A 72,089-nucleotide genomic window follows, 5' to 3' on the forward strand; every position below is an offset into this window, starting at 1 on the left:
TGTAACAGATGATCCAGCGTCTATTAGCATAGTCTGCTGTCGGCCCCCAGGCAGCAAAGCTGAGACCATTGGTCGACCATGGCCGACTCGTCTGAACCCCACTTCAGACCAGGCCAGTGGGGCTGGATCCCGTCATTGTGGCCCATTGGGTTGTTGCAGTGGTGGGGGCGGGAATAATGAACTCACAGGGGGAGTCGGATTTGAACTCCTAGTTGGGGCCACAGGACCACCCCCCCCCCCCAAACATCTGGGTTCCTGTAAGTGTCTGCGACATACATGACATTCTCTCAAGACGCGAGTCCATGGCGTCCAGCCTGCTATCCACTGGATGAGGTGAACGGGACAGACCATAGAAACATAGAAGATAGGAGCAGGAGTAGGCCATTCGGCCCATCGAGCCCGCTCCGCCATTCAATGAGATCATGGCTGATCATCCAAATTCAGTACCCTGTCCCTGCCTTCTCCCCATATCCCTTGATCCCTTTAGCCTCAAGAAATATATCCAACTCTTTCTTGAATATATTTAATGAACTGGCCTCCACCGCCCTCTGTGGCAGAGAATTCCACAGGTTCACCACTCTCTGGGTGAAGAAATTCCTCCTCATTTCAGTCCTAAATGGCTTACCCCTTATCCTTAGGCTATGACCCCTGGTTCTGGACTCCCCGGCCATCGGGAACATCCTTCCTGCATCTAGTCTGTCCAGTCCTGACAGAATTTCATAGGTTTCGATGAGATCCCCTCTCAACCTTCTAAACTCCAGCGAGTATAAGCCCAATCGACCCAATCTCTCCTCATACGTCATTCTTGCCATCCCAGGTATCAGCCTGGTGAATCTTCGCTGCACTCCTTCCATTGTCATTCCTCCCACCTCCCGAGCCTGTTTGTCGAGGACTTCAGCAATCTTTCGCAAAGTGTCCCATCTTGCCGCAGTTGTAACACATGAACGGTTGTCTACGGGGGTTTGATACTGGAGAAGCCTGCGGCCCCGCAACTACACTTACTGGCATTTCTGTTGTTGATGCCTGGACCTGAGTTTTAACATAGGCCCATGCAGAAGTAGCATCTCTTAAAAGGTCTGTCCATTGCAAGTTGTGGCTGACCGTGTGCCCTAAAGCTGCTCGCAGTGAGGTCTGAATATTCTTTAAATATATTTTCTTAAATGCCGCTTCATCCTTCCCGTTCAATGCATCAGCATTGGGGCGTGTTTGCGTCATTTCATAAACCGTGTACAACCGATCTCCGAAAGCAGCAGGGCTCTCGTGAGGCCCTTGTTGGGTTTGGTTTAATTTCTGGACCAACTCAATAGTATCCAAGCCTAAAGCTGTTTGTATATATGTGATTAAGATATTCAGGGTGTTCCCCACATTAAAGACCAAGAAGTGGAGACTAGTCCGTATGTCCGGAGTCAGGGTAGACAGTGCAACATTCTTCATGTCATTGTCCTCAAAATTAGGATGGTAATTCCGGAATGCCACTATACGTTGCCTTAGCTCTATAGGGCATGTTTGTGGGTTAACTGGTCCGAATTGTTGGACACATGCCTGTAGTTTTGCATAGTTTAGGGGCTGGGACCTTTCATAAGTACTTGCCCACAGCATCCCTGGAGGTGCTGCTGGTTGTGCTCCTGCTTGTGCCTAGTCCCCCTCAACAGCTGGTGGTGCGTTAAGAATCACTTGGTGTGAGGGTGCCAGTCAGTTCCTTTTTGTAACCTCTAGATGGCACCTTCACTTGTCAGTCTCCTGTGTTAATTGTTTCTCGTTCTCTGGTGTTAATTGTTCCTAACCCTGTGTTAGTTTTTAATCAGCCTGTTAGCTGTTTATGGGTGGCACCTGGTTTTCTTGGTATATAAGTTCTGTTGTTGTTTCACTCAGTGCTCAGTCCTCACTAGGGTGAACCAGGGAGTTAGTCTTGACAATGTTCCTTGTCTTGACTAGGTGCTCTGTGTGACTAGCCTTTGCTCTATGACAGCTTGCCTTCACAAGCTGGCTGCCATAGTTCTCTCGAGTTATGTATTTAAGTCTGTGCCATAGTTCTCTCGAGTTATGTATCTAAGTCTGTGTTCTAGTTCTCTCGAGCTATGTACCTAAATCTGTGTTCTAGTTCTCTCGAGCTATGTATCTAAGTCTGTGTTCTTGTCTCTGGATTTAAGATGTATTTAAGTCTTGTTCTGTTGAGCTGCTTGTCTTGGTAAGGTGCTGTTTGGACTAGCGTGTTGCTATGTGGGAGCCGTTGGGATCTTGTCTTGAGTCTTGCATTGATAAGCCGATTACCCTCGGGGTAGCTTGTCTGGAGTTGTGCCTCGGCAAGCCGGTTGCCCCTTGTGGTAGCTTGTCGCAAGCTCAGTATAGACAAGTGGGCTTCCTCATGGAAGCTGTCCTGAGTTCCTATCTTGACTAGCTGTCTTGTAACTTGTCTCTAGTTCTCTTGTCTCTAGTTCTTATGTATATTGCTGTGTCCCTTGTGTTAATCTGGTTATGTGTAAATCTAGTAAAGTTCAAACAAAGTACTGTATATTTGTCTCGTCTGGTTTCTGCACTTGGGTCCAGAACCTACCTCGCCCGGAGAGCACGGCCTCGTATTTATACGGCCCCGTGGCTCCCCAACCTTGACACTTGGGTGCGAGTCAGGACATTAACTGGAGCTCTAATGGGCGCAAGTTCGTCAGCTGAGGTTTTGATATTATTAGCATAGGCTGGTGGTCTTTCAGCCAGGTCGATGGTGGCATATGAGACGGGGGCCTCACGGGAAGGGACTGTCAAGGGAGAATATAGCTTCACACTTAACCCCTCGCATTGTTTATCATAACTGGTGGGGGTGTCCACTCCCGTGACTGCCGCTATTACAGCCCGTGTTTACCCAACTGGTTTTCTAACTGTTGTATAGTATTCTGACATTGCTTGTGGTCGAACTCCCTGTGGGGACGCTGAAGAGCCTCTCTCGGGCCCCTCGTGAATCATTTAATTGACTGATCAGACGGTAATTATCTTTTGTTAAGAAGGCTACTTGGCTTTTAGCCTCCTCCAGATTCTGTATTGCAGCGCCGGCATGAACTGCATTAATACTCTGCTACGATAGCAAAATACTGCAGATGTTGGAAATCCGAAATAACAACAGAAAATGCTGGAAAAACTCAGCAGGTCAGGCAACATCCGTGGAGAGAAATTTGAGTTGACATTTCGGGTCGAACCCTCCTTCAAAACTGGAAAGAAAAGAAAATAGATTGAAGGCAGGGCTGCGACCGGACAAAAGAAGTGAAAGAAACAGAAGAAGTAAAAGAGCTAGACGAGATGGTAATAGGCTGAGATTAGGTGTAAAGTGTACTGGCAGGGCAAGAGATAGCTGCCAGGTGTGAGAGAGAAACAAAAGGAAAGGGGGGGGGGAGAAAAGGAGTGCAAAAATTACAAGAAAAAATGTGTAATAGGGGCCGAGGTTATGATCTGAAATTGTTGAACTCGATATTGAGTCCGGAAGGCTGCAGAGTGCCTAATCGGAAGATGAGGTGCTGTTCCTCGAGTTTACGTTGAGCTTCCGTGGAACAATACAAGAGGCCAAGGACGGTGAGGTCCGAGTGGGAATGGAGCGGTGAATTAAAATGACAGGCGACCGGAAGCTCGGGGTCACCCTTACGGACTGAACGGAGGTGTCCTGCCCTGCCAGTACACTTTACACCTAATCTCAGATTATTACCATCTCGTCTAGCTCTTTTACTTCTTCTGTTTCTTTCACTTCTTTTGTCCAATCGCAGCCCTGCCTTCAATCTATTTTCTTTTCTTTCCAGTTTTGAAGAAGGGTTCGACCCGAAACGTCAACTCTAATTTCTCTCCACGGATGTTGCCTGACCTGCTGAGTTTTTCCAGCATTTTCTGTTGTTAATACTCTGCTGTTGTATTATCGCTGTTGCAGCACCGATTTGTCCTTGAAGGACTTCTTGTTTATTGTTTAACGCTACAGCTTTTTCCCATTTTAATTTCTCACCCTGTAATGTTAGATTCTCTTGTATAAGCCGTAGTTTGTCGTTTTCTAATTTATCCTGATCATCTTCCATCTCTAGGAAGGTTTCTTTCTCTTGTTCTACACAATAAACTGTGGCATAGGCCATTAGCTGCGCTGCCCTATCCGGCTTCCATTTCTTTTCCTTAACTTGTCTTTCAATGAACGCCACAACGTCCTCGAGAAGTACCTTCGCATCCTTTGTTAGACATTCTACTAACGTCTGTAACGGTGCCTCATTGCACTTCTTCATTAACTTTGCTTTATAGTCTACAAGAAAATTCTCACTCGACATTCTGCTGTATGTTAAAGAGACACTATCTGTTAGAAAACAACCTCACTTTCCACGAGGATCCTCATTGATCAGATGAAAATCCAAGCGAAAATCCAAACGCCTGCTTTATGCACAATGGACCTGGTTTCAGTTAATAGTCACGTGTCCCTGTTCGGGCACCAATCTCAGTAATTGAAAACAGAGGTTTTTTAGTCAGGTTGGCATAATTTTCCCATCCTGCTTTGTTCTCAGCCATTCTCCATTTTCTACAGGCTTTTTGGTTTTTAACATACAATTTCACATATTATAATTATACAAAAATGATTTTAGAATCTTAATGTTTACTAAATCATAGAGATACACCCTATCCTACAGGGGAGGTTGGCGTACGGAACTTGGTGCAAGTTAGGACATGGGCAGCCGAGCTTTGGATGACCTCAAGTTTACGTAGGGTAGAATGTGGGAGGCCAGCCAGGAGTGCGTTGGAATAGTCAAGTCCAGAGGTAACAAAGACATGGATGAGGGTTTCAGCAGCGGAAGAGCTGAGGCGAGGGCGGAGACGGACAATGTTACGGAGGTGGAAATAGGCGGTCTTTGTTATGCTGCGGATATGTGGTCGGAAGCTCATTTCACGGTCAAATATAACACCAAGGTTGCGAACAGTGTGCTTCAGCCTCACAGATGTTAGGGAGAGGGATGGAGTCAGTGGCTAGGGAACGGAGTTTGTGGCAGGGACTGAAAACAATGACTTTGGTCTTCCCAATATTTAATTGGAGAAAATTTCTGCTCATCCAGAACTGTATGTCGGACAAGCAGTCTAACAATTTAGACACTGTGGAGGGGTCGAGAGAAGAGGTGGTGAGATAGAGCTGGGTGTCATCAGCATACACGTGGAAACTGATGCTGTGTTTTCGGATGATGTCGCCAAGGGGCAGCATGTAGATGATCAATAGGAGGGGGCCAAGGATAGATCCTGGGGGGACACCAGAGGTAACGATGCGGGAGCGGGAAGAGAAGCTGTTGCAGGTGATTCTCTGGATATGATTAGATAGATGGAACCAAGTGTGTGCTGTCCCACCCAGCTGGACGATGGTGGAGAGGCATTGGAGAAGGATGGAGTGGTCAACCGTGTCAAAGGCTGCAGACAAGTCAAGAAGGACGAGGAGGGATAGTTTAGCTTTGTCATTTGTGACTTTGATGAAAGCCGTTTCGGTACTGTGGCAAGGGCGGAAACCTGATTGGAGGGATTCAAACATGGAATTGCGGGAAAGATGGGCACAGATTTGGGAGGCGACAACATGTTCAAGGACTTTGTAGAGGAAAGGGAGGTTAGGGAGGTTGGAGATGGGGCGGTAGTTTGCAAGGACGGAGGGATCAAGGGTTGGTTTTTTGAGGAGAGGGGTGATGACGGCAGATTTGAGGGAGAGGGGGACAATACCTGAGGAGAGAACACCGTTAACAATATCAGCTAACATGGGAGCCAGAAAAGGAAGTTGGGTGGTCAGCAGTTTGGTGGGAATAGGGTCGAGGGAGCAGGAGGTGGGTCTCGTGGACAAGATGAGCGCGGAGAGGTCATGAGGGGAGATCAGAGAGAAACCGAAGAAAGATGTGAGTTCATGGCTAGGGCAGGGGGGAACCTCAGAGGAAGTTTGGCCCAGTGGGCTTGGGAAAGGAAGGGAAGTGGCAGAGGCAGCTGAATGAATGATCTCAATCTTAGAGACAAAGAAGACAAAAAAGGGTGTAAAGATAAACCCAGCAACTACAGGCTAGTCAGTTTAACCTCAGTAGTGGGGAAGCTTTTAGAAATGATAATCAGGGACAAAATTAACAGTCACTGGGACAAGTGTGGATTAATTAAGGAAAGCCAGCATGGATTTGTTAAAGACAAATCTTGTTTAACTAACTTGATTGAGCTTTTTGATGAGGTAACAGAGAGGGTTGATGAGGGCAATGCGGTTGATGTGCTGTACATGGACATCCAAAAAGCATTTGATAAAGTGCCACATTATTGGCTTAATATGGTTGGTACTAGGACCACTGCTTTTCTTGATATATATTACTGACTTGGACTGGGTGTACAGGGCACAATTTCAAAATTTGCAGATGATACAAAACTTGGATGTATAGTGAACAGTGACGAGAATAGTGATAGACTTCAAGAGGACACAGACAGGCTGGTGGAATGGGCGGACATGTGGCAGATGAAATTTAACGCAGAAAAGTGCGAAGTGATGCATTTTGGTAGGAAGAACGAGGAGAGGTAATATAAACTAAATGGTACAATTCTAAAGTGGGTGCATGAACAGAGAGACCTGGGGGTATGTGTGCACAAATCATTGAAGGTGGCAGGGCAGGTTGAGAAAGCAGTTAAAAAGGCTTACGGGATCCTGGGCTTCATAAAGAGAGGCACAGAATACAAAAGCGAGGAAGTTATGATGAACCTTTATAAAACACTGGTTTGGCCTCAACTGGAGTATTGTGTCCAATTCGGAAACGTTAACTCTGTTTCTCTCTCCACAGATGCTGCCTGACCTCCTGAGTATTTCTAGCATTTTCTGTTTTTATTTCAAATTTCCAGCATCTGCAGTATTTTGCTTTTGTGTAGGAAGGGCCCTAGTCTATACATAGAAACATAGAAGATAGGAGCAGGAGTAGGCCATTTGGCCCCTCGAGCCTGCTCTGACATTTAATGAGATTATGGCTGATCATCCAAATTCAGTACCCTGTCCATGCTTTCTCCCCATATCCCTTGATCCCTTTAGCCTTAAGAAATATATCTAACTCCTTCTTGAATATATTTAATGAATTGGCCTCAACTGCCTTCTGTGGTAGAGAATTCCACAGGTTCACCGCTCTCTGGGTGAAGAAATTCCTCCTCATCTCTGTCCTAAATGGCTTACCTCTTATCCTTAGACTGTGACCCCTGGTTCTGGACTCCCCTGCCATCGGGAACATCCTTCCTGCATCTAGTCTGTCTAGTCCTGTTAGAATTTTAAAAGTTTCAATGAGATCCCCTCTCAGTCTTCTAAACTCCAACGAGTATAAGCCCAATCGACCCAATCTCTCCTCATACGTCATTCCTGCCATCCCAGGTATCAGTCTGGTGAATCTTCGCTGCACTCCCTCCATGGCAAGAACATCCTTCCTCAGATAAGGCGACCAAAACTGCACACAATACTCAAGATGTGGTCTCACCAAGGTCCTGTACAACTGCAACAAGACATCCTTGTTCCTGTACTCAAACCTTCTTGCTACGAAGGCCAACATACCATTTGCTTTCTTAACCACCTGCTGTACCTGCATGCTTACCTTCAGCAACTGGTGCACAAGGACACCCAGGTCTCGTTGCACTTCCCCTTCTCCCAATCTATTGCCGTTCAGATAATAATCTGCCTTCCTGTTTTTGCCACCGAAGTGGATAACCTCGCATTTATCCACATTATACAGGAAACTTTGGTTTATCCGGAGGTTGTATGGCCGGAAACCTCGCTCTAACGGCAGAAATCAGCAGCCGTTTTGTTAGGTTTTTTTTCTTTGTTTAAAAAAATGCTAGGAAAAAAAAGTCAGTCTCTGGAAAGCCTCTCTGAAGCTGTTGCTAAGCTACAGAGACGCTTCCAAGGTACGGGCCGACTGTTTACAAGCTGTTGCTAAGCAACAGTGTTTGTTATCAGATATGGAGATGAAAACCTCAGTATCCTTCAACATTAGCGCTGGTCTGTCCGGAAGTTTTCATAGATCGGCATCACGCCGGTCCCATCGGTGCCGGATATCGTGAAGTTTCCTGTACTGCATCTGCCTAATTACCCAACCTGTCCAAATCGTACTGGAGTTTCTCGGCATCCTCCTCACAGCACACTCACCCACCCAGCTTTGTGTCGTCTGCAAACTTGGAGATATTACATCTAGTTCCCTCGTCTAGATCATTAATATATATTGTGAACAGCTGGGGTCCTAGCATCGATCCCTGCAGTACCCCACTAGTCACTGCCTGCCACTCGGAAAACGATCCGTTTATTCCAACTCTTTGCTTCCTGTCTGCCAACCAGTTCTCTATCCAAGTCAGTACCTTGCCCCCAATCCCATGTGCTTTAACTTTACACGCTTATCTCTTATGCGGGACCTTATCGAAAGCCTTCTGAAAGTCCAAATACACCACATCCACTGGTTCTCCCTTATCCTACCAGTTACATCCTCAAAAATTCCAGTAGATTAGTCGAGCACGATTTACCTTTTGTAAATCCATGTTGACTTTGTCCGATCCTGTCACTGTTTTCCAAGTGCTCTGCTATTATATCTTTTATAATAGACTCTAGCATTTTTCCCACTACCGATGTCAGGCTTACCGGTCTATAATTCCCCATTTTGAATAGTGGGGTAACATTAGCAACCCTCCAATCCATGGGAACTGTTCCAGAGTCTATAGAATTTTGGAAGATGACCAGCAATGCATCTACTATTTCTAGGGCCACTTTCCTTAAGTACCCTAGGATGTAGATTATCAGGCCCTGGGGATTTATCGGCCTTCAATCCCGTCAATTTCCCTAACACCATTTCCCTACAAATACTGATTTCATTCAGTTCCTCCCTCTCATTAGACCCTATGTTCATCGACATTGTGAAGACAGAACCAAAGTATGTATTTAATTGGTCTGCCATTTCTTTGTTCCCAATTATAAATTCCCCTGATTCTGACTGCAAGGGACCTACACTTGACTTCACCAATCTTTTTCTCTTCACATATCTATAGAAGCTTTTACAGTCAGTTTTTATGTTCCCTGAAAGCTTACTCTCATACTCTTTGTCCTCCTTTGAATCCTAAACTGCTCCCAATCCTCAGGTTTACTGCTTTTTCTGGCCAATTTATATGTCCTCTCCTTGGATCTTATGCTATCCCTAATTTCCCTTGTTAGCCACGGTTGAGTCACCTTTTTTGTTTTATTTTTATGCCAAACAGGGATGAATAAATTCTGTAGTTCATCCATGCGATCTTTGAATGTTTGCCATCCCCAACCTCCACATTACTGTTTGGGGGTCTGTATACCACTCCCACTAACGTTTACTGCCCCATGGTATTTCCCAGTTCTACCCATACAGATTCCACATCGTCAGAGCTAATATCCTTCCTTACTATTGTGTCAATCCCCTCTTTAACCAGCAATGCTACCCCACCTCCTTTTCGCCTGTCTTTCCTGAATATTGAATACCCCTGGATGTTGATTTCCCAGCCTTGGTCACCCTGGAGCCATGTTTCCGTAATCCCAATCATATCATATCCGTTTACCTCTATTTGCGCAGCTAACTCCTCCACCTTATTACGAATGCTCCTCGCATTAAGACACAAAGCCTTCAGGCTTGTTTTTTTTTTTAACACTCTTAGACCTTTTAGAATTATTATTTACTGTGGCCATGTTTGATTTAAACCCTTGATTTCTCTGACTGCCACCTTTGCTTTTCTCCTTCCTGTCTTTTGCTTCTATCCTTGTTTCCCTTTCCTCTGTCTCCCTGCACAGGTTCCCAACCCCCTGCCATTTTAGTTTAAACCCTCCCCCAGAGCACTAGCAAACATCGGTCCCGATCCTGCCCAGGTGCAAACCGTCCATTTTGTACTGGTCCTACCTCCCCCAGAACTGGTTCCAATGTTCCAGGAATTTGAATCCCTCCCCCTTGCACCATTCCTCTAGCCACGTATTCATCTGAAATATCCTTCTATTTCTACTCTGACTAGCACATGGCACTGGTAGCAATCCTGAGATTACTACTTCTGAGGTCCTATTTTTTAATTTACCTCCTAACTCCCTATATTCAGCTTTTAGGACCTCATCCCGTTTTTTACCTATATCGTTGGTACCTATATGCACCACGACAACTGGCTGTTCACCCTCCCCCCTCCAGAATGCCCTGCAGCTGCTCTGAGACATCCTTGACCCTTGAGCTGATCTCGGCACTCAACAGCAATGCCACTGGGCTAGGGAAAGTGTGAAAATGTGAAGAGTCGGCTGTGACTGTGATACCCCACACACACAATATGTGGAGGCGTAGCCTTTCGAACCTCTGCAGAATGGGCACTCGAGCCAAGTAGCAAAGGACTGCAAGGAGAGAAAAATGGGTTTAAAAACGTTGGTGTCGATTATTCAGCACTGTTTTAAAAACAGTTCTCTAAAACAGTGAAGTGATTAGAGAAATGAAAGAAATAACAACAGAAAATGCTGGAAATACTCAGCAGGCCAGGCAGCATCCGTGGAGAGAGAAACAGAGTTAACGTTTCAGGTCTGGGACCCTTCATCAGAACTGGAAAAAGCTGGAGATGTAACAGACTGCAATAAATGTTTTAATAATTATAAAATTTCTACGTCCATTGTGACTTGAACTGGTTATTTGTATCTTTCAACAACAACAACTAGCATTTTTACAGTGCCTTTAACATAGTAAAATGTACCAAGGTGCTTCATGGGAGAGTTATCAAACAAAAATTGACACCGAATCACACAGATATTAGGACAGATCAGCAAAAGCTTGGTCAAAGAGATAGGATTTAAGGAGTATCATAGGGGAGAGAGAGGCGGAGAGGCTTGAGGAAATTCCAGAGCTTAGGGCCTAGGCAGCTGAAGGCACGGCCGCCAATGGTGAAGTGATTAAAATTGGGAATGTGCAGGAGCGCAGAGATCGCGGAGGGTTGTGGGGTTGGAGGAGGTTACAGAGATAGGCCATGGAGGGATTGGAAGACAAGGATGAGAATTTTAAAATCAAGGCATTGCTTAACCAGGAGCCAATGTAGGTCAGAGAGCACAGGGGTGATGGGTGAACGGGGCTTGGACAGGATACGGGCAGTAGCGTTTTGGATGAGCTTAAGTTATGGAGGGTGGAAGATGGGAGGCCGGCCAGGAGAGCGTTGGAATAGTCAAGTCTAGAGGTAACAAAAGCATGGATGAGGGTTTCAGCAGCAGATAAACTGAGACCTTGGCAGAGTTGGGTGATAATCCAGGCTGACACTCCAGTGCAGTTGTTACATCGTTATATTATTACATCGTTAAATGAAACTACTTGTTACATCGTTATATGGAACTACTTTGGTTAGTGTATTTATATTGCTATGCGGCACACTGTGAAAAGCAGTGCGCAGTGCAAGGTCGGACATCTTGTATCACTCCGCACCATGCGGCAGCAACATCATAAAAGCAAGAATACAACTGTGTAAAAGCCGTAAACTAAAGTGAGTTAAAAGTGTCTCTATTACATAGTAATAAGAACACAAGGAGACACAACATGGTGGCAGCGGTATAAGTGAGTACAACTTGTGCCATACGAACTACGAATAAGACGAAAAGTGAATATATGAGCTGATCGTGAGTGCTGGTGTCTGCGGTGATTGAGCGTGAATTGTACGGGCAACTAAGATGGCGGCTGCCGCGGCACTGACTGCGCAAATGCAACCCCTCATGAACTGGGAAGCCGACGATATAGTAGAGGCATTCCGCAAGTTCAAACAGAAATGTGACCTTACATTCAAAAGTTTCCTGAAGGGTGCTGCCAATGAGGAAAAGGTTAGTTATATTCTGTTGTGGACAGGAGAAAAAGGTCTAGATTTGTATAATAGCTGGAGTTTGACTGAAGAGGAAAAGGAAAACCCTGCAACAATCTTTGAGAAATTCAGCAACCATCTAGGGCCTAAATCCAATTGCTGTATACACAGATACAAATTCCAGAGTCTAAGACAGGAACCTGGTGAAACAGCTGACAATTTCCTGACAAGGCTGAGAAATGAAGCCAGCAAGTGTGCATTTAAGGAAATGGAGGAAAGGCTTGTGGACCAGCTGATATGGGGGTCAGCGCATGCAGAGGTACAAAAAGCCCTGATAGGGAAGGAAAAGCTCGAAATAACAGAGGCTATAGATACTGCGAGAGCTCATGAAGCAGCAAATGAGAACGCTGATCTCTCAAACGGCTGACATGCGAACGACTTCTGAGACAGACAACAGAGTGGATACAGTGAGAGAAAAGTACAACACACAAAGACATGCACATGACAACGGGAGAAATGTGCAGAAACTGTGGAAGACCGCACGATTATACAGACAGGAGGAAATGTCCAGCATATGGAACAAGTTGCAATGCATGTGGCAAATTAAACCACTGGGAAAAGAGGTGTAGAACGAAGAAAGAAGCAACATACATCAAAAACAAAGGCGGACAGCAGAACCAGAGAAAGAAACACAATATCCATGCCATGGATGAACAGGATGATGATGATTATGGTCATGACAATACACTAAACATCGAAACCATAAAGGTACAGCTTCACGAGATGTCCAGAGCGGAAAATACTCTGAAGAGAGAATTGCACACCATCATCCAAATCGAAAAGAGGGTCAAAGGTCAGCCCACAACCATCAACTTAAAGTTGAAGCTGGACACAGGGGCTCAGAGCAACATTCTCCCATTGAGACTGTACCAGCAGATCTTTCCCAAAAATTTGAGAGAAGATGGCTACCCGAAAAATGGTTGTTTAAAGGCAAGCAATGCCACGCTGACAGCATACGGGGGGAGTGAGATTAAACAACTCAGAATAACCTTTGTCAAAGGGACACATAAAAGAACATCAATTGCATGTTCTATGTCACCGCCACTGAGGGGCCAGCGATCCTGGGATTAAACAGCTGCGAGAAGTTGAGATTGATCTCAGTGAATCACGAGCTGACGGAAACGTCACTGAGGATAGACAGCAACACCCCGCTGGAGAATCGCCCACAAATCAAGAGTAAAAAAGACTTGATAGACATGTATCCGGAATGTTTCGATGATACAGTGGGATGTTTCAGAGATTTCCAATACCACATCACCATCGATCCAGAGGTAAAGCCCGTTATCCATGCTCCACGAAAAGTACCCATCGAGCTGAAGACAAAGCTTGAAAGAGAGCTAAAGGAGATGGAAGAAAAGGGAGTGATCGTAAAGGTCACTGAACCCACAGACTAGGTAAACTCAATTGTGATACGAGAAAAGCTAAACGGGCGTCTCAGAATATGTTTGGACCCCAAAGATCTAAACCAGGCGATAAAGAGGGACCACTATCCCACCCCAACGCTAGAGGAGATTACGCCATCACTGGCAGGAGCCAAGGTTTTCTCAAAACTAGATGCCAGAAATGGATATTGGAACGTGAAGTTGGATGAGGAATCAACAACACTGACAACATTCAACACACCATTGGGCGTTACAAATTCCTGCGGCTACCATTCGGGTTAAAGGTCAGTCAAGATAGCTTTCAACAGAAAGTAGACGAGACATATAGAGGCTGTGGAGGAGCTATAGGAATAGCTGATGATATTCAGATCTATGGAGCAGATGAAAGAGACCATGATATGCATCTACATGAGGCCATGGAGCATACCAGGAAGGCTGGCATCAAGTTAAATGCTGATAAGTGCATAGTTAAAGTCAAGGAATGCCAATTCTTCGGTATGATTTACACACCAGAGGGAGTGAAACCAAGTCCTGAGAAGATTGCGGCGATTGCTGAAATGAAACCACCCAAAGATAAGAAAGAGCTGAGGAGTTACCTCGGCTTGGTCCAATACATGAGTTTTTTCATCCCAAACATGTCGGAACATACAACAAATCTCAGAGAGCTAATGAAAGAAGATGCCGAATACCAGTGGTCTGAATCACATGAAAGGAATTTCAAACAACTTAAAGAACTGTTGTGCAAAGAAACAAGTCTGTCATATTATGACGAACTGTTGTGCAAAGAAACAAGTCTGTCATATTATGACAGAAGAAAACCAGTCACTCTACAAGTAGACGCTTCTACCAGAGGACTAGGGGCAGCTCTTGTGCAGGAAGGAAAGCCAATAGCTTTCGCATCAAAGGCCTTGATGTCAGCCGAGACGAGATACGCCAACATAGAAAGAGAACTATTAGCAGTAGTGTATGGATGCGAGAAATTCCATACATACCTGTATGGAAGGCAGTTTACAATAGAGAGTGACCATCGTCCGCTAGAACAGATCTACAATAAGAATCTGTGCAAAGCACCTACAAGACTGCAAAGACGACTTCTAAGGCTCCAAAGCTACGACTTCACGCTTAAATATAAGCCAGGAAAGGAAATGGTGCTAGCAGATGCGTTGTCTCGATTGTCACCATATGAGAAATAAGAGGTGGAGGGTCTAACAGTAAAAATCCACCACCTAGTGAGTGTTACCCCAACAAAGCTCAGTCAAATCAGAGATGAGACTAGCAAAGATGAGGAATTGCAACTACAGGAAACTTTCGATTAACCAGCCACTAAATAACCAGAACGCTCTATCCACCGGCAAAATTCAGGAGTCGGTTCAGATAACTTTTTTTACTTTGTTACTTTTTTTACTCATTTGTGGCTGTGCAAGCGTGTAGCTGAAGCTGTTGCTAAGCTACAGAGACGCTTGCAAGTTGTGCCGATTGTTTTGAAGCTGAACAGGGTTTGTTGCTTTAGATGGAGCTTTGAGCTCCGTATCTTTTAACTATAGCGTTCGGTTATCCGGCATTGTTGATGGACCGGCACCAGGTCGGTCCCGTCCGTGCCGGATACCAGAAAGTTTCCTGTACTCTCACAACAAGTGATACAGGGGTGGCCAGAGAGAATCCAGCAGGTACAGGAGACAATTCGTCAATACTGAACGATTAGAGACGACATCGCAATAGAAGACGGTATTCTCCTTGCTGGATCGAGGATCATCGTGCCAAAGACGATGCAGACAGAACTTCTCCATCTCATACATGAAGGCCACATGGGAATGGAGAAATGCAAGCTGAGAACCACATCAGCTGTATACTGGATAGGCATGTATAAAAATATCGAACAGATGGTTTCTGCATGTGGTATATGCCAGAAATACAGAAATGCACAACAGAAAGAGATGATACCTAGTGAAATACCGTCAAGACCATGGCACACTGTTGGGGCAGATCTCTTCATGTGCAATTAAGAATGGTATCTCATAGTGACAGATTACTATTCTAAGTTTCCTTTTGTGAGAAGGATGAAAGATCTGAGAGCCACAACTACCACCAGAATTGCAAAGAGCTTGTTTGCTGAACAAGGAATCCTGGAAAAGGTAATCTGTGACAATGGAACCCAGTTCACATCGAGTGAATTCAGAGCTCTGGCAGCAAAGTATGGGTTCAAAATAGTAACCTCATCCCCACATTTCCCAAGGGGACACGGGTTCATCGAAAGACAGATCCAGACTGTCAAGAGAATTCTCATCAAAAGCAGTGAGATGGGGGAAGACCAAGACCTTGCCCTCCTATCACTCAGATCAACACCACTGAAAGCAGACATGAAATCACCTGCAGAATTGCTGAATGGGAGAAAGTTTAAGACTACCCTACCAGCAAAAATACATCCTCCCCAGGACCAGGAGGACTTCAGCAGACAGAAGCTGGCAGAAGCACAAGTCGTAGGAAGCAAACACTACGACAAACATGCAAAGATGCTACCAGAATTGCTGAATGGGCAATCAGTGCATGTGCAAGACCCAGTGTTGAAAACCTGGAATCCAGCCAAGGTCATTGGAAAAGCTGATACTCCAAGATCCTACTTCGTAGAGACCGAACTTGGTAACCAATACAGACGGAACAGACTCCACATCAGACCTTCACCTGAACTGGTTAAGCAGCATACAACATCAGCAACATTGACAACACCAGCTACCACAAGCAGTACGATGCCAGAAACAAGCGCCACAAATCAAACAACCACGAGCATGCACACTCCAACTCCAAGTGCGACAGCAACAACAAGAAGAGCGGAACACACCAAAACACCGCAGAGAGGAGTGGTCACCACCAAATCCACAAGATGGAGGGACAACATCCAACCACCTGAGCGATATCGTGAATAAGAAAAGAAAACTCACGATTCTTTGTATTTGATAATAGTTTAGATATAATATTTTTTTAAATTAAATTAAATTTCATGTTTTAGTTTTTTTGAGAAAGAGGGATGTTACATCGTTATATTATTACAGCGTTAAATGGAACTACTTGTTACATCGTTATATGGAACTACTTTGGTTAGTGTATTTATATTGCTATGTGGCACACTGTGAAAAGCAGTGCACAGTGCAAGGTCGGACATCTTGTATCACTCCGCACCATGCGGCAGCAACATCATAAAAGCAAGAATACAACTGAGTAAAAGTCGTAAACTAAAGTGAGTTAAAAGTGTCTGTATTACATAGTAATAAGAACACAAGGAGACACAACAGCAGTAGTGAGGGAGGTGCCGTCTTTCGGATGAGACGTTAAACCGAGGCCCCGTCTGTTCTCTCAAGTGGAAATAAAAGAGCCCACGGCACTATTTTGAAGAAACATAGAAGATAGGAGCAGGAGTAGGCCATTCGGCCCCTCGAGCCTGCTCCGCCATTTAATTAGATCACGGCTGATTATCCAAATTCAGAAGAAGAACAGGGGAGTTTTCCCCGGTGTCCAGGCAAATATTTATCCCTCAACCACCATCACTAAAATAGATGATCTGGTCATTATCATGTTGCTGTTTGTGGGATCTTACTGTGTGAATTGGCGTTTCCATTACACCAGTGGCTACACTCCAAAAAGTACTTCATTGGCTGTAAAGCGCTTTGGGACAGCTTGAGGTGGTGAAATGTGCAATAGAAATGCAAGTTATTTATGTTGCAGGCAGGTGATTTATTCCGGGTGAGATTGCCCCGAGTTCTGTGGGCTGGGCTGATCCCGCGGTGCTAGGCCTCGGTCCCCGTTGCGATGGAGACCCCCCACCCCCCAACTCCGGAGGAGGAACCTTTCGGCGGGACCCGCGCAGCGGCCGGAGCAGAGGAGGCGGCGGGCCGGAAGTGGGGCTGCGTTGCCAGGTGACACCGACCGCGCGGGATCGGAAACCGAGTCCAAATGAGAGCGTGTGAGCAAATCGGTGAGTGTGAGCAACTGGGTGTGTAAATCAGTGAGTGTGAGCAACTGAGTGTGTAAATCAGAGTGAGCAGCTGGGTGTGTAAATCAGCGAGTGAGCAACGGAGTGTGTAAATCAGAGTGAGCAACTGGGTGTGTGAATCAGTGAGTGAGCAACTGGGCGTGTAAATCAGCGTGAACTTGTAATTACATCTGTAACTTAGTGTGTAACTCTGCAGACCCTCAGTGAGTGTCTCCCCCTCTCCTGTCCCTTGGTGTCTCGCTCCCTCCCTCTCTGATCCTCAGTGTCTCCCTCCCTCTCTGACCCCCTTCCTTCCTCTCTGACCCTCAGTGTCTCCCTACCTCTCCTGTCCCTTGGTGTATCTCTCCCTCCCTCTCCGGATCTTTGGTGTATCTGTCCCCTCCTCTCCTCCTGCCCTCTGGTAATGTTCTTCCAATGCGATCTGTAACGGTCCTTGTGTCCAAGCCCTTGACTCACTGCGGAGCACAGTGTCCCTTGCTCTCTGGTGAGGAGACCGTATGGTGCTTAAGCTGAAGTTTGGGGATTATTGCGGGACAGTAACCACTGCTTGGTATTAATCTGAGCGATTGGGAGCTATTTTCAGCATCATACAGGCACAGGACTCAGTCCCGTAATGACAGACCCCTGTGCTCACATATGGTTTCGATCGTAGCTGAGCTTTTGCTGTGCCGTTGTGTCTCACGTAGATCTCACTGCCGACACCATGTACCCCAGGCGCCAGTGAACTGGTAAAAGATGCCGTTTTCGGACTTTGTTGTGGCCCTGAAGGATAACCCGTACTTTGGGGCCGGGTTTGGGCTGGTTGGAGTGGGCACGGCGCTGGCGCTGGCTCGCAAGGGGGCGCAGTTTGGGATGGTCGCCTTCAGGAGGCACTGCATGATCACGCTGGAGGTGACCAGTCGCGACAAGAGCTACCACTGGCTGCTCAACTGGATCACGCACCACGCCAGGCGGACGCAGCACCTGAGTGTCGAGACCTCCTACATCCAGCACGAAAGCGGGAGGATCACCACCACCTTCGACTTCATTCCCAGTCCCGGGAACCACTTCGTCTGGTGAGTAAAGCAACGCACGCCCTTTTCACCTCTGGGCCTTGAAGCTTAATCCAGCCCGGAATCTCTGGGCGAAAGACCCCCTCTGGGTCCTACAGGAAGTGACCGCTAGCTGTATCGATCCGTATTCAGCACGTCCGCTGAATTGACACTCGGTGTGTGGAAAGTAACACTTGTAGGACGAGCAGCCGTCAGGTTGGGACCAGGAACGTGGTTGGACCAGAGCTTTACTCTGTATCTAACCCGTGCTGTACCTGCCCTGAGAGTGTTTGAGGCCAGGTCTCTGAAATGGAATCTGTTTCATTCCTCAGCACTAACATTCCTCAAGAGAATGCACAGAATTAAAATTTGTATTCATGCGTGGAGTTAAATAGTCCAAATGTTATGAAGTAGGCTGGATATTTTCTGCAAATGTTTAAAGTTGAACAGGTTTGTAGGATCTTTCTCGGTTTACTAATGCATTTAGCCTTGGGGCGAGAGAGAGAGACTCTCCTGATTCCCCACACATTAACCTTCTAATGTCAGGCTCGGGTGTCAGCCTGCTCTGTGGCCCAGACCTACAAGAGGAAATAGTGAATCTGTCTGGGATTGTTCCCACCCGACACTGATCGGGAGTCTGTCCCGAGTCACTCTGTCCCACCCGACACTGCCCGGGGTTCTGTCCCGAGTCACTCTGTCCCACCCGACACTGCCCGGGGTTCTGTCCCGAGTCACACTCTTCCCACCTGACACTGCCCGGGGGTCTGTCCCGAGTCACTTTGTCCCACCCGACACTGACCGGGGGTCTGTCCCGAGTCACTCTTTTCCTACCTGACACTGACCGGGGGTCTGTCCCGAGTCACTCTCTCCCACCTGACACTGACCGGGGGTCCGTCCCGAGTCACACTCTCCTGACACTGACCGGGGGTCTGTCCCGAGTCACTCTGTCCCACCCGACACTGCCCGGGGTTCTGTCCCGAGTCACTCTCTTCCCACCTGACACTGCCCGGGGGTCTGTCCCGAGTCACTTTGTCCCACCCGACACTGACCGGGGGTCTGTCCCGAGTCACTCTCTTCCTACCTGACACTGACCGGGGGTCTGTCCCGAGTCACTCTCTCCCACCTGACACTGACCGGGGGTCTGTCCCGAGTCACACTCTCCTGACACTGACCGGGGGTCTGTCCCGAGTCACTCTCTTCCCACCTGACACTGACCGGGGGTCTGTCCCGAGTCACTCTCTCCCACCTGACACTGACCGGGGGTCTGTCCCGAGTCACACTCTCCTGACACTGACCGGGGGTCTGTCCCGAGTCTCTCTCCCTCCCGACACTGACCGGGGGTCTGTCCCGAGTCACTCTCTCCTGACACTGCCCGGGGTTTTGTCCCGAGTCACTCTGTCCCACCCGACACTGCCCGGGGGTCTGTCCCGAGTCACTCTCCCACCTGACACTGCCCGGGGGTCTGTCCCGAGTCACTCACTCCCTCCCGACACTGACCGGGGGTCTGTCCCGAGTCACTCTCTCCCACCTGACACTGACCGGGGGTCCGTCCCTAGTCACACTCTCCTGATACTGACCGGGGGTCTGTCCCGAGTCACTCTCTTCCCACCTGACACTGCCTGGGGGTCTGTCCCGAGTCACTCTGTCCCACCCGACACTGACCGGGGGTCTGTCCTGAATCACTCTCTCCTGACACTGACCGGGAGTCTGTCCCAAGTCTCTCTCTCCCGACACTGACCGGGGGTCTGTCCCGAGTCACTCTCTCCCACCTGACACTGACCGAGGGTCTGTCCCGAGTCACTCGCTCCCACCTGACACTGACCGGGAATCTGTCCCGAGTCACTCGCTCCCACCTGACACTGACCGGGGGTCTGTCCCGAGTCACTCGCTCCCACCCGACACTGACCGGGGGGTCTGTCCCGAGTCACTCGCTCCCACCCGACACTGACCGGGGGTCTGTCCTGAGTCACTCTCTCTCTCCCGACACTGACCGGGGGTCTGTCCCGAGTCACTCTCTCCCACCCGACACTGACCGGGAGTCTGTCCCGAGTCACTCTCTCTCTCCTGACACTGACGGGGGGTCTGTCCCGAGTCACTCTCTCTCCTGACACTGGGGTTGCAAAATTCTGGGAATTTTTAAAAGAGGAAACTTTCCATGGGAATTTTAGGGAATTTATGGGAATTTAGAGTTTTTTTGCACACTGATGGTTTTTGTCTCTGACCCTTATATTATCTTTGTCGTCAAAATAGACATACTGTTCCATACAAATAAAAACAGGCTTTCAAAACTTTATTTAGGTTATAATTTTGAACTTTATTGAACCCCCACAAAAAAGACCCATCTAAAATAAAATAAAAAGAGCGTCAGCTTATTTAGCCTGTAATTTGTCCTTATTTTGTCCCTTTGAGTCTTCTACTCATGAGTCTTCTGAGTCTTCTACTCCTCATTGCTCCTCCTGATTCTCTGACTCTGGCTCTGACGTGTCCACTTCCTCCTCTGTATCAGTGTCTAGCTGTGTGGTGGACACTTCTGTATCTGGCTCAATAAGTTGTAGGTTCGCCCGGATAGCCACCAGTTTCTCCACTCTCTTGTTAGTCTTTGTATGCGTATTCCCAAAAAGTGACCAGTTTCGTTCAGAGGCCGCTGATGAAGGTGGGATTTGGAGTATCACCGATGCAATAGGTGACAGGGCCTCAGATGCACAAAGTCCCTTCCACCAGGTATGTGCACTGATATGCTTGCATGATTCCCATATCCCATCCCCATTCCAAAGACCTTGCTTGGTAGAGAACTTTGCCAGACTTCCCAGAACTTTGCCCACATCCAGATTGATATGGTGTGAGAGGGTAGAAATCACACTGTAAGCGCTGTTGATCTGTTCTCCAGAAAGTATTGGTCTCCCAACATGCTTTGGGTCCAGCATGTATGCTGCAGCATGAATCGGCTTGACACAAAATTCTTGACGCGTCTGTATGAATTGAACAATTGCCTTCTCTGCTTTGAGCAGCAGGGGTGTGGGTAGGGCAATGCTGATTTGTTCTTTTAAATCAGTAAAAAGCCTGAGAACATCTGACAAGACAGCGTCATCTCCTTCAATCTGAGCAATTGCAGATGCTACTGGTGAGAGTAGTTTAAGGCTGCTAACCACTCTCTCCCAAAACACATCATCCAGCAGTATTTTCTTGATGGTGGTTTCCATATCCCCAGACTGGGATATCGCCATTTCTTGCAGCGACTCCTTACCCTCCAGAAGGCTGTTGTACATTATGACAACACCACCCCATCTAGTGTTGTTGGGCAGCTTCAGTGTGGTGTTCTTGTTCTTTGTCATTTGCTTGGAGTTGTAGGTTGCTGCAACTACCTGTTTTCCCCTGACATACTTAACAACTTGCTTGGCTCTCTTGTACAGTGCTTCCATGGTTCTCAAACCCATGATGTCCTTGAGGAGCAGGTTAAGCCCATGAGCTGCGCACCCAATAGACATAATATGAGTGAAGTTGTTGCATTTGGATAAATGCTGCTGCATCTTTGTGGCATTCTTTACATATGGCTTTCTACAGTGTTTGCACATGTACACAGTCTTTCCATCTTTAATGCCTGGGGTAAAATGCTTCCACACATCCGACGGTAAACGTGGCATTGTTCTATACAGAGAAATAAAGGGCATTCATCTCTGTGTCGAACTGCGGTCGATCAGCACGATTGCAACAGGGTGAGTACATTTTTGCTGATGCTCCATGTGATGGAAGCATGACCTGTACACACACGATGCTACATCACCAATAGTGTATTATTTTGTATATTTTAAATTGAAGGACAACAGAGTTCAACAAGTAACTGGTTTATTTGGTATAAAGTCTGATTTACTTACTGCATCATCACAACATCAGCAGAAAACAAAATGACTTCCGTCAGGACCCCTAACCTGGATCTTAAAAAAAAAAACTATAGCAGTCTTACAGATGCCTGCAGGCCAATCACAATTCGATATGCAAATATTACAAATAGAGGGAGCTAATCGCTCATCCACTCATCCAACCAATCAGGACACATTTGTACACAGTCATACACAAAACTTGTAATTATTAAAACAAGCCAAGTAAGAAGATAAACATATATTGATTAAGAAATTCCTTAATAATTAAGATTCCATCTCTGTTAGTAATTTTAAGCGAGGACCTGTGGGGGGAAAAAAAAAGAAAGAAATATAAAAAAAACAATATTATGCTAGCATGTGCTTTTTTGGGCAAAATTCCCAAGCTAAACTTCCCGTGGAAAATTTCCGGAAATTTACCGGTAACTTTCCACCCCTTTGCAACCCTACCTGACACTGACCGGGAGTCTGTCCCGAGTCACTCTCTCCCACCCAACACTGACCGGGAGTCTGTCCCGAGTCACTCCCACCTGGTACTGACCGGTAATCTGTCCCGAGTCACTCTTTCCCACCCGACACTGACCGGGGGTCTGTCCCGAGTCACTCTCTCCCACCCAACACTGACCGGGGGTCTGTCCCGAGTCACTCTCTCCTGACACTGACCGGGAGTCTGTCCCGAGTCACTCCCACCAGATACTGACCGGGAATCTGTCCCGAGTCACACTCTCTCCTGACACTGACCGGGGGTCTGTCCCGAGTCACTCTCTCTCTCCCGACACTGACCGGGGGTCTGTCCCGAGTCACTCTCTCCCACCCGACACGGACCGGGGGTCTGTCCCGAGTCACACTCTCTCTCCCGACACTGACCGGGGGTCTGTCCCGAGTCACACTCTCCTGACACTGACCGGGAGTCTGTCCCGAGTCACTCCCACGTGATACTGACCGGGAATCTGTCCCGAGTCACTCTCTCTCCCGACACTGACCGGGGGTCTGTCCCGAGTCACTCGCTCCCACCTGACACTGACCAGGGGTCTGTCCCGAGTCACTCTCTCCCATATAGAAACATAGAAGATAGGAGCAGGAGTAGGCCATTCGGCCCTTCGAGCCTGCTCCGCCATTCAATGAGATCATGGCTGATCATCCAAATTCAGTACCCTGTCCCTGCCTTCTCCCCATATACCTTGATCCCTTTAGCCTTAAGAAATATATCCAACTCTTTCTTGAATATATTTAATGAACTGGCCTCCACCGCCCTCTGTGGCAGAGAATTCCACAGGTTCACCACTCTCTGGGTAAAGAAATTCCTCCTCATTTCAGTCCTAAATGGCTTACCCCTTATCGTTAGACTATGACCCCTGGTTCTGGACTCCCCGGCCATCAGAAACATCCTTCCTGCATCTAGTCTGTCCAGGCCTGACAGAATTTTATAGGTTTCGATGAGATCCCCTCTCAACCTTCTAAACTCCAGTGAGTATAAGCCCAATCGACACAATCTCTCCTCATACGTCATTCCTGCCATCCCAGCTATCAGCCTGGTGAATCTTCGCTGCACTCCTTCCATGGCAAGAACGTCCTTCCTCAGGTAAGGCGACCAAAACTGCACACAATACTCGAGGTGCGGTCTCACCAAGGCCCTGTACAACTGCAGCAAGACATCCTTGTTCCTGTACTCGAACCCTCTTGCTACGAAGGCCAACATACCATTTGCCTTCTTAACCGCCTGCTGCACCTGCAAGCTTACCTTCAGCGACTGGTGCACAAGAACACCCAGGTCTCTCTGCACTTCCCCTTCTCCCAATCTATTGCCATTCAAATAATAATCTGCCTTCCTGTTTTTGCCACCAAAGTGGATAACCTCACATTTATCCACATTATAGTGCATTTGCCATGTTTCTGCCCAATCACCCAACCTGTCCAAATCGTACTGGAGTTTCACGACATCCTCCTCACAACATACCCTCCCACCCAGCTTTGTGTCGTCTGCAAATTTGGAGATATTACATCCAATTCCCTCGTCCAGATCATTAATATATATTGTGAACAGCTGGGGTCCAAGGACCGATCCCTGGGGTACCCCACTAGTCACTGCCTGCCACTCGGAAAACGACCTGTTTATTCCAACTCTTTGCTTTCTGTCTGCCAACCAGTTCTCTATCCAAGTCAATACCTTGCCCCCAATCCCATGTGCCTTAATTTTGCACGCTAATCTCTCATGTGGGACCTTATCGAAAGCCTTCTGAAAGTCCAAATACACCACATCCACTGGTTCTCCCTTATCTATTTTGCCAGTTACATCCTCAAAAAATTCCAACAGATTAGTCAAGCATGATTTACCTTTTGTAAATCCATGTTGACTTTGTCCGATCCTGTCACTGCTTTCCAAGTGCTCTGCTATTACACTGACCGGGGGTCTGTCCCGAGTCACTTGCTCCCAACCGACACTGACCGGGGGTCTGTCCCGAGTCACTTGCTCCCAACCGACACTGACCGGGGGTCTGTCCCGAGTCACTCTCTCCCTCCCGACACTGACCGGGGGTCTGTCCCGAGTCACTCTCCCACCTGACACTGACCGGGGGTCTGTCCCGAGTCACTCGCTCCCACGTGACACTGACCGGGGGTCTGTCCCGAATCTCTCTCTCCCACCTGACACTGACCGGGGGTCTGTCCCGAGTCACTCGCTCCCACCTGACACTGACCGGCGGCCTGTCCCGAGTCACTCTCTCCCTCCCGACACTGACCGGGGTCTGTCCCGCGTCACTCTCTCCTGACACTGACCGGGGGTCTGTCCCGAGTCACTCTCTCCTGACACTGACCGGGGGTCTGTCCCGAGTCACTCTCTCCCCCCCGACACTGACCGGGGGTCTGTCCCGAGTCACTCTCTTCCCCCCCCCCCGACACTGACCGGGGGTCTGTCCCGAGTCACTCTCTCCCTCCCGACACTGACCGGGGGTCTGTCCCGAGTCACTCTCTCCCTCCCGACACTGACCGGGGTCTGTCCCGAGTCACTCTCTCCTGACACTGACCGGGGGTCTGTCCCGAGTCACTCTCTCCTCCCCGACACTGACCGGGGGTCTGTCCCGAGTCACTCTCTCCCCCCCGACACTGACCGGGGGTCTGTCCCGAGTCACTCTCTCCCACCCGACACTGACCGGGGGTCTGTCCCGAGTCACTCTCTCCCCCCCGACACTGACCGGGGGTCTGTCCCGAGTCACTCTCTCCCACCCGACACTGACCGGGGGTCTGTCCCGAGTCACTCGCTCCCACCCGACACTGACCGGGGACTGTCCCGAGTCACTCTCGCCTGACACTGACCGGGGGTCTGTCCCGAGTCACTCTCTCCCACCCGACACTGACCGGGGGTCTGTCCCGAGTCACTCTCTCCCACCCGACACTGACCGGGGGTCTGTCCCGAGTCACTCTCTCCCACCTGACACTGACCGGGGGTCTGTCCCGAGTCACTCTCTCCTGACACTGACCGGGGGTCTGTCCCGAGTCACTCTCTCCCTCCCGACACTGACCGGGGGTCTGTCCCGAGTCACTCGCTCCCACCCGACACTGACCGGGGGTCTGTCCCGAGTCACTCTCTCCCTCCCGACACTGCCCGGGGTTCTGTCCCGAGTCACTCTCTCCCACCCGACACTGACCGGGGGTGTGTCCCGAGTCACTCGCTCCCACCCGACACTGACCGGGGGTCTGTCCCGAGTCACTCTCTCCCACCTGACACGGACCGGGGGTCTGTCCCGAGTCACTCTCTCCCACCTGACACTGACCGGGGGTCTGTCCCGAGTCACTCTCTCCCTCCCGACACTGACCGGGGTTCTGTCCCGAGTCACTCTCTCCTGACACTGACCGGGGGTCTGTCCCGAGTCACTCTCTCCCACCCGACACTGACCGGGGGTCTGTCCCGAGTCACTCTCTCCCACCTGACACGGACCGGGAGTCTGTCCCGAGTCTCTCTCTCCCGACACTGACCGGGGGTCTGTCCCGAGTCACTCGCTCCCACCCGACACTGACCGGGGTTCTGTCCCGAGTCACTCTCTCCTGACACTGACCGGGGGTCTGTCCCGAGTCTCTCTCTCCCACCTGACACTGACCGGGGGTCTGTCCCGAGTCACTCGCTCCCACCTGACACTGACCGGGGGCCTGTCCCGAGTCACTCTCTCCCTCCCGACACTGACCGGGGACAGTCCCGAGTCACTCTCTCCTGACACTGACCGGGGGTCTGTCCCGAGTCACTCTCTCCCACCCGACACTGACCGGGGGTCTGTCCCGAGTCACTCTCTCCCACCCGACACTGACCGGGGGTCTGTCCCGAGTCACTCTCTCCCACCTGACACTGACCGGGGGTCTGTCCCGAGTCACTCTCTCCTGACACTGACCGGGGGTCTGTCCCGAGTCACTCCCTCCCGACACTGACCGGGGGTCTGTCCCGAGTCACTCGCTCCCTCCCGACACTGCCCGGGGTTCTGTCCCGAGTCACTCTCTCCCACCCGACACTGACCGGGGGTCTGTCCCGAGTCACTCGCTCCCACCCGACACTGACCGGGGGTCTGTCCCGAGTCACTCTCTCCCACCTGACACTGACCGGGGGTCTGTCCCGAGTCACTCACTCGCTCCCACCCGACACTGACCGGGAGTCTGTCCCGAGTCACTCACTCCCTCCCGACACTGACCGGGGGTCTGTCCCGAGTCACTCTCTCCCACCTGACACTGACCGGGGGTCTGTCCCGAGTCACTCTCTCCCACCTGACACGGACCGGGAGTCTGTCCCGAGTCAATCTCTCCCACCCGACACTGACCGGGGTTCTGTCCCGAGTCACTCTCTCCTGACACTGACCGGGGGTCTGTCCCGAGTCACTCTCTCCCTCCCGACACTGACCGGGGTTCTGTCCCGAGTCACTCTCTCCTGACACTGACCGGGGGTCTGTCCCGAGTCACTCTCTCCCACCCGACACTGACCGGGGGTCTGTCCCGAGTCACTCTCTCCCACCTGACACGGACCGGGAGTCTGTCCCGAGTCTCTCTCTCCCGACACTGACCGGGGGTCTGTCCCGAGTCACTCGCTCCCACCCGACACTGACCGGGGTTCTGTCCTGAGTCACTCGCTCCCACCCGACACTGACTGGGAGTCTGTCCCGAGTTAGGCTCTTTATTAGCAGAGACTAGGATCTTGTGATTGATGTGGGTTTGGGTTTGAGAATGCAAGTCTTTATAGAAATACTAAAATGGTATTGAGGAAACAAGAAAGAACTTAGAAACATAGAAAAATAGGAGCAGGAGTCGGCCATTCGGCACTTCGAGCCTGCTCCGCCATTCAGTATAATCATGGCTGATCCTCTATCTCAATACCATGTCCCCGCTCTCTCCCCATACCCCTTGATGCCTTTTGTGTCTAGAAATCTATCTAACTCCTTCTTAAATATATTCAGTAACTTGGCCTCCACAGCCTTCTGTGGTAGTGAATTCCACAGGTTCACCACCCTCTGAGTGAAGAAATTTCTCCTCATCTCAGTCCTAAGTGTCCTACCCTGTATCCTGAAACTGTGACCCCTCATTCTAGACCCCCCAGCCAGGGGAAAGACCCCCCAGCCAGGGGAAACATCCTCCTTGCATCCAGTCTGTCTAGCCCTGTCAGAATTTTATACGTTTCAATGAGATCCCTTCTCATTCTTCTAAACTCTAGTGAATACAGGCCTAATCGACCCAATCTCTCCTCATACGACAGTCCTGCCATCCCAGGAATCAGTCTGGTGAACCTTCGCTGCACTCCCTCCAAGGCAAGTATTTCCTTTCTTAGGTAAGGAGACCAAAACTGCACACAGTACTCCAGGTGTGGTCTCACCAAGACCCTGTATAACTGTAGTAAGACATCCTTGCTCCTGTACTCAAATCCTCTTGCAATGAAGGTCAACATACCATTTGCCTTCCTAACTGCTTGCTGCACCTGCACGTTTGCTTTCAGTAACTGGTGTACAAGGGCACCCAGGTCCCTTTGTACATCAACATTTCCCAATCTATCACCATTTAAATAATACTCTGCCTTTCTGTTTTTCCTACCGAAGTGGATAACTTCACATTTATCCATGTTATACTGCATCTACCATGTATTTGCCCACTTGCTCAACTTATCTAAATCGCCTTGAAGCCTCTTTGCATCCTCCTCACAACTCACAATCCCACCTAGTTTTGTGTCGTCAGCAAACTTGGAAATATTACATTTGGTTCCCTCATCCAAATCATTGATATATATTGTGAATAGCTGGGGCCCAAGCACTGATCCCTGCCGGTACCCCACTAGTCACCGCCTGCCACCCTGAAAAAGACCCATTTATTCCTACTCTCTGTTTCCTGTCTGCTAACCAATTTTCAATCCATGCCAGTATATTACCCCCAATCACATGTGCTTTAATTTTGCACATAATTCCCTCTTATGTGGGACTTTATCTAAGGCCTTCTGAAAATCCAAATACACCACATCCACTGGTTCTCCCTTATTTATTCTACCAGTTACATCCTCAAAAAACTCCAGTAGGTTTGTCAAACACGATTTTCCCTTTCATAAATCCATGTTGACTTTGCCTAATCCCGTTGATATTTTCTAAGTGTCCTGTTATCACATCCTTATAATAGACTCTAGCATTTTCCCTACTACAGGAAACTTTGTGCTATCCGGCACCGACGGGACCGAGCTGCTGCCGTTGCCTAAAAAGTGCCGTACACTCGAGTTAATGTTGAAAGATACGGAGATTCTTATCTCCGTATCTGACAACAATCACTATTGCTTAGCAACAGCTTCTAAACACTCGTGTGTGGCTGCAAGGGTCTGTAGCTAAAGCTGTTGCTATAGCTACAGACCTTGCACTGCTTGACTGTGGGGGGGGAAAAAAAGCAAAGAAAACAAACAAGAATAATAAAAAACGGCACCTGATTTCTGCCGGTGGCTCCAGTTTGCCGGATAGCTCACCTCCGGATAGCACAAAGTTTCCTGTACTGATGTTAGGCTAACCGGTCTATAGTTCCCTGTTTTCTCTCTCCCTCATTTGTTAAATAGTAGGGTTACATTTGCCACCCTCCAATCTGCAGGAACTGTTCCATAATCTATAGAATTTTGGAAGATGACAACCAATGCATCCACTGCAGGAAACTCTCGTTTAAACGGCACCTAAATATCTGGAATTCTCTATTAACCGGCAAAATTCATACTCCGAAAACACCTCAATAACCGGAAATGTTGCCGAGTCCGAGTCTCCCGCAGTGGCCGAGTTAGTCAGTGTGGGTAGTTCTCCAAACCGCCACTACTCGGCTTCTTGGCACTGTCAGAAGACTGAACACCTCAATAACAGGAGTCTGACTCTTTGCTTGTTAACAATAGCCTCGGTAGATAACCCTCTCCGTCATCCGGAATTTTTAATCAACCGGCAACACGCCGGTCCCGTCGGTGCCGGATACCAGAGAGTTTCCTGTATTTCCATGGCTACCTCTTTTAGTACTCTGGGATGCAGATTATCAGGCCCTGGGGATTTATCAGCTTTCAGTCCCATTAATTTCTCCAGCACTGTGTTTTTTACTAATACTAATTTCCTTTAATTCCTCCTTCTCACTAGACCCTTGGTTCCCCAGCATTTCTGGGAAGTTGTTTGTGTCCTCTTCCATGAAGACAGAACCAAGTATTTGTTTAATTGCTCTGCCATTTCCTTGTTCCCCATTATAAATTCTCCCGTTTCTGACTGTAAGGGACCTACATTTGTCTTCAACTTGCATTTCTACAGCACCTTGTGCGATCTCGGGGCATCCCAAAGCGCTTTACAGCTGATGAAGGACTTATGAAGTGCAGTCACTGTTGTAATGTAGGAAATGGGGCGGCCAATTTGCGCACAGCAAGCTCCCACAAACAGCTATGTGATAATGATCAGATCATCTGTTTTAGTGATGTTAATTGAGGGATAAATATTGGCCCAGGATTCCAGGGATAACATAGGAACAGGAGTCTGTTCCGCCATTCAATAAGATCATGGCTGATCTGTGACCTAACTCCATATACCCGCCTTTGGTCCATATCCCTTAATACCTTTGTTTAACAAAAATCTGTCAATCTCAGATTTAAAATTAACAATTGATCTAGCGTCAGCTGCCATTTGCGGAAGAAACCAAACTTCTACCACCCTGTGTGTGTAGAACTGTTTCCTAATTTCACTCCTGAAAGGTCTGGCTCTAATTTTTAGACTATGCCCCCTAGTCCTAGACTCCCCAACCAGCGGAAATAGTTTATTTCTATCTACCCTATCTGTTCCCCTTAATAACCTGAAAACTTCGATCACATCACCCCTTAACCTTCTAAATTCCAGGGAATACAGCCCTAGTTTGTATAATCTCTCGTAATTAAACCCTTGGAGTCCAGGTATCATTCTGGTAAACCTACGCTGCACTCCCTCCAAGGCTAACACATTCTTCCTAAGGTGTGGTGCCCAGAACTGCTCACAGTACTCCAGGTGTGGTCTCCTCTTCTTCTTCTTAGGCAGTCCCTCGGAACCGAGGATGACTTGCTTCCACGTTAAAATTGAGTTCTCAGGTGACTGTCGAGTCCAATGCGGGACCTACAGTCTCTGTCACAGGTGGGGCAGACGGTGGTTGAAGGGGCGGGTAGGTGGGGTGCTTGGGTTGACGTGCGCGCCTTGCGCTGCCTGCACTTGGCTTCCGCTTGCTCCCGGCGAAGAGACTCGAGGTGTTCGCCGCCTTCCCGAATGCTTCTCCTCCACTTTGTGCAGTCTTGGGTCAGGTGTCAGTGGGGATGTTGCACTTTTTCAAGGAGGCTTTGAGGGTATCCTTGAAGCGTTTCCTCTGCCCACCTGGGGCTCTCTTGCCGTGCCGGAGCTCCGAGTAGAGCACTTGTTTTGGTAGTCTCGTATCGGGCATGCAGACAATGTGACCCGTCCATCGGAGCTGATCGAGCGTGGTCAAAGCTTCGATGCTGGGGATGTTGGCCTGAGCGAGAACACTGACTGAGGTGCCTGCTGTACATGGTCCATGTCTCTGAGGCATACAGCAGGGTGGGTATCAGTGCTGCTCTGTAGACCATGAGCTTGGTGCCGGGTTTGAGGTCCTGGTCTTCAAACACTCTTCCACTCCAGGTGTGGCCTAACCAAGTTCTGTATAGCTGCAGCATAACTTCTACTCCTGCGCACTCTAGTCCTCTAGATATAAAGGCCAGCATTCCATTAGCCTTTTGATTATTTTCTGTACTGTTCATGACATTTTAATGATCTATGTACCTGGACCCCCCAAGTCTCTTTGGACCTCCACTGTTTTTAGCTTTTCACTGTTTAGAAAGTACCCTGTTCTATCCCTTATAGGTCCAAAGTGGATGACCTCACATTTGCCTACATTAACATAAGAACATAAGAACATAAGAAATAGGAGCAGGAGTAGGCCAATCAGCCCCTCGAGCCTGCTCCACCATTCAATAAGATCATGGCTGATCTGATCCTAACCTCAAATCTTCTATCACTCTGCATCCACCCGAACCCATGTGATCTCCCGGGAGAGGCGAAAAACCAGATAAAGACCCAATGGCCAATTTGGGAGAAAAAAATCTGGGAAATTCCTCTCCGACCCATCTAGGCGATCGAAATTCTTCCAGGAGATCACTCTGTCCCTATATTTTCTACAGTACTTACCTTCTGTAAAGGCGATCTCCACCCCAGCCAGGAACAGGAATAAAACCATCTCCTGAAATCTAACAGAATTAGAACACAGTAGGAGCAGAACAAGGCTACACGGCCCCTGGGCCCACTCCACTACCCACAGGGCCATGACCATTCCGAACCCAGACTCATGTCCAATTTCCTGCCCGCTCCCCGTAACCCTTAATTCCCTTTACTTCCAGGAAACTATCTATTTCTGTTTTAAATTTATTTAATGATGTAGCTTCCACAGCTTTCTGGGGCAGCAAATTCCACAAACCTACCACCCTCTGAGTGAAGAAGTTTCTCCTCATCTCAGTTTTGAATGAGCAGCCCCTTATTTTAAGATTATGCCCCCTAGTTCTAGTTTCACCCATCATTGGGAACATCCTCACCGCATCCACCCGATCAAGCCCCTTCACAATCTTATATGTTTCAATAAGATCGCCTCTCATTCTTCTGAACTCCAATGAGTAGAGTCCCAATCTACTCAACCTCTCCTCATATGACCACCCCCTCATCCCCGGGATTAACCGAGTGAACCTTCTTTGTACTGACTCGAGAGCAAGTATGTCTTTTCTTAAGTATGGACACCAAAACTGTACGCAGTATTCCAGGTGCGGCCTCACCAATACCTTGTACAACTGCAGCAATACCTCCCTGTTTTTATATTCCAACCCCCTAGCAATAAAAGCCAACATTCCATTGGCCTTCTTAATCACTTGCTGCACCTGCATACTAACTTTTTGAGTTTCGTGCACCAGGACCCCCAGATCCCTTTGTACTACAGTACTTTCCAGTTTCTTGCCATTAAGATAATAACTTGCTCTATGATTTTTCCTGCCAAAGTGCATAACCTCACACTTTCCAGTATTGCATTCCATCTGCCAAATCTCTGCCCACTTACTTAGCCTGTCTATGTCCCTTTGCAGGTTTTTTATGTCCTCCTCACTCACTACTTTCCCTCCCATCTTTGTATCATCTGCAAACTTTGATATGTTACACTCGGTCCCCTCCTCCAAATCGTTAATATAGATTGTAAAGAGTTGGGGACCCAGCACTGACATTGAAATCCATTTGCCACAGTTTTGCCCATTCACTGAATCTGTCGATTTCCCTTTGTAATTTAATGCATTCATTTACACTGCCTCCCCTGCTCGTCTTCAAAATAGTTCCGTGGGATCTTTTACGTCCACCTGAGAGGGTAGATGGGGCCTCGGTTTAACGTCTTATCCGAAAGACGGCACCTCCGACAGTGCAGCTCTCCCTCAGTATGGCGCTGGAGTGTCGGCCTGGATTGTGTGCTCAAGTCTCTGGAGTGGGGCTTGAGCTCATGACCTTCTGACTCAGAGGTGAGAGCGCTGCCTCCTGAGCCACGGCTCTCACCGTATGGAGGAGTGACTCGCTCTCTGATTCGAGCCCAGGCGAAGCAGACTGTGAGAGTGGACATTGCCCCACGGCTCGGCTCCTGGTGTAGATGCCATTTCTGGGACTGGGCTCACCCGGCGCTCGGAGACACAGCCGCGGCATCGCACTGCCTTGCCGTTCCGGAAGGCCATGAAATTGCTGACATTCACTGTATGCTGGTGTTGTCACAGGTACAACAGCAAATGGCTTCGGGTGGAGAGGAATCGGGAGAAGCAGATGCTCGACCTGAACACTGGGAAGCCGTGGGAGACGGTCACCCTCACCTCGCTGGGCAGCAACCACCAGATCTTCTTTGATATTTTAAGGGAAGGTGCGTGTTTCTTTATAACTCTTCACATGTTGCTTAGTTTCCAGTTAGCTTTCTCCCCATGGTCACTCGCCGCGGGCACTGACCCATCCCTCGGTCACTCGCCGCGGGCACTGACCCGTCCCTCGGTCACTCGCCGCGGGCACTGACCCGTCCCTCGGTCACTCGCCGCGGGCACTGACCCGTCCCTCGGTCACTCGCCGCGGGCACTGACCCGTCCCTCGGTCACTCGCCGCGGGCACTGACCCGTCCCTCGGTCACTCGCCGCGGGCACTGACCCGTCCCTCGGTCACTCGCCGCGGGCACTGACCCGTCACTCGCCGCGGGCACTGACCCGTCCCGCGGGCACTGACCCGTCCCTCGGTCACTCGCCGCGGGCACTGACCCGTCCCTCAGTCACTGTGGTAAACCACTGTTTGTATACTGTTTGCATTCCACTGTGTACATGCCTGGACATGCCTCGGCTGACTCCTCCCACAAGTCCTAGTATAAAGGTGGCTGCTCCCCAGCCCTTTGTATTTCTGGACCGGTCGACCACTCGAGGCAGACCTCCATTCTTTTGTTAATAAAAGCCTTTAGTTACTCTTCTAACTCTCAGTCTTTTATGAGTAATTGATAGCGCATCAATTTTATTAACAAAATTTTTATAATGGAAAAGATCCTCACACCAGCATGCCTGGACTTAGATCATCGGGAGGCGGACTCATCCACCAAGTTTACTCACTGGCTTAAGTGTTTCGAAAAATTCCTGACCGCCTCCGAAGCAATCAAATCGGAAGAGGACAAACTGGATGTCCTGACCTCCAAAGTGAACCACCGAGTGTACTCGGTCATCCAAGACGCGACCTCGTACGCGGATGCTATCAAGCTCCTCAAGGACCAGTACACGCGCCCAGTGAACGAAGTGTACGCCAGGCACCTTCTGGGGAGTCGTAAACAACAACCTGGGGAATCGACCGTGGAATATCTTCAGGCACTGTCCGTGCTTGGCCGGGCCTGTTTGTGTAAGGATGTAAAGGCCGCCGTGTACACAGAGGAACTTATCCGGGACGCTTTTGTAGCGGGCCACAGATCCAATTACACCCGACAGCGACTGTTGGAGCAGAGTGACCTCAACCTCAACAAGGCCTCTGAACTCGCACTATCATTGGATGCAGCCTACCAGGGCATGGATGCCTACTCCTCTGCACCGTGGACGCCGCGGGGAACGACAGCCTGGGACACGGTAGGACCGCCTCATAGCGCCGTGCCACCCCAGCCACACCCCAGCAACGGCCCAACTACCGCAGCAGTGTCCCAAGACCAGACAGCAGTGCCCCAAGGCCAGAAATGCTACTTCTGTGGCCAGGCAAAACACCCCAGAGCGCGCTGCCCGGCGAAAAACGCGATCTGCTCGGGCTGCGGGAAGAAGGGACACTACGCTAGCGTCTGCAGGGCCAAAGCCACCCCGAACCCCAGCAGCGCCGCGTGTGGGCCATGCGGGCCGCCATCTTGGGCCTCCTCGGCCATGTGCGAATCACCGGTACAGCAGCCATTTTGGACGCCTCCAGCCACATGGGGATCATGGACGCCGCCATCTTGGACGACAGCCGGGACGCAACAGGCCCCCGACACCGCCTCATCTGATACCCGCAGCGACACACCGACCCCTACGCTGGCATCCGTTACACTGGACCAAGCGAGACCGCACCAACTGGCCAGTTCCACAATGGACATTAAGGTAAATGGTCACGATACAATCTGCCTTTTTGACTCTGGGAGCACGGAGAGCTTCATCCACCCTGACACGGTGCGGCGTTGCTCTCTCCCAGTCCTGCCTGCGCACCAGCGGATTTCTATGGCCTCCGAGTCCCAGTCAGCGGACATTGGCAGCTACTGCGTGGTGACACTCATAGTAGACGGGACTGTGTACGATAATTTTAAACTTCTGGTCCTGCCCGACCTCTGCGCTGCCGTTCTACTGGGGTTAGATTTTCAGTGCCACCTTAAAAGTGTTACGATGGCGTACGGTGGACCCCTCCCCCCACTCGCAGTCCGCAGCCAGCAGCTTCCAAATTGCCCGCCGCGCACCAGGTGCAACCTCTCCACACTCCGAGTCACCCCCCCCCCCCCCCCCACTGTTTGCTAACCTCACCCCCGACTGTAAGCCCATCGCCATAAAGAGCAGGCGATACAGCGCCGGGGACAGGGTTTTCATTAAAACCGAAGTGGAGCGGCTCCTGAAGGAAGGGATTATTGAGGGCAGCACCAGCCCCTGGCGAGCCCAGGTTGTGGTCGTTAAGACCGGCGAGAAGCAGCGCCTGGTCATCGACTACAGCCAGACAATAAATCGCTACACCCTACTGGACGCTTACCCACTCCCCCGCATAGCTGATATGGTCAATCAGATCGCGCAGTACCACGTCTTCTCGACCATTGACCTGAAATCAGCGTACCACCAGCTCCCTATCTGCCCTGAGGACCGCCAGTATACTGCCTTTGAGGCAAACGGCCGCCTCTATCACTTCCTTAGGGTTCCCTTTGGCGTCACCAACGGGGTCTCCGTCTTCCAAAGGGAGATGGACCGGATGGTAGATCAAAATGCGTTGCAGGCCACTTTCCCATACCTGGACAATGTGACCATCTGCGGCCGTGACTTGCAGGACCATGACGCAAACCTCGAAAAATTCCTCCGCACCGCCCAACTCCTGAACCTGACATATAACGAGGAGAAGTGCATATTCCGCACAAACCGCCTCGCCATCCTTGGCTGTGTTGTGGAACACGGAGTCATCGGTCCCGACCCCGACCGGATGCGTCCCCTTATGGAACTCCCACTGCCCCACTGCCTCAAGGCCCTGAAGAGGTGCCTAGGGTTTTTCTCCTATTACGCCCAGTGGGTCCCCTACTATGCGGACAAGGCCCGTCCGCTGATCAAGTCCACCTCTTTTCCCTTGATGGCAGAGGCCCGCTTAGCCTTCCACCGTATCAAGGAGGACATCGCCAAAGCCACCATGCACGCAGTGGACGAATCCATCCCCTTCCAGGTGGAAAGCGACGCGTCCGACTTTGCCCTGGCCGCTACCCTCAATCAGGCGGGGAGACCCGTGGCCTTCTTTTCACGAACCCTCCAGGGCCCGGAGACCAGACACTCCGCTGTTGAGAAGGAGGCCCAGGCTATTGTGGAGGCTGTGCGTCATTGGAGGCACTACCTGGCCGGAAAACGATTTACCCTGCTGACTGACCAGCGTTCAGTCGCTTTCATGTTTAACAACAAGCAGAGGGGCAAAATCAAAAATGACAAGATCTTGAGGTGGAGAATCGAACTTTCCACCTACAATTACGAGATCTTGTACCGGCCCGGGAAGCTCAACGAACCCCCGGATGCTCTATCGCGTGGCACCTGCGCCAGCGCGCAGATCGATAGACTGCGGGCCCTCCACAATGACCTCTGCCACCCGGGGGTCACCAGGTTCTTCCACTTCGTCAAGGCCCGCAACCTACCTTACTCCATTGAGGAGGTCAGGACCATGACCAGGAACTGCCAAGTCTGCGCTGAGTGCAAACCGCACTTTTATAAACCAGACAGGGCTCACCTGATAAAAGCCACTCGCCCCTTCGAGCGCCTGAGCGTCGATTTTAAAGGGCCTCTCCCCTCCTCCGACCGCAACGTGTACTTCCTCAATATTATTGATGAGTACTCCCGTTTCCCGTTCGCCATCCCCTGCCCGGACATGACCAGTGCCACGGTCATTAAATGCCTAAATGACCTCTTCACCCTGTTCGGTTTCCCCAGCTATATCCATAGCGACCGGGGCTCATCGTTTATGAGCGACGAACTCCGTCAGTACCTGCTAACTAGGGGTATTGCCACAAGCAGGACCACTAGTTACAACCCCCGGGGGAACGGACAGGTGGAAAGAGAAAATGCGACAGTTTGGAAGGCCGCCCTGCTAGCCTTAAAGTCTAGGGGCCTTCCAACCTCCCGCTGGCAGGATGTGCTACCCGATGCGCTCCACTCTATTCGGTCACTGCTCTGCACTGCCACTAACGCCACCCCTCATGAGAAAATGTTTGTCTTCCCAAGGAAGTCCACATCGGGGACATCGCTACCGCCATGGCTGTCGTCCCCAGGGCCGGTCCTACTGAGAAGACACGCGAGGACCCATAAAACGGACCCCCTGGTCGAGAGGGTCGACCTCCTCCACGCCAACCCCCAGTACGCTTACATTGCGTACCCGGACGGGCGGGAGGACACAGTCTCCATAAGAGACCTTGCACCCTCGGGGGCTGCAGTAACCCACTACCCACTACCACCCCCCCCCCCACGATCCGATATCCAGCCCCAGCAGACGGCAGGCCTGGGTCCCGCGACCCGCTCAACATCTACGAGGACGACACGCCAGCGCCACAGCCTACGCGGGACTTGATGCCGGAAGCTTCACTACCCCTGCCGTCGCCACGCCGATCACAGCGGCAGACAAGACCTCCGGAGAGACTCCAATACACTAACTTTTAATACACTTCACCCCGCCGGACTCAATTTTAAACAAGGGGTGAATGTGGTAAACCACTGTTTGTATACTGTTTGCATTCCATTGTGTACATGCCTGGACATGCCTCGGCTGACTCCTCCCACAAGTCCTAGTATAAAGGTGGCTGCTCCCCAGCCCTTTGTATTTCTGGACCGGTCGACCACTCGAGGCAGACCTCCATTCTTTTGTTAATAAAAGCCTTTAGTTACTCTTCTAACTCTCAGTCTTTTATGAGTAATTGATAGCGCATCAGTCACTCGCCGCGGGCACTGACCCGTCCCTCGGTCACTAGCCGCAGCCACTGACCCATCCCTCGGTCACTAGCCGTGGGCACTGACCCCTCCCTCGGTCACTCACGGCGCGGGCACTGACCCGTCCCTCGGTCACTCACCGCGCGGGCACTGACCCGTCCCTCGGTCACTCTCCGCGCGGGCACTGACCCGTCCCTCGGTCACTCACCGCGCGGGCACTGACCCGTCCCTCGGTCACTCACCGCGCGGGCACTGACCCGTCCCTCGGTCACTCACCGCGCGGGCACTGACCCGTCCCTCGGTCACTCACCGCGCGGGCAGTGACCCGTCCCTCGGTCACTCACCGCGCGGGCACTGACCCGTCCCTCGGTCACTCACCGCGCGGGCACTGACCCGTCCCTCGGTCACTCACCGCGCGGGCACTGACCCGTCCCTCGGTCACTCACCGCGCGGGCACTGACCCGTCCCTCGGTCACTCACCGCGCGGGCACTGACCCGTCCCTCGGTCACTCACCGCGCGGGCACTGACCCGTCCCTCGGTCACTCACCGCGCGGGCACTGACCCGTCCCTCGGTCACTCACCGCGCGGGCACTGACCCGTCCCTCGGTCACTCACCGCGCGGGCACTGACCCGTCCCTCGGTCACTCACCGCGCGGGCACTGACCCGTCCCTCGGTCACTCACCGCGGGCACTGACCTAGGGTGTACATACACAAATCTCTGAAGGTGGCAGGATAAGTTTAGATGGCTGTTTTAAAGAAAACGCACATGGGATCCCTGGCTTTATTAATCGAGGCTTAGAGTACAAAAGCAAGGAAATTACAAATCACTGGTTCGGCCCCAGCTGGAGTATTGTTCAATTCTAGGCACCACACTTTAGGAAGGCTGTCAAGACCCTGGAGAGGGTGCAGAGGAAGTTTACTAGAATGATACCGGGGGCTGAGGGGCTTCAGTTCCGTGGATAGACTGGAGAAGCTGGGGTTGTTCTCCTTAGAGCAGTGAAGGTTAAGAGGAGATTTGATAGAGGTGTTCAAAATCGAGAAGAGTTTAGACAGAGTAAATAAAGAGAAACTGTTTCCAGTGGCTGAAGGGTCGATTATGAGAGGGCAAGATTTAAGGTGATTGGCAAAAGAACCAGAGGGAATTTTTTACGCAGCGATTTGTTGTGATCTGGAACGTGCTGCCTGAAAGGGCGGTGGAAGCAGATTCAATAGTAACTTTCAAAAGGGAATTGGATAAATACTTGAAGGGGAGAAATTTGCAGGGCTCTGGGGAAAGAGCAGGGGGAGTGGGACTGATTGGAGAGCTCGACCAAAGGGCCGGCACAGGCACGATGGGCCAAATGGCCTCCTATGCTGTCAGATTCTATAAAGAGACAGCCGGAGAGTGAGCAGCACGGACTGCAGTTTGCTCAGCAGTATTTGCTGGGGAGCTTTATCTGGCCTTTGTCTCTTTCTCTCCTTCTCCCTCTCAGCCAAAGACCTGGCCCTCAAGCAGCAGGAAGGGAAAACAGTGATGTACACGGCGATGGGATCGGAATGGCGGCCGTTCGGATTCCCGCGGCGCAGGCGGCCCCTCCATTCCGTTGTGCTGGAGAAAGGAATCTCGGAGAAGATCGTCCAGGACGTGAAAGATTTCATCGGGAATCCCAAGTGGTACACGGACCGAGGTAAGGGGCAGAACGGCAACCTCGCTCAGGTTAAAGGGACAGGCACATCCATTCTCGGGATGTGGGCGTCGCTGGCAAGGCCGCCATTTATTTCCCGTCCCTAGTTGCCCCTCGAGAAGGTGGCGGTGAGCAACGTTCCTTCTGAGCTTGCCTGCGCACACAGCTCTCACTCTTTCAATGTTAAACGAAACTGAAAGGACCACGCAGCCAAAAAACGAATTGGGGGAGCATAGGTGGTGAGCCGCTGGAGGGTTCTCTGCGCCATGGGGGGCTGGGGGTGTCTCTGGGACGGAGTGGGGGGGGCGGGTCTCAGGAAAGGTGGGGTGGGGGGGAGTTTCTCTCGGACGGAGAGGTGGTGGGGGGGAATCTCTGAGATGGAGATGGGGTTCTGTCTCTGGGACGGAGATGGTGGGGAGGTTCCTCTGGGACAGAGAAGGGCGGGGGGTGTCTCTGGGACGGAGGGGCTCTGTCTCTGGGACGGAGAGGGGGGTTCTCTGGGATGGAGACGGTGGGGAGGTTCCTCTGGGACGGAGGGGGGGGTTGTCTGGAACGGAGAAGGGTGGGGGGCGTCTGGGATGGAGGGGTTCTGTCTCTGGGACGGAAAGCAGGGGGGCCTCTGGGAGGGAGGGGTTCTCTGGGACGGTGGGGGAGGGGTCTCTGGGAGGGAGGGGGAGGGGTCTCTGGGAGGGAGGGGTTCTCTGGATCGGCGGGGGAGGGTTCTCTGGGATGGGGGTGGTGCGGGTGTGTCTGTGCCGGAGGGAGGCGGCAGGGTCATTGCGCCGGAGGGGGTGAGTCACTGCGCTGGCGATCTCCACGCTGGGAGTTCTAATGCATTGCCCAGTGTCAGTCTCCAGGCAGGTGGTGTTATGATGTTCCTGGCTTGCTTTGGGGGAGGGGGAAACTGCTGGTATTCTCTATTCTGGGGGTCTAACGCTGAACTTGGCTTCAGTCTCCAGGGTGTGGCTATGACCATTGTACCTCTGTCTCTCCCCAGTCTGTGCGCTGGACCCGGACTGTCAACGGCAGGCCAGTCTAACGGTTCAGTGCCGACTCTGTCTGTTGCTCGCCCATGTGATGTTTGAATGGTCTTTCTGCAGGGATTCCGTACCGACGTGGGTACTTACTGTACGGACCCCCTGGATGTGGGAAGAGCAGTTTCATGTGAGTATTTAGCAGCGGGGTAATTGTAGAGGTAACTACCAGCTAGTTAGTGAAATAGTAAGAAAGAGAAACCTAAACCAGTGACGTGGAACTGGGGTGGTGGAGTGTGTGTGGGATCAGTCTTCACTCCCCACTACCATCATAAGTCAAAAGAAAGAACTCACTCCTATTTCTAGCGCCTTTCACGACCTCAGGATGTCCCAAGCGCTTTACAGCCAATGAAGTACTTTTGAAGTGGAGTCACTGTTTTAATGTGGGAAACGCAGCAGCCAATTTGCGCACAGCAAGCTCCCACAAACAGCCATGACCAGATAATCTTTTTTTTTAGTGATATTGGTTGAGGGATAAATATTAGCCCCAGGACACCGTGGAGAACTCCCCTGCTCTTCTTCAAAGTAGTGGCCGTGGGATCTCTTACGTCTGCCCGAGAGAGCAGATGGGGCCTCGGTTTGCCGTCTCATCCGAAACACGGCACCTCTGACAGTGCAGCACTCCCTCAGTACTGCACTGGGAGTGTCGGCCTAGACACTGGAGTGGGGATTTGAACCCACGACCTTCTGACTCAGAGGTGAGAGTGCTGCCCACTGAGCCACAGCTGATACCTTTGTACTTCCAAAATATTGTAATTTGCCTTCTGAAGGTCCTGGACACGCTTCGATGACGAAAGTGCTATATCAATAAGGAATTATTTCTCTATGGGCAAGTTAGTCTGATCGCAGGACCTTCTGTGCCAGCTTTAGGGTGAAAGTTCTCACACAGTGAAAGGGTGTGTTCTGTCCCCTTTCTCAGGATCTTACTGTGTGGAACTGGGTCGGGAGTACTGAGGGAGCGCTGCACTGTCGGAGGGGCAGTACTGAGGGAGTGCTGCATTGTTGGGAGGGGCAGTACTGAGGAAACGTGGTTCTGTCAGAGGGGCAGTACTGAGGGAGCGCTGCACTGTCGGAGAGGCAGTACTGAGGGAGTGCTGCACCGTCGGAGGGGCAGTACTGAGGGAGCGCTGCACTGTCGGAGGGACAGTGCTGAGAGCGCTGCACTGTCGGAGGGGCAGTACTGAGGGAGCGCTGCACTGTCGGAGGGGCAGTACTGAGGGAGTGCTGCACCGTCGGAGGGGCAGTACTGAGGGAGCGCTGCACTGTCGGAGGGGCAGTGCTGAGAGCGCTGCACTGTCGGAGGGGCAGTACTGAGGGAGCGCTGCACTGTCGGAGGGGCAGTGCTGAGGGAGCGCTGCACTGTTGGAGGGGCAGTGCTGAGGGAGTGCTGCACTGTCGGAGGGGCAGTACTGAGGGAGTGCTGCAGTGTCAGAGGTGCCGTCTTTCGGATGAGACGTTAAACCGAGGCCCTGCCTGCCCCCTCAGGTGGATGTAAAAGATCCCATGGCACTATTTTGAAGAAGAGCCGGGGGATCTCCCCGGTGTCCTAGGCCAATATTTAGCCCTCAACCAACATCTAAAACAAATGATCTGGTTGTTACCACATTGCTGTTTGTGGGAGCTTGCTGTGCGCAAATTGGCTGCCGTGTTTCCTACATTACAACAGCGACTACACTTCAAAAAGTACTTCATTGGCTGTAAAGCGCTTTAGAATGTCCGGTGGTCGTGAAAGGCGCTATATAAATGCAAGTCTTTCTTTCTTTACTAGCACCTCATCAGTTGCCTGGTCCCAGTTAAGGTGGGTCCCATAAACCATCAGACGCGCAATGTCCTGGATAAGTAAATCCATTGTCCCAAAGTCCGACCAACAGAGGCAACTTTACTTGTATTGGAATCAGACCCTGTGGGTCACGGGACTTCAGTGACCTGCCTGGGCCTGTGACTCACCAGGGTGCGCGCGGATCGATGCGGCCGTTTCCGAACTGACCTCTGCCTTTCTCTCCTCCCTGCCCCCTCAGCACAGCGCTGGCGGGCGAGCTCGAGTTCAGCATCTGCCTGATGAGCCTGAGCGACCGGAGCCTGACTGACGACCGGCTCAACCACCTGCTCAGCGCGGCCCCGCAGCAGAGCATTGTCCTACTGGAGGATGTGGACGCAGCCTTTGTCAGCCGCGACCTGGCCAAAGAAAGTGAGTCCACGTTCCTCACAGTCACAGCTCCGCACGGGCTTTCCTGCTCCTGAATCTGTCTCTAAACCTCGTTCTGTCTCTGTCTCCCTCTCTGTATTGTTCACTTGGGAGTTCTGTCTTCTGTGTCTCTCTCTGTCTCACTTTTCTCTGTCTCTGTGTGTCTCGCTCGCTCGGTCTCGCGCTCTGTCTGTCCGTCTCTTGGCACTTCAGAATCCTCACAGGATGTTCTGGGAGAGCGTCACTCAGAGACCAGAACCTGTTGTCGTTGTCGTTCAGTTGGTGCCCCTGCTCCTAATCGAAGCCCATTGGAGGCCCCAGACCCATGAGTCCCACAGGTGAACGAGAGGCCTGATCCTGGCTGGGGAGGGGACAGGTGGGACAACAATTACAGCCAATGAAGTAATTTTGAAGTGTAGTCACTGTTGTAATGTAGGAAATGCAGCAGCCAAATTGCGCACAGCAAGCTCCCACAAACAGCAATGTGATGATGACCAGTTCATCTGTTTTAGTAATGTTGGTTGAGGGATAAATATTGGCCCCGGACATCTCCCCTGCTCTTCTTTCAAACAGTGGCCATGGGATCTTTTACGTTCCCCCTGAGAGGGCAGGCGGGGCCTGGGTTTAACGTCTCATCCGAAAGACGGCACCTCCGACAGTGCAGCACTCCCTCAGTACTGCCCCTCCGACAGTGCGGCGCTCCCTCAGTACTGCCCCTCCCAGTGCAGCGCTCTCTCAGTACTGCCGCTCCGACAGTGCGGTGCTCCCTCAGTACTGCCCCTCCCAGTGCAGCGCTCCCTCAGTACTGCCCCTCCGACAGTGCAGCGCTCCCTCAGTACTGCCCCTCCCAGTGCGGCGCTCCCTCAGTACTGCCCCTCCGACAGTGCAGCGCTCCCTCAGTACTGCCTCTCCGACAGTGTGGCCCTCCCTCAGTACTGCCCCTCCGACAGTGCAGCGCTCCCTCAGTACTGCCTGTCCGACAGTGTGGCCCTCCCTCAGTACTGCCCCTCCGACAGTGCAACGCTCCCTCAGTACTGCCCCTTCGACAGTGCGGCGCTCCCTCAGTACTGCCCCTCCGACAGTGCAGCGCTCCCTCAGTACTGCCTGTCCGACAGTGTGGCCCTCCCTCAGTACTGCCCCTCCAACAGTGCAGCGCTCCCTCAGTACTGCCCCTCCGACAGTGTGGCCCTCCCTCAGTACTGCCCCTCCGACAGTGCAACGCTCCCTCAGTACTGCCCCTTCGACAGTGCGGCGCTCCCTCAGTACTGCCCCTCCGACAGTGCAGCGCTCCCTCAGTACTGCCTCTCCGACAGTGTGGGCCTCCCTCAGTACTGCCTCTCCGACAGTGCAGCGCTCCCTCAGTACTGCCCCCCCAACAGTGTGGCCCTCCCTCGGTACTGCCCCTCCGACAGTGCAACGCTCCCTCAGTACTGCCCCTTCGACAGTGCGGCGCTCCCTCAGTACTGACCCTCCGACAGTGCGGCGCTGTCTCAGGACTGCCCTCCGACCGTGCAGCGCTCCCTCAGTACTGCCCCTCCGACAGTGCAGCACTCCCTCAGTGCTGAACCTCCGACAGTACAGCCCCTCCGACAGTGTAGCGCTCCCTCAGTACTGAACCTCCGACAGTGCAGCGCTCCCTCAGTACTGCCCCGCCGACCGTGCAGTGCTCCCTCAGTACTGCCCCTCCGACAGTGCAGCGCTCCCTCAGCACTGCTCTGGCTAGTGTCAGCCTGGATTATGAGCTCAAATCTCTGGAGTGAGACTCGAACCCATGACTTTCTGACTCTTCAGACTGAGACCTACTGAACAGTGACCGGTTTGTTTGTGATTACAGATCCCGCGATGTACCAGGGAATGGGCCGTCTGACACTCAGCGGTTTGCTAAATGCACTCGATGGTGTCGCATCGACTGAAGCGAGACTGGTGTTCATGACCACAAATTACTTGGACAGGTAGTAGCCGTTCTTCACTCTGCGTCCGTAGGAATATGGGGTAAATCTCCTACATCAAAGAGCATCGTAACTAAATACTTCCTACCTCCTCCCGCCCCCGCCATGGAATCGTCTGGGAGAGGCAAAAACTCCCAGGGTCAATAACGGAAAAAATATCTGGAATTTCCTCTCCGACCCCCTCATGCGATGGAAACCAGTCCGGGAGATCACACGGACCCAGTGTTCTCTATAAAGACACTGACCTTCTCTATGATGCAATCTCTGCCCCAGTCAGGAACCGGCCCAGCTCCCTCTGGGCGGCAGCGAGCCAGCACCCACCGCACCTGCCCGCAACACATTCCAGAGACTCGCTGCTCCCTGGGGAAAGAGGAACCACCCAACATCCAGTCTATTCCCACTCTTCCACACTTTAAACTCTGGTCTCCTGGTCCTCCCCAATCTGTCCAACTGGAATTATCTCAATAGGGACGTGATCCAGCCCTAGTTATTTTATAGACCTCTGTCAGGTCTCCTCTAAGTCTATGCCGCTATAAAGTGAATAGTCCCCGCTCTATAAGCCAATCTAGTAACTACGCTTCTTTAAGCTGGCTCTCTGCTGAACCTTTTCCAAAGGCATTATATTGCCCGCTGTATAAACTGGCGCATAAACTATCAAGATATAACCCTGTAATGGATGCGTAGTGGCGCCTTGGTTCATGCCCCAGTGGCGGCTTTCTTCCAGGGTGGGGTATCCACCATGTAGGGGTCAAAACTCCACCCGCCACCCCCTCCCGCCCAACCAGGTGTCTAAGCAGATGGATATAAGGGTCCATAAGGGACAGCAAAATACCAGAAGACGTTAAGAAACTTGCAGAATGGGCATGTAAATGGCAAATGAACTTCAATATCGATAATTGTGAGGGGCATTTTGGTAGGCGGAATAAGGAGGTCACATACTGCTTGGAAAATAAATGTCTGAATGGGATAGAGATGCAGAGGGACCTGGGGGTACAGATACACAAATCACTAAAAGTAACGACACAGGCTCATAAGGCCAGAAAAATAGCAAACAAAGCACTGGGGTTCACTTCTAGAGGATCGAATTGAAAAGCAGAGAAGTTATGTTAAACGTGTATAGAATCTTGGTTAGACCACACTTGGAGTATTGTGAACAGTTCTGGTCTCCATATTATAAATAAGGGTATAGAAGCACTGGAGAAGGTACAACAAAGATTTACAAAGATGGTACCAGAACTGAGAGGTTATAACTATCAGGAAAAACTGAACAAGCTGGTAAGAGAAGGCTGAGGGGTGACCTAATAGAGGTCTTTAAAATTATGAAGGGGTTTGATAGGGTAGATGTAGAGAAGATGTTGTGGGGGGGAGTCCAAAACTAGGGGCCATCGTGTGACTCAGATAGGAAAAGGAGGAGACCATTCAGCCTCTCGAGAGCACAGGAACAGGAGGAGGCCATTCAGCCCCTTGAGACTGTTGCACAGGAACAGGAGGAGGCCATTCAGCCTCTTGAGACTGTTGCACAGGAACAGGAGGAGGCCATTCAGCCCCTCGAGCCTGTTACGCCGGAACAGGAGGAGGCCATTCAGCCCCTCGAGCCTGTTACACAGGAACAGGAGGCCATTCAGCCCCTCGAGCCTGTTACACAGGAACAGGAGGAGGCGATTCAGCCCCCTCGAGCCTGTTACACAGGAACAGGAGGAGGCCATTCAGCCCCTCGAGCCTGTACCTCAACTCCATTTACCTGCCTCTGCTCCATATCCCTTGATATCCTTGTCCAACAAAAATCGACCTGTTTTGGAAGCTCCAATTGACCCCCAGCACCCACAGCCTGTTGGGGGAGAGAGTTCCAGATTTCCACTACCCTTGGTGTGAAGAAATGCTTCCTGACATCACCCCTGAACGGCCTGGCTCTAATTTTAATGTTATGCCCCCTTGTTCATGATTCTTCCACCAGAGGAAATAGTTTCTCTCTATCCACCCTATCGAATCCTTGTAACGTTTTAAACACCTCAATTAGATCACCCATCAATCTTGTAAACTCAAGGGATTACAAGCCAACGTTATGCAACCTATCCTAATCTAACCCTCTAAGCCAACCTAATTTAATTAGCCCCTTAATAATGTGAAAGGCTCGTTCCCCTGCTGCAGGGTCGAGATCTCCCTGTCCATATCTCTGCGCTCCTCTATTTACGGCCTCTTGTGCATCCTCGTATTCCATCGCTCCACCATTGGCGGCCGTGCGTCCAGCTGCCAAAGCCCTAAACACTGGAATTCTCTTCCTAATCCTCTCCACCTCCTCCTTTAAGACGTTCCTTAAAACCTCCCTCTTTGACCAAGGTTTTTGTCACCTGTCCTAATATCTCCTTTTGTGGCTCAGTGTCGCATTTTGTTTCATAAAGCTCCTGTGAAGCGCCTTGGGACGTTTCACTATGTTAAAGGCGCTGTATAAATATAAGTTGTTCCCCCAGTAACGAGGTTTGTTCCCCCCAGTAAGGATCACCTCCCTGCTTTGTGTCTCTCCGCAGGCTGGATCCTGCTCTGATCCGCCCGGGACGAGTGGACCACAAGCAGTTTGTCGGATACTGCTCCCACTGGCAGCTGTCCCAGATGTTCCAGCGATTCTACCCGGAGCAGCCAGCGACCATGGCGGAGGAATTCGCGGACAGAGCGCTGGCCCTCTCCGACAGGATCAGTGCCGCCCAGGTACAGGGGCACTTCCTGCTGTGTAAACTCGAGCCCCTCAGAGCCATTGAGGGCATCCAGCAGATCATTGAGTGAGGGCCAGGAAGGATGAACCCGCTTTCCCCCTGGGAGAGGGAAGGGGACCAGGGGCCCCAGCACTGAAAAACGTCACTCTATTTATATAAGAATAAAACCTCAATGCAATGCCTGTCCTTGGTGCTCGATGTGTCTGGGGAGATGCTTTTGTTTCTGTTGGTGTGTGGAGGGTTAACCTCGGCAGAAGATTAACTGGCCCATAATCTCATGTTGCTGTCTGTGGAATCTTGCTGTGTGCAAACTGTTGTGAAGTCTTTGCCGACACAACAACCAAAGTAATTACTTCGAAAACGAATTCACCGATCATGAAGTTCTCCTTAGCCTGCTCGGGTGTTAATATTGGTCAGGACACCGGGGAGAGCACCCCTGCTCTTCAAAATAGTGGCCGTGGGATCTTTTACGTCCACCTGAGAGGGCAGATGGTTTAACATCTCATCCGAAAGACGGCACCTCCGACAGTGCAGCCCTCCCTCAGTGCTGCAATGGGTGTGTCAGTCTGGATTTTTGTACTCGTGTCTCTGGAGTGGGACTTGAACCCACGACCTTGCGATTCGGAGGAGAGAGTGATACCACGGCTGGGCCAGGGGGTCAATTAGTGGCAGTGAAACCGGGCGGCTATTGGGGATGGAGTGAAGTGCTCGATCAATGATTGGTCAGTGGGATCAGGGGAAGGAGCCAGTCAGAAGTCGCAGGGTGATCCTGTGCTACAGACTGTCTATGTAGAGTATGTGACTGTCATGGCAATGGCTGCGTGACAAAATCTGACCACTGCCTTTCGCTGAAGATTGAATTTTTATTTCTGTGACCCACAGCAAGCCCCAGCTTCAGGACAGTGACCCAGGCCCCAGGTTAGGAGTCAGTAGGAGCAGGTCAACACCCATGGGTCAGGGTTTAAATGGAGTGGTCCTGGGCCCCTGGATTGGGAAAATGGGAACAGGAGGAGGCCATTGAGCCCCTCGAACCTGTTCCGCCATTCAATGAGTTCATGGCTGATCTGTGACCTAATCATACCCGCCTTTTCCTCATATCCCTTAATACCTTTGGTTAACAAAAATCTTATCAGTTTCAGATTTAAAATTGACAATTGATCTAGCATCAATTGCCGTTTGCGGAAGAGAGTTCCAAACTTCTCCCACCCTTTGTGTGTAGAAGTGTTTCCTAATTTCACTCTTGAAAGGTCTGGCTCTAATTTTTAGACGATGCCCCCTAGTCCTAGACTCCCCAACCAGCAGAAATAGTTTCTCTATCTCCCCTATCAGTTCCCCTTAATATCTTGAAAACATCGATCAAATCACCCCTTAACCTTCTAAATTCCAGGGAATACAACCCTAGTTTGTGTATAAAGTTAGACCGTGACCGGTGTTTCCCACCACCTTTCCCCACTATGTCATGGCAACAGGAGGAGACCATTCAGCCCCTCCAGCCTGTTCCACCATTCAATTAGATCACGGCTGATCTGTATCTTAACTCCACCTACCCACCTTGGTTCTGTATCCCTTAATACCCTTACCCAACAAAAATCTATCAATCTCAGTTTTGAAATTTTACAATTGACCCTCACAGCCTCAACAGCCCTTTGGGGAAGAGAGTTCCAGATTCCCACTTATCTTTGGGCGAAGAAGTGCTTCCTGACATCACGCCTGAACGGCCTCGCTCTAATTTTAAGTTTAAAAAAAATTATTTGTTCATGGGATGTGGGCATCGCTGGCAATGCCAGCCTTTATTGCCCGTCCCTAATTGCCCTCGAGAAGGTGGTGGTGAGCCGCCTTCTTGAACCGCTGCAGTCCGTGTGGTGATGGTACTCCCACAGTGCTGTCAGGGAGGGAGTTCCAGGATTTTGACCCAGTGACGACGAAGGATCGGCGATATATTTCCACGTCAGGATGGTGTGTGATTTGGAGGGGAACTTGGAGGTGGTGGTGTTCCCATGCGCCTGCTGCCCTTGTCCTTCTAGGTGGAAGAGGTCGCGGGTTTGGGAGGTGCTGCCAAAGAAACCTTGGCGAGTTGCGGCAGTGCATCTTGTAGATGGTGCACACTGCAGCCATGGTACGCCGGTGGTGGAGGGAGTGAATGTTTAAGGTGGTGGATGGGGTGCCAATCAAGCGGACTCCCCACAAGAGGAAATAGTTTCTATCTACCCTATCAGTTCCTTTAATCATCCTAAGCACCTCAAGTAGCTCACCCCTCAAACTTCTAAACTCAATGGAATACCAGCCTAGTCTGTGTAACCTGTGCTCATAATTTAACCCTTTTAGCCCCGGTATCATTCTGGTTAATCTACACTGCTCCCCCTCCAAGAATCATGCCAACTGCTTGGCTCCCGTCCCATGGCAGCGTGGATGGGAGCTCCTTGGCCTCCTGGCCAGCCTTGGCCACCCTGTCCTGGGTCAAGTTGCTCAAACACAAATATTAGCACGACTGCAATGGAATATTGCCCAGTAAATGGTGTTTCTCTCCCGGCCCCTGTCAGAGTGCCTGTCGATCAGCGAGATGGGCAATAAATGCTCACACCCCAGGAATTAATAATTTAAAAAAAGGTGGTTACAGGATTAGGTTATATGAACATAAGAATTAGGAGCAGGAGTTGGCCATACGGCCCCTCGAGCCTTCAATAAGATCATGGCTGATCTTCTACCTCAACTCCACTTTCCCGCTTTATCCCCATATCCCTGGATTCCCTTAGTGCCCAAAAATCTATCGATCTCTGTCTTGAATATACTCAACGACTGAACATCCACAGCCCTCTGGGGTAGAGAATTCCGAAGATTCACAACCCTCTGAGTGAAGAAATTTCTCTTCATCTCGGCCCTAAATGGCCGACCCCTTATCCTGAGACTGCGACCCCTGGTTCTAGATTCTCCAGCCAGGGGAAACATCCTCTCAGCATCTCCCCTGTCAAGCCCTCTTAAGAATTTTATAAGTTATGAAATCACCTCTCATTCTTCTAAACTCCAGAGAATATAGGTGCATTGTTCTCAATCTCTCCTCATAGGACAGCCCTCTCATCCCAGGAACCAGTCTGGTGAACCTTCGTTGCACTCCCTCCAAGGCAAGTGCATCTATCCTTTTGGTAAGGAGATCAAAACTGCACAATACTCCAGGTGTGTTCTCACCAGGGCCCTATATATTTGCAGTAAGACTTCCTTACTCTGGTACTCAAACACCCTTGCAATAAAGGCCAATATGCCATTTGCATTGTGATGTTGAAGTGTGATGCCCTCCACAGCTGTTCACCTGTGACCCTTGGGACTGCTTTCTTCTTTTTCGTTTCGCTGCTTTAAATGTCAGATTACACACACACTCGGCTGTAGTAATGCAGGATCAGGACTTTATTGAAACCTCATACTATCCTCAACCAGTCTGAGTGCACAACACTTTTCATACTACACAAAACCATTCAGTGCTGATGAGACACACACTTCACAAAACCAGTGTGAGTGAGCTGCTGAGACACACACTGTGATTCCAGTGTGAGAGCTGCTGAGACACACACTGTGATTCCAGTGAGTGAGCTGCTGAGACACTCACTGTGATTCCAGTGTGAGTGAGCTGCTGAGACACACACTGTGATGCCAGTGTGAGTGAGCTGCTGAGAGACACACTGTGATTCCAGTGAGTGAGCTGCTGAGACACTCACTGTGATTCCAGTGTGAGTGAGCTGCTGAGACACACACTGTGATGCCAGTGTGAGTGAGCTGCTGAGAGACACACTGTGATTCCAGTGAGTGAGCTGCTGAGACACTCACTGTGATTCCAGTGTGAGTGAGCTGCTGAGACACACAATGTGATTACAGAGTGAGCTGCTGAGACACTCACTGTGATTCCAGTGTGAGTGAGCTGCTGAGACACTGTGATTCCAGTGTGAGTGAGCTGCTGAGACACACAGTGATTCCAGTGTGAGTGAGCTGCTGAGGCACACACTGCGATTCCAGTGTGAGTGAGCTGCTGAGACACACACTGTGATTCCAGTGTTAGCTGCTGAGACACACACTGTGATTCCAGTGTGAGTGAGCTGCTGAGACACTCACTGTGATTCCAGTGTGAGTGAGCTGCTGAGACACAATGATTCCAGTGTGAGTGAGCTGCTGAGACACAGACTGTGATTCCAGTGTGAGTGAGCTGCTGAGACACTGATTCCAGTGTGAGTGAGCTGCAGAGACACACACTGTGATTCCAGTGTGAGTGAGCTGCTGAGACACACACTGTGATTCCAGTGTGAGTGAGCTGCTGACACACACTGTGATTCCAGTGTGAGTGAGGTGTTGAGACACTCACTGTGATTCCAGTGTGAGTGAGCTGCTGAGACACTGTGATTCCCATGTGAGTGAGCTGCTGAGACACTCACTGTGATTCCAGTGTGAGTGAGCTGCTGAGACTCTCACTGTGATTCCAGTGTGAGTGAGCTGCTGAGACACTCACTATGATTCCAGTGTGAGTGAGCTGCTGAGACACTCACTATGATTCCAGTGTGAGTGAGCTGAGACACACTGTGATTCCAGTGAGTGAGCTGAGACACACACTGTGATTCCAGTGTGAGTGAGCTGCTGAGACACACACTGTGATTCCAGTGTGACTGAGATGCTGAGACACACACTGTGATTCCAGTGTGAGTGAGCTACTGAGACACACACTGTGATTCCAGTGTGAGTGAGCTGCTGAGACACTCACTGTGATTCCAGTGTGAGTGAGCTGCTGAGACACACTGTGATTCCAGTGCGAGTGAGCTGCTGAGACACTCGCTGTGATTCCAGTGTGAGTGAGCTGCTGAGACAGTGATTCCAGTGTGAGTGAGCTACTGAGACACGCACTGTGATTCCAGTGTGAGTGAGCTGCTGCGACACACAGTGATTCCAGTGTGTGTGAGCTGCTGAGACACACACTGTGATTCCAGTGTGAGTGAGCTACTGAGACACACTGTGATTCCAGTGTGAGTGAGCTGCTGAGACACACACTGTGATTCCAGTGCGTGTGAGCTGCTGAGACACTCAGTGATTCCAGTGTGAGTGAGCTGCTGAGACACTCTCTGTGATTCCAGTGTGAGTGAGCTGCTGAGACACTCACTGTGATTCCAGTGTGAGTGAGCTGCTGAGACACTCACTGTGATTCCAGTGTGAGTGAGCTGCTGAGACACTCACTGTGATTCCAGTGTGAGTGAGCTGCTGAGACACTCACTGTGATTCCAGTGTGAGTGAGCTGCTGAGACACACACTGTGATTCCAGTGTGAGTGAGCTGCTGAGGCACACACTGTGATTCCAGTGTGAGTGAGCTGCTGAGACACACAGTGTGATTCCAGTGTTAGCTGCTGAGACACACACTGTGATTCCAGTGTGAGTGAGCTGCTGAGACACTCACTGGGATTCCAGTGTGAGTGAACTGCTGAGACACAGTGATTCCAGTGTGAGTGAGCTGCTGAGACACAGACTGTGATTCCAGTGTGAGTGAGCTGCTGAGACACACACTGTGATTCCAGTGTGAGTGAGCTGCTGAGACACACACTGTGATTCCAGTGTGACTGAGATGCTGAGACACACACTGTGATTCCAGTGTGAGTGAGCTGCTGAGACACTCTCTGATTCCAGTGTGAGTGAGCTGCTGAGACACTCACTGTGATTCCAGTGTGAGTGAGCTACTGAGACACACACTGTGATTCCAGTGTGAGCTGCTGAGACACACACTGTGATTCCAGTGTGAGTGAGCTGCTGAGACACTGTGATTCCAGTGTGAGTGAGCTGCTGAGACACTCACTGTGATTCCAGTGTGAGTGAGCTGCTGAGACACTCACTGTGATTCCAGTGTGAGTGAGCTGTTGAGACACACTGTGATTCCAGTGCGAGTGAGCGGCTGAGACACTCACTGTGATTCCAGTGTGAGTGAGCTGCTGAGACACACACTGTGATTCCAGTGTGAGTGAGCTGCTGAGACACACACTGTGATTCCAGTGTGAGTGAGCTGCTGAGACACACACTGTGATTCCAGTGTGAGTGAGCTGCTGAGACACTCACTGTGATTCCAGTGTGAGTGAGCTGCTGAGACACTCACTGTGATTGCAGTGTGAGTGAGCTGCTGAGACACACAGTGACTCCAGTGTGAGTGAGCTGCTGAGACACACACTGTGACTCCAGTGTGAGTGAGCTGCTGAGACACACACTGTGATTCCAGTGTGTGCTGCTGAGACACACACTGTGATTCCAGTGTGAGCTGCTGAGAAACACTGTGATTCCAGTGTGAGTGAGCTGCTGAGACACACACTGTGATTCCAGTGTGAGTGAGCTGCTGAGACACTCACTGTGATTCCAGTGTGAGTGAGCTGCTGAGAAACACCTTGATTCCAGCGTGAGTGAGCTGCTGAGACACACACTGTGATTCCAGTGTTTGTGCTGATGAGACACTCACTGTGATTCCAGTGTGAGTGAGCTGCTGAGACACACACTGTGATTCCAGTGTTTGTCCTGATGAGACACTCACTGTGATTCCAGTGTGAGCTGCTGAGACACTCACTGTGATTCCAGTGTGAGCTGCTGAGACACTCACTGTGATTCCTGTGTGAGCTGCTGAGACACTCGTTGTCCAATTCCAGTGAGCTGTTAAACAGTGTTCCCTTACAATTATTATACTAATTTTCACCGTTGATCACTACATTCCATGCATATTATCAATAAATCATGGTACATCAAAGGTGCATACAAATGCCGCAGAATAACAGCATAAACTAAACAACCAGGCTCTCAACTCTTCTAATTGTTTTATTGCCGCAATAAAACTTTCCCCTCCCTACAGAGTTATCAAGCTGACACATTCGGCACTGCCAACCAGAGAGCACCTGATGGAACCAGCACAGCCAGCATCGTGGGCACCCCATCACAAGAAGAACTTGCATTTATATAGCGCCTTTAAAGTCGTAAAAACATCTCAAGGCGCTTCACAGTAGCAATTATCCGACAAAATTTGACACCGAGCCACTTAAAGAGACATTAGGGCAGGTGACGAAAAGCTTGCTCAAAGAGGTAGGTTTTAAGGAGCGTCTTAAAGGAGGAGAGAGTGGTTTAGGGGAGGAATTCCAGAGTGTAGGGCCCAGGCAGCTGATGGCACGGCCGCCAATGGAGGGGCGATGGTAATTGGGGATGCGCAAGAGGCAAGAATTGGAGGAGCGCAGTTATCTCGGAAGGTTGTAGGGCTGGAGGACTTTAGAGATAAGTAGGGAGGGCGAGGCCATGGAAGGATTTGAACACAAGGATGAGAATTTTAAAATCGTGGTGCTGCCGGACCGGGAGCCAATGTAAGTCGGCGAGCACAGGACTGATCGGTGAACGGGACTTGGTGCGAGTTAGGACACAGGGCAGTGAGCACAGGGGTGATGGGTGAGCGGGACTCGGTGCAAGTTAGGACACGGGGCAGTGAGCACGGGGTGATGGGTGAGTGGGACTTGGTGCGAGTTCGGACACGGGGCAGTGAGCACGGGTGATGGGTGAACGGGACTTGGTACGAGTTAGGACACGGGGCAGTGAGCACAGGGGTGATGGGTGAACGGGACTTGGTGCGAGTTAGGACACGGGGCAGTGAGCACGGGTGATGGTGAACGGGACTCGGTGCGAGTTAGGACACGGCAGTGAGCACAGGGGTGATGGGTGAACGGGACTTGGTGCGAGTTAGGACACGGGGCAGTGAGCAGAGGGGTGATGGGTGAACGGGACTCGGAGCGAGTTAGGACACGGGGCAGTGAGCACAGGGGTGATGGGTGAACGGGACTCAGTGCAAGTTAGGACACGGGGCAGTGAGCACAGGGGTGATGGGTGAACGGGACTCGGTGCGAGTTAGGACACGGGGCATTGAGCACAGGGGTGATGGGTGAACGGGACTCAGTGCAAGTTAGGACACGGGGCAGTGAGCACAGGGGTGATGGGTGAACGGGACTCGGTGCGAGTTAGGACACGGGGCAGTGAGCACAGGGGTGATGGGTGAACAGGACTCGGTGCGAGTTAGGACACGGGGCAGTGAGCACAGGGGTGATGGTGAGCGGGACTTGGTGCGAGTTAGGACAAGGGGCAGTGAGCACAAGGGTGATGGGTGAACGGGACTCGGTGCGAGTTAGGACACGGGGCAGTGAGCACGGGTGTTGAGTGAACAGGACTTGGTGTGAGTTAGGACACGGGGCAGTGAGCACAGAGGTGATGGGTGAACGGGACTCGGTGCGAGTTAGGACACAGGGCAGTGAGCACGGGTGATGGGTGAACGGGACTGGGTGCGAGTTAGGACACGGGGCAGTGAGCACAGGGGTGAGGGGTGAACGGGACTGGGTGCGAGTTAGGACACGGGGCAGTGAGCACAGGGGTGATGGGTGAACGGGACTGGGTGCGAGTTAGGACACGGGGCAGTGAGCACAGGGGTGAGGGGTGAACGGGACTCGGTGCGAGTTAGGACACGGGGCAGTGAGCAGAGGTGATGGGTGAGTGGGACTTGGTGCGAGTTAGGACACGGGGCAGTGAGCACGGGTGGTGGGTGAACGGGACTCGGTGCGAGTTAGGACACGGGGCAGTGAGCACGGGCGTTGGGTGAACAGGACTTGGTGTGAGTTAGGACATGGGGCAGTGAGCACAGGGGTGATGGGTGAACGGGACTCGGTGCGAGTTAGGACACGGGGCAGTGAGCACAGGGGTGATGGGTGAGCGGGACTCGGTGCGGGTTAGGACACGGGGCAGTGAGCAAAGGGGCGATGGGTGAACGGGACTCGGTGCGAGTTAGGACACGGGGCAGTGAGCACAGGGGTGTTGGGTGAACGGGACTCGGTGTGAGTTAGGACACGGGGCAGTGAGCACGGGTGATGGGTGAACGGGACTCGGTGTGAGTTAGGACACGGGGCAGTGAGCACAGGGGTGTTGGGTGAACAGGACTCGGTGTGAGTTAGGACATGGGGCAGTGAGCACAGGGGTGATGGGTGAACGGGACTTGGTGCGAGTTAGGACACGAGGCAGTGAGCAGAGGGGTGATGGGTGAGTGGGACTTGGTGTGAGTTAGGACACGGGGCAGTGAGCACGGGTGATGGGTGAACGGGACTCGGTGTCAGTTAGGACACGGAGCAGTGAGCACGGGTGATGGGTGTACGGGACTCGGTGCAAGTTAGGACACGGGGCAGTGAGCACGGGTGATGGGTGAACGGGACTCGGTGCGAGTTACGACACGGGGCAGTGAGCACAGGTGTGATGGGTTAGCGGGACTCGGAGCGCGTTAGGACACGGGGCAGTGAGCACAGGGGTGATGGGTGAACGGGACTCGGTGCGTGTTAGGACACGGGGCAGTGAGCACAGGGGTGATGGGTGAACGGGACTGGGTGCGAGTTAGGACACGGGGCAGTGAGCACAGTGGTGAGGGGTGAACGGGACTCAGTGCGAGTTAGGACACGGGGCAGTGAGCACAGGGGTGATGGGTGAACGGGACTGGGTGCGAGTTAGGACTGTAAGGGGTCGTTTTAACGAGCTTATGGTTTGCTAAATCGGTTTTGATTTTCGCACTACTCGTGAGCGGTTTCGAAGCGCTCACCCCTCGCGGTTCTAGACACTGGGCTTATTGCCAGACAACCTTTGTGTGTTGGCCCAACTCGTGACTCGGAAGACAAATGGTCAGATGAGACAGATTGAGTTTTAAATCAAAACGATCTTTTTTTTTGAAAGAGAATGTCCACAGAGAAAAATGGCAAGAATAAATGCAGATGAAAAATAATGTTTCTCACAGAGGACTAAATTATACACTGAGAAAAATAACTTTAAAGCATATAAACAGTTCTAAAATAGCGATAAGCTAAAAGCGGGGATGAGGGAAGCGCACGGACACATCGAGGGATAAATCACACTCCTGACTTACAAATACCCTTAACGTTACAAACCCTCCCGTTACTGAATATACCTCAATTATGTCAGTTAGGCAGAGTTGGGCCTTTATGCTCACCAGAATTTCAAAACCCTTCTGGACCTTGGTACTTCTTGTTACGTCTGGAATTTCCGATCTTCCTTATGGGACCGGCTCCTGGACCCTGTTACTTGATGTCGTCCGGGACCTCCGACCTTCCTTATGGGACGGGCTCCTGGACTCGCTCTCCTGTACAAACTTTGGAAGTCCTCCGAAATCCTCGAGCCGTTTTCTGTTCCGCACGGTCCTCGAACTCCTGATGGTAACTGGACTTGGACTTCACGGTGTGAACCGTCTCCGGAGGAGTCTTCCTTACTCTGGTCGAATCTTAGACTGACTTGCTGACGATTTACCTGAACGGTTATACTCTTTTCTGGCCCTAATATTGGCGCCAAATCAACCGTTTTCCTTTGTTAAGGTTGCTTTAACAAAAGCAAGCACATTAATTTTAACTGCTCGCAAATCGAACTAATGGGAATCCGATTAGTGTCCCTTCGTTTGTGTGTGCTCAGCAGTTTCTGAGATCGGTTACCGCGTTGCCATAATGGGAATCCGTTTAGTGTCCCTCCGTTTGTGTGTGCTCAGCGGTTTCTGAGATCGGTTACCGCTCTGCCAGCGATTAGCGCACCTCCAGGTGCTAATAGTTTTGTTTACTGCTGTAACCACATTACAATATCAAAAACAGTAAGGTTCTGGATTCTTCTAATCGATGATGATCCAGACTGCTGTTAGGTACTGTGTGTGTGTCCTTTTGAACTGGGCCATGAGAACTGCCAACTCCATTCTGTGTCCTCACAATGTGGCCACTTCAGGGGCCCTACCCGTATACTGTATTTCATGGATTTTTGCGAATCCTACAGCACGGGTGATGGGTGAACGGGACTTGGTGCGAGTTAGGACACGGGGCAGTGAGCACAGTGGGTGATGGGTGAACGTGACTTGGTGCGAGTTAGGACACGGGGCAGTGAGCACAGTGGGTGATGGGTGAACGTGACTTGGTGCGAGTTAGGACACGGGGCAGTGAGCACAGGGGTGATGGGTGAACGGGACTCGGTGCGAGTTAGGACACGGGGCAGTGAGCACGGGTGATGGGTGAACGGGACTCGGTGCGAGTTAGGACACGGGGCAGTAAGCACCTGGGTGCTGGGTGAGCGGGACTTGGGGTGTGTTCGGACACGGGGCAGTGAGCACAGGGGTGATGGGTGAATGGGACTCGGTGCGAGTTAGGACACGGGGCAGTGAGCACAGGAGTGATGGGTGAGTGGGACTTGGTGCGAGTTAGGACACGGGGCAGTGAGCACAGGGGTGATGGGTGAACGGGACTCGGTGCGAGTTAGGACACGAGGCAGTGAGCACAGGGGTGATGGGCGAACAGGACTCGGTGCGAGTTAGGACACGAGGCAGCGAGCACAGTGGGTGATGGGCGAACAGGACTCGGTGCGAGTTAGGACACGGGGCAGTGAGCACAGGGGTGATGGGTGAACGGGACTCGGAGCGAATTAGGACACGGGGCAGTGAGCACGGGGTGATGGGTGAAGGGGACTCGGTGCGAGTTAGGACACGGGGCAGTGAGCACGGGTGATGGGTGAACGGGACTGGGTGCGAGTTAGGACACGGGGCAGTGAGCACAGGGGTGATGGGTGAACGGGACTGGGTGCGAGTTAGGACACGGGGCAGTGAGCACCTGGGTGTTGGGTGAGCAGGACTTGGGGTGAGTTAGGACACGGGGCAGTGAGCACAGGGGTGATGGGTGAACGGGACTGGGTGCGAGTTAGGACACGGGGCAGTGAGCACCTGGGTGTTGGGTGAGCAGGACTTGGGGTGAGTTAGGACACGGGGCAGTGAGCACAGGGGTGATGGTTGAGTGGGACTTGGTGCGAGTTAGGACACGGGGCAGTGAGCACCGGGGTGATGGGTGAACGGGACTCGGTGCGAGTTAGGACACGGGGCAGTGAGGACAGGGGTGATGGGTGAACGGGACTTGGTGCGAGTTAGGACATGGGGCAGTGAGCACAGGTGTGATGGGTGAATGGGACTGGGTGCGAGTTAGGACACGGGGCAGTGAGCACAGGGGTGATGGGTGAACGGGACTCGGTGCGAGTTAGGACACGGGGCATTGAGCACAGGGGTGATGGGTGAATGGGACTTGGTGCGAGTTAGGACTCGGGGCAGTGAGCACAGGGGTGATGGGTGAACGGGACTCTGCGAGTTAGGACACGGGTGATGGGTGAACGGGACTCGGTGCGAATGAGGACACGGGGCAGTGAGCACAGGGGTGATGGGTGAGCGGGACTTGGTGCGAGTTAGGACACGGGGCAGTGAGCACAGGGGTGATGGGTGAATGGGACTCGGTGCGAGTTAGGACACGGCAGTGATCACAGGGGTGATGGGTGAACGGGATTCGGTGCGAGTTAGGACACGGGGCCGTGAGCACATGGGTGATGGGTGAACGGGACTCGGTGCGAGTTAGGACACGGGGCAGTGAGCACAGGGGTGATGGGTGAACGGGACTTGGTGCGAGTTAGGACACAGGGCCGTGAGCACAGGGGTGATGGGTGAACGGGACTGGGTGCGAGTTAGGACACGGGGCAGTGAGCACAGGGGTGATGGGTGAACGGGACTCGGTGCAAGCTAGGACACGGGGCAGTGAGCACGGGCGTAGGGTTAACAGGACTCGGTGTGAGTTAGGACACGGGGCAGTGAGCACAGGGGTGATGGGTGAATGGGACTCGGTGTGAGTTAGGACACGGGGCAGTGAGCACAGGAGTGATGGTTCAACGGGACATGGTGCGAGTTAGGACACAGGGCAGTGAGCACGGGTGATGGGTGAACGGGACTTGGTGCGAGTTAGGGCATGGGGCAGTGAGCACAGGGGTGATGGGTGAACGGGACTGGGTGTGTGTTAGGACACGGGGCAGTGAGCACAGGGTTGATGGGTGAGCGGGACTTGGTGCGAGTTAGGACACGGGGCAGTGAGCACGGGTGATGGGTGAGCGGGACTTGGTGCGATTTAGGACACGGGGCAGTGAGCACAGGGGTGATGGGTGAACGGGACTTGGCGCGAGTTAGGACACGGGACAGTGAACACAGGGGTGATGGGTGAGCGGGACTTGCTGCGAGTTAGGACACGGGGCAGTGAGCACAGGGGTGATGGATGAGGGGGACTGGGTGCGATTTAGGACACGGGGCAGTGAGCACAGGGGTGATGGGTGAACGGGACTCGGTGCGAGTTAGGACACGGGGCAGTGAGCACAGGGGTGATGGGTGAACGGGACTCGGTGCGAGTTAGGACACGGGGCAGTGAGCACAGGGGTGATGGGTGAACGGGACTCGGTGCGAGTTAGGACACGGGGCAGTGAGCACAGGGGTGATGGGTGAACGGGACTCGGTGCGAGTTAGGACACGGGGCAGTGAGCACAGGGGTGATGGGTGAACGTGACTCGGTGCGAGTTAGGACACGGGGCAGTGCGCACAGGGGTGATGGGTGAACGAGACTCGGAGCGCGTTAGGACACGGGACAGTGAGCACTGAGGGTGATGGGTGAACGGGACTTGGCGCGAGTTAGGACACGGGCAGTGTACACGGGGTGATGGGTGAACGGGACTTGGTGCAAGTTAGGACACGGGGCAGTGAGCACAGGGGTGATGGGTGAACGGGACTTGGTGCGAGTTAGGACACGGGGCAGTGAGCACAGGGGTGATGGATGAGCGGGACTGGGTGCGATTAAGGACACGGGGCAGTGAGCACAGGGGTGATGGTTGAACGGGATTCGGTGCGAGTTAGGACACGGGGCCGTGAGCACATGGGTGATGGGTGAACGGGACTCGGTGCGAGTTAGGACACGGGGCAGTGAGCACGGGTGATGGGTGAACGGGACTTGGTGCGAGTTAGGACACAGGGCCGTGAGCACAGGGGTGATGGGTGAACGGGACTGGGTGCGAGTTAGGACACGGGGCAGTGAGCACAGGGGTGATGGGTGAACGGGACTCGGTGCAAGTTAGGACACGAGGCAGTGAGCACAGGGGTGATGGGTGAATGGGACTTGGTGCGAGTTAGGACACGGGGCAGTGAGCACAGGGGTGATGGGTGAATGGGACTCGGTGCGAGTTAGGACACGGGGCAGTGAGCACAGGGGCGTAGGGTGAACAGGACTCGGTGTGAGTTAGGACATGGGGCAGTGAGCACAGCGGTGTTGGGTGAACGGGACTCGGTGTGAGTTAGGACACGGGGCAGTGAGCACAGGAGTGATGGTTCAACGGGACGTGGTGCGAGTTAGGACACAGGGCAGTGAGCACAGGGGTGATGGGTGAACGGGACTTGGTGCGAGTTAGGGCACGGGGCAGTGAGCACGGGTGATGGGTGTACGGGACTCGGTGCGAGTTAGGACACGGGGCAGTGAGCACAGGGGTGATGGGTGAACGGGACTCGGTGCGAGTTACGACACGGGGCAGTGAGCACAGGTGTGATGGGTTAGCGGGACTCGGAGCGCGTTAGGACACGGGGCAGTGAGCACAGGGGTGATGGGTGAACGGGACTCGGTGCGTGTTAGGACACGGGGCAGTGAGCACAGGGGTGATGGGTGAACGGGACTGGGTGCGAGTTAGGACACGGGGCAGTGAGCACAGTGGTGAGGGGTGAACGGGACTCAGTGCGAGTTAGGACACGGGGCAGTGAGCACAGGGGTGATGGGTGAACGGGACTGGGTGCGAGTTAGGACTGTAAGGGGTCGTTTTAACGAGCTTATGGTTTGCTAAATCGGTTTTGATTTTCGCACTACTCGTGAGCGGTTTCGAAGCGCTCACCCCTCGCGGTTCTAGACACTGGGCTTATTGCCAGACAACCTTTGTGTGTTGGCCCAACTCGTGACTCGGAAGACAAATGGTCAGATGAGACAGATTGAGTTTTAAATCAAAACGATCTTTTTTTTTGAAAGAGAATGTCCACAGAGAAAAATGGCAAGAATAAATGCAGATGAAAAATAATGTTTCTCACAGAGGACTAAATTATACACTGAGAAAAATAACTTTAAAGCATATAAACAGTTCTAAAATAGCGATAAGCTAAAAGCGGGGATGAGGGAAGCGCACGGACACATCGAGGGATAAATCACACTCCTGACTTACAAATACCCTTAACGTTACAAACCCTCCCGTTACTGAATATACCTCAATTATGTCAGTTAGGCAGAGTTGGGCCTTTATGCTCACCAGAATTTCAAAACCCTTCTGGACCTTGGTACTTCTTGTTACGTCTGGAATTTCCGATCTTCCTTATGGGACCGGCTCCTGGACCCTGTTACTTGATGTCGTCCGGGACCTCCGACCTTCCTTATGGGACGGGCTCCTGGACTCGCTCTCCTGTACAAACTTTGGAAGTCCTCCGAAATCCTCGAGCCGTTTTCTGTTCCGCACGGTCCTCGAACTCCTGATGGTAACTGGACTTGGACTTCACGGTGTGAACCGTCTCCGGAGGAGTCTTCCTTACTCTGGTCGAATCTTAGACTGACTTGCTGACGATTTACCTGAACGGTTATACTCTTTTCTGGCCCTAATATTGGCGCCAAATCAACCGTTTTCCTTTGTTAAGGTTGCTTTAACAAAAGCAAGCACATTAATTTTAACTGCTCGCAAATCGAACTAATGGGAATCCGATTAGTGTCCCTTCGTTTGTGTGTGCTCAGCAGTTTCTGAGATCGGTTACCGCGTTGCCATAATGGGAATCCGTTTAGTGTCCCTCCGTTTGTGTGTGCTCAGCGGTTTCTGAGATCGGTTACCGCTCTGCCAGCGATTAGCGCACCTCCAGGTGCTAATAGTTTTGTTTACTGCTGTAACCACATTACAATATCAAAAACAGTAAGGTTCTGGATTCTTCTAATCGATGATGATCCAGACTGCTGTTAGGTACTGTGTGTGTGTCCTTTTGAACTGGGCCATGAGAACTGCCAACTCCATTCTGTGTCCTCACAATGTGGCCACTTCAGGGGCCCTACCCGTATACTGTATTTCATGGATTTTTGCGAATCCTACAGCACGGGTGATGGGTGAACGGGACTTGGTGCGAGTTAGGACACGGGGCAGTGAGCACAGGGGTGATGGGTGAGCGGGACTTGGTGCCAGTTAGGACACAGGGCAGTGAGCACAGGGGTGATGGGTGAACGGGACTCGGTGCGAGTTAGGACACGGGGCAGTGAGCACGGGCGTAGGGTTAACAGGACTCGGTGTGAGTTAGGACACGGGGCAGTGAGCACAGGGGTGATGGGTGAATGGGACTCGGTGTGAGTTAGGACACGGGGCAGTGAGCACAGGAGTGATGGTTCAACGGGACATGGTGCGAGTTAGGACACAGGGCAGTGAGCACGGGTGATGGGTGAACGGGACTTGGTGCGAGTTAGGGCATGGGGCAGTGAGCACAGGGGTGATGGGTGAACGGGACTGGGTGTGTGTTAGGACACGGGGCAGTGAGCACAGGGTTGATGGGTGAGCGGGACTTGGTGCGAGTTAGGACACGGGGCAGTGAGCACGGGTGATGGGTGAGCGGGACTTGGTGCGATTTAGGACACGGGGCAGTGAGCACAGGGGTGATGGGTGAACGGGACTTGGCGCGAGTTAGGACACGGGACAGTGAACACAGGGGTGATGGGTGAGCGGGACTTGCTGCGAGTTAGGACACGGGGCAGTGAGCACAGGGGTGATGGATGAGGGGGACTGGGTGCGATTTAGGACACGGGGCAGTGAGCACAGGGGTGATGGGTGAACGGGACTCGGTGCGAGTTAGGACACGGGGCAGTGAGCACAGGGGTGATGGGTGAACGGGACTCGGTGCGAGTTAGGACACGGGGCAGTGAGCACAGGGGTGATGGGTGAACGGGACTCGGTGCGAGTTAGGACACGGGGCAGTGAGCACAGGGGTGATGGGTGAACGGGACTCGGTGCGAGTTAGGACACGGGGCAGTGAGCACGGGTGATGGGTGAACGTGACTCGGTGCGAGTTAGGACACGGGGCAGTGCGCACAGGGGTGATGGGTGAACGAGACTCGGAGCGCGTTAGGACACGGGACAGTGAGCACTGAGGGTGATGGGTGAACGGGACTTGGCGCGAGTTAGGACACGGGCAGTGTACACGGGGTGATGGGTGAACGGGACTTGGTGCAAGTTAGGACACGGGGCAGTGAGCACAGGGGTGATGGGTGAACGGGACTTGGTGCGAGTTAGGACACGGGGCAGTGAGCACGGGTGATGGATGAGCGGGACTGGGTGCGATTAAGGACACGGGGCAGTGAGCACAGGGGTGATGGTTGAACGGGACTCAGTGCGAGTTAGGACACGGGGCAGTGAGCACGGGTGATGGGTGAACGGGACTTGGTGCGAGTTAGGACACAGGGCCGTGAGCACAGGGGTGATGGGTGAACGGGACTGGGTGCGAGTTAGGACACGGGGCAGTGAGCACAGGGGTGATGGGTGAACGGGACTCGGTGCAAGTTAGGACACGAGGCAGTGAGCACAGGGGTGATGGGTGAATGGGACTTGGTGCGAGTTAGGACACGGGGCAGTGAGCACAGGGGTGATGGGTGAATGGGACTCGGTGCGAGTTAGGACACGGGGCAGTGAGCACAGGGGCGTAGGGTGAACAGGACTCGGTGTGAGTTAGGACATGGGGCAGTGAGCACAGCGGTGTTGGGTGAACGGGACTCGGTGTGAGTTAGGACACGGGGCAGTGAGCACAGGAGTGATGGTTCAACGGGACGTGGTGCGAGTTAGGACACAGGGCAGTGAGCACAGGGGTGATGGGTGAACGGGACTTGGTGCGAGTTAGGGCACGGGGCAGTGAGCACAGGGGTGATGGGTGAACGGGACTGGGTGTGTGTTAGGGCACGGGGCAGTGAGCACAGGGGTGATGGGTGAGCGGGACTTGCTGCGAGTTAGGACACGGGGCAGTGAGCAGGGGTGATGGGTGAGCGGGACTTGGTGCGATTTAGGACACGGGGCAGTGAGCACAGGGGTGATGGGTGAACGGGACTTGGTGCGAGTTAGGACACGGGACAGTGAACACGGGTGATGGGTGAGCGGGACTTGCTGCGAGTTAGGACACGGGGCAGTGAGCACAGGGGTGATGGGTGAACGGGACTCGGAGCGCGTTAGGACACGGGACAGTGAGCACTGAGGGTGATGGGTGAACGGGACTTGGCGCGAGTTAGGACACGGGCAGTGTACACGGGGTGATGGGTGAACGGGACTTGGTGCAAGTTAGGACACGGGGCAGTGAGCACAGGGGTGATGGGTGAACGGGACTTGGTGCGAGTTAGGACACGGGGCAGTGAGCACAGGGGTGATGGATGAGCGGGACTGGGTGCGATTAAGGACACGGGGCAGTGAGCACAGGGGTGATGGTTGAACGGGATTCGGTGCGAGTTAGGACACGGGGCCGTGAGCACATGGGTGATGGGTGAACGGGACTCGGTGCGAGTTAGGACACGGGGCAGTGAGCACGGGTGATGGGTGAACGGGACTTGGTGCGAGTTAGGACACCGGGCCGTGAGCACAGGGGTGATGGGTGAACGGGACTGGGTGCGAGTTAGGACACGGGGCAGTGAGCACAGGGGTGATGGGTGAACGGGTCTCGGTGCAAGTTAGGACACGAGGCAGTGAGCACAGGGGTGATGGGTGAATGGGACTTGGTGCGAGTTAGGACACGGGGCAGTGAGCACAGGGGTGATGGGTGAGCGGGACTTGGTGCCAGTTAGGACACGGGGCAGTGAGCACAGGGGTGATGGGTGAATGGGACTCGGTGCGAGTTAGGACACGGGGCAGTGAGCACAGGGGCGTAGGGTGAACAGGACTCGGTGTGAGTTAGGACATGGGGCAGTGAGCACAGCGGTGTTGGGTGAACGGGACTCGGTGTGAGTTAGGACACGGGGCAGTGAGCACAGGAGTGATGGTTCAACGGGACGTGGTGCGAGTTAGGACACAGGGCAGTGAGCACAGGGGTGATGGGTGAACGGGACTTGGTGCGAGTTAGGGCACGGGGCAGTGAGCACAGGGGTGATGGGTGAACGGGACTGGGTGTGTGTTAGGGCACGGGGCAGTGAGCACAGGGGTGATGGGTGAGCGGGACTTGGTGCGAGTTAGGACACGGGGCAGTGAGCACAGTGGGTGATGGGTGAACGTGACTTGGTGCGAGTTAGGACACGGGGCAGTGAGCACAGTGGGTGATGGGTGAACGTGACTTGGTGCGAGTTAGGACACGGGGCAGTGAGCACAGGGGTGATGGGTGAACGGGACTCGGTGCGAGTTAGGACACGGGGCAGTGAGCACGGGTGATGGGTGAACGGGACTCGGTGCGAGTTAGGACACGGGGCAGTAAGCACCTGGGTGCTGGGTGAGCGGGACTTGGGGTGTGTTCGGACACGGGGCAGTGAGCACAGGGGTGATGGGTGAATGGGACTCGGTGCGAGTTAGGACACGGGGCAGTGAGCACAGGAGTGATGGGTGAGTGGGACTTGGTGCGAGTTAGGACACGGGGCAGTGAGCACAGGGGTGATGGGTGAACGGGACTCGGTGCGAGTTAGGACACGAGGCAGTGAGCACAGGGGTGATGGGCGAACAGGACTCGGTGCGAGTTAGGACACGAGGCAGCGAGCACAGTGGGTGATGGGCGAACAGGACTCGGTGCGAGTTAGGACACGGGGCAGTGAGCACAGGGGTGATGGGTGAACGGGACTCGGAGCGAATTAGGACACGGGGCAGTGAGCACGGGGTGATGGGTGAAGGGGACTCGGTGCGAGTTAGGACACGGGGCAGTGAGCACGGGTGATGGGTGAACGGGACTGGGTGCGAGTTAGGACACGGGGCAGTGAGCACAGGGGTGATGGGTGAACGGGACTGGGTGCGAGTTAGGACACGGGGCAGTGAGCACCTGGGTGTTGGGTGAGCAGGACTTGGGGTGAGTTAGGACACGGGGCAGTGAGCACAGGGGTGATGGTTGAGTGGGACTTGGTGCGAGTTAGGACACGGGGCAGTGAGCACCGGGGTGATGGGTGAACGGGACTCGGTGCGAGTTAGGACACGGGGCAGTGAGGACAGGGGTGATGGGTGAACGGGACTTGGTGCGAGTTAGGACATGGGGCAGTGAGCACAGGTGTGATGGGTGAATGGGACTGGGTGCGAGTTAGGACACGGGGCAGTGAGCACAGGGGTGATGGGTGAACGGGACTCGGTGCGAGTTAGGACACGGGGCATTGAGCACAGGGGTGATGGGTGAGTGGGACTTGGTGCGAGTTAGGACTCGGGGCAGTGAGCACAGGGGTGATGGGTGAACGGGACTCTGTGCGAGTTAGGACACGGGTGATGGGTGAACGGGACTCGGTGCGAATGAGGACACGGGGCAGTGAGCACAGGGGTGATGGGTGAGCGGGACTTGGTGCGAGTTAGGACACGGGGCAGTGAGCACAGGGGTGATGGGTGAATGGGACTCGGTGCGAGTTAGGACACGGGGCAGTGAGCACGGGTGATGGGTGAGCGGGACTTGGTGCGGGTTAGGACACGGGGCAGCGAGCACGGAGTGATGGGTGAACGGGACTCGGTGCGAGTTAGGACACGGGGCAGTGAGCACGGGGTGATGGGTGAACGGGACTGGGTGCGATTAAGGACACGGCAGTGATCACGGGGTGATGGGTGAACGGGATTCGGTGCGAGTTAGGACACGGGGCCGTGAGCACATGGGTGATGGGTGAACGGGACTCGGTGCGAGTTAGGCCACGGGGCAGTGAGCACAGGGGTGATGGGTGAACGGGACTTGGTGCGAGTTAGGACACAGGGCCGTGAGCACAGGGGTGATGGGTGAACGGGACTGGGTGCGAGTTAGGACACGGGGCAGTGAGCACAGGGGTGATGGGTGAACGGGACTCGGTGCAAGCTAGGACACGAGGCAGTGAGCACAGAGGTGATGGGTGAACGGGACTTGGTGCGAGTTAGGACACGGGGCAGTGAGCACAGGGGTGATGGGTGAGCGGGACTTGGTGCCAGTTAGGACACAGGGCAGTGAGCACAGGGGTGATGGGTGAACGGGACTCGGTGCGAGTTAGGACACGGGGCAGTGAGCACGGGCGTAGGGTTAACAGGACTCGGTGTGAGTTAGGACACGGGGCAGTGAGCACAGGGGTGATGGGTGAATGGGACTCGGTGTGAGTTAGGACACGGGGCAGTGAGCACAGGAGTGATGGTTCAACGGGACATGGTGCGAGTTAGGACACAGGGCAGTGAGCACGGGTGATGGGTGAACGGGACTTGGTGCGAGTTAGGGCATGGGGCAGTGAGCACAGGGGTGATGGGTGAACGGGACTGGGTGTGTGTTAGGACACGGGGCAGTGAGCACAGGGTTGATGGGTGAGCGGGACTTGGTGCGAGTTAGGACACGGGGCAGTGAGCACGGGTGATGGGTGAGCGGGACTTGGTGCGATTTAGGACACGGGGCAGTGAGCACAGGGGTGATGGGTGAACGGGACTTGGCGCGAGTTAGGACACGGGACAGTGAACACAGGGGTGATGGGTGAGCGGGACTTGCTGCGAGTTAGGACACGGGGCAGTGAGCACAGGGGTGATGGATGAGGGGGACTGGGTGCGATTTAGGACACGGGGCAGTGAGCACAGGGGTGATGGGTGAACGGGACTCGGTGCGAGTTAGGACACGGGGCAGTGAGCACAGGGGTGATGGGTGAACGGGACTGGGTGCGAGTTAGGACACGGGGCAGTGAGCACAGGGGTGATGGGTGAACGGGACTGGGTGCGAGTTAGGACACGGGGCAGTGAGCACCTGGGTGTTGGGTGAGCAGGACTTGGGGTGAGTTAGGACACGGGGCAGTGAGCACAGGGGTGATGGTTGAGTGGGACTTGGTGCGAGTTAGGACACGGGGCAGTGAGCACCGGGGTGATGGGTGAACGGGACTCGGTGCGAGTTAGGACACGGGGCAGTGAGGACAGGGGTGATGGGTGAACGGGACTTGGTGCGAGTTAGGACATGGGGCAGTGAGCACAGGTGTGATGGGTGAATGGGACTGGGTGCGAGTTAGGACACGGGGCAGTGAGCACAGGGGTGATGGGTGAACGGGACTCGGTGCGAGTTAGGACACGGGGCATTGAGCACAGGGGTGATGGGTGAGTGGGACTTGGTGCGAGTTAGGACTCGGGGCAGTGAGCACAGGGGTGATGGGTGAACGGGACTCTGTGCGAGTTAGGACACGGGTGATGGGTGAACGGGACTCGGTGCGAATGAGGACACGGGGCAGTGAGCACAGGGGTGATGGATGAGCGGGACTTGGTGCGAGTTAGGACACGGGGCAGTGAGCACAGGGGTGATGGGTGAATGGGACTCGGTGCGAGTTAGGACACGGGGCAGTGAGCACAGGGGTGATGGGTGAGCGGGACTTGGTGCGGGTTAGGACACGGGGCAGCGAGCACGGAGTGATGGGTGAACGGGACTCGGTGCGAGTTAGGACACGGGGCAGTGAGCACGGGGTGATGGGTGAACGGGACTGGGTGCGATTAAGGACACGGCAGTGATCACAGGGGTGATGGGTGAACGGGATTCGGTGCGAGTTAGGACACGGGGCCGTGAGCACATGGGTGATGGGTGAACGGGACTCGGTGCGAGTTAGGACACGGGGCAGTGAGCACAGGGGTGATGGGTGAACGGGACTTGGTGCGAGTTAGGACACAGGGCCGTGAGCACAGGGGTGATGGGTGAACGGGACTGGGTGCGAGTTAGGACACGGGGCAGTGAGCACAGGGGTGATGGGTGAACGGGACTCGGTGCAAGCTAGGACACGAGGCAGTGAGCACAGAGGTGATGGGTGAACGGGACTTGGTGCGAGTTAGGACACGGGGCAGTGAGCACAGGGGTGATGGGTGAGCGGGACTTGGTGCCAGTTAGGACACAGGGCAGTGAGCACAGGGGTGATGGGTGAACGGGACTCGGTGCGAGTTAGGACACGGGGCAGTGAGCACGGGCGTAGGGTTAACAGGACTCGGTGTGAGTTAGGACACGGGGCAGTGAGCACAGGGGTGATGGGTGAATGGGACTCGGTGTGAGTTAGGACACGGGGCAGTGAGCACAGGAGTGATGGTTCAACGGGACATGGTGCGAGTTAGGACACAGGGCAGTGAGCACGGGTGATGGGTGAACGGGACTTGGTGCGAGTTAGGGCATGGGGCAGTGAGCACAGGGGTGATGGGTGAACGGGACTGGGTGTGTGTTAGGACACGGGGCAGTGAGCACAGGGTTGATGGGTGAGCGGGACTTGGTGCGAGTTAGGACACGGGGCAGTGAGCACGGGTGATGGGTGAGCGGGACTTGGTGCGATTTAGGACACGGGGCAGTGAGCACAGGGGTGATGGGTGAACGGGACTTGGCGCGAGTTAGGACACGGGACAGTGAACACAGGGGTGATGGGTGAGCGGGACTTGCTGCGAGTTAGGACACGGGGCAGTGAGCACAGGGGTGATGGATGAGGGGGACTGGGTGCGATTTAGGACACGGGGCAGTGAGCACAGGGGTGATGGGTGAACGGGACTCGGTGCGAGTTAGGACACGGGGCAGTGAGCACAGGGGTGATGGGTGAACGGGACTCGGTGCGAGTTAGGACACGGGGCAGTGAGCACAGGGGTGATGGGTGAACGGGACTCGGTGCGAGTTAGGACACGGGGCAGTGAGCACAGGGGTGATGGGTGAACGGGACTCGGTGCGAGTTAGGACACGGGGCAGTGAGCACGGGTGATGGGTGAACGTGACTCGGTGCGAGTTAGGACACGGGGCAGTGCGCACAGGGGTGATGGGTGAACGAGACTCGGAGCGCGTTAGGACACGGGACAGTGAGCACTGAGGGTGATGGGTGAACGGGACTTGGCGCGAGTTAGGACACGGGCAGTGTACACGGGGTGATGGGTGAACGGGACTTGGTGCAAGTTAGGACACGGGGCAGTGAGCACAGGGGTGATGGGTGAACGGGACTTGGTGCGAGTTAGGACACGGGGCAGTGAGCACGGGTGATGGATGAGCGGGACTGGGTGCGATTAAGGACACGGGGCAGTGAGCACAGGGGTGATGGTTGAACGGGACTCAGTGCGAGTTAGGACACGGGGCAGTGAGCACGGGTGATGGGTGAACGGGACTTGGTGCGAGTTAGGACACAGGGCCGTGAGCACAGGGGTGATGGGTGAACGGGACTGGGTGCGAGTTAGGACACGGGGCAGTGAGCACAGGGGTGATGGGTGAACGGGACTCGGTGC

General features: G+C 52.7%; 1 protein-coding gene across 1 annotated transcript; it reads left to right on the forward strand.

Annotated features, from left to right (window-relative positions):
* The first annotated feature begins 17,084 nt into the window (after positions 1-17,084).
* On the forward strand, positions 17,085-48,021 carry bcs1l (BCS1 ubiquinol-cytochrome c reductase complex chaperone). The gene is made up of 8 exons (XM_085986727.1): positions 17,085-17,193; positions 17,898-18,266; positions 33,396-33,535; positions 39,772-39,966; positions 41,064-41,127; positions 43,016-43,185; positions 45,017-45,134; positions 47,657-48,021. The coding sequence occupies exons 2-8, from the start codon at positions 17,947-17,949 to the stop codon at positions 47,907-47,909; spliced, it is 1,260 nt and encodes a 419-aa protein (XP_085842853.1). The 5' UTR covers positions 17,085-17,193; positions 17,898-17,946; the 3' UTR covers positions 47,910-48,021.
* The last annotated feature ends 24,068 nt before the right edge of the window (positions 48,022-72,089 follow it).

This window comes from Somniosus microcephalus, chromosome 4, assembly GCF_052327205.1.
Source record: "Somniosus microcephalus isolate GS21.2 chromosome 4, FLI_Smic_1.0, whole genome shotgun sequence".
Lineage (NCBI taxonomy): Eukaryota > Metazoa > Chordata > Chondrichthyes > Squaliformes > Somniosidae > Somniosus > Somniosus microcephalus.

Bases quoted from the DNA above. Each gene is read 5' to 3' on its own strand.
- bcs1l (XM_085986727.1), top strand. From the start codon at position 17,947: ATGCCGTTTTCGGACTTTGTTGTGGCCCTGAAGGATAACCCGTACTTT. The intron at 33,536-39,771 runs GTGCGTGTTTCT...TCTCCCTCTCAG, and splicing joins CTTTGATATTTTAAGGGAAG to CCAAAGACCTGGCCCTCAAG. The intron at 43,186-45,016 runs GTGAGTCCACGT...TTGTGATTACAG, and splicing joins CCGCGACCTGGCCAAAGAAA to ATCCCGCGATGTACCAGGGA.